The sequence below is a fragment of the Zingiber officinale genome, chromosome 2A, assembly GCF_018446385.1.
Source record: "Zingiber officinale cultivar Zhangliang chromosome 2A, Zo_v1.1, whole genome shotgun sequence".
In the NCBI taxonomy this organism is placed as follows: domain Eukaryota; kingdom Viridiplantae; phylum Streptophyta; class Magnoliopsida; order Zingiberales; family Zingiberaceae; genus Zingiber; species Zingiber officinale.
Window position 1 is genome coordinate 112,125,705 of NC_055988.1, and position 72,089 is coordinate 112,197,793.

Sequence of the window (72,089 nt, forward strand, 5' to 3'; positions counted from 1 at the left end):
TTATCAGTCAATTGGAATTCAATTCCAATCAATTGAATTTTTTATCCTCACCTCATCTCATGCGCACAAGTTTACCTCACCATGAAGTTTTACCATCATATCTTGATTTTGCACGAAGATCATCTCTTATTAGACTTATTGTTCTTTGAATGCACACGAGCCTTTGACATCTTCATTTGTTATCCTTCATGCTGTACCTACATAGTTCACCTTCTTTATTTGTCACCCTAGCTATTTTCTAATACACGTCATCTTGTGGTCCCTCAATTGTCTTGTGCAATCTTCTCATATCTCTTTGGACCTTGAGTTGTTGAACCTCAAACTTGGCCACATCAAGTCATGCTCCATAGATACTCCAGCACCATCTTAGTACTCCTTGTCTTGTAGTCCTTGGGCTTGCCTCATACAACCTTCTTTAATCTTCATGGACCTCTAAGTCATACAGATGCCACCATCATACCAATTCATCATCCATATCATAACTCGACCTCAACGAGTCACAAGCTCCTCAAGCTCTATATGTGTTCTTGCAAGTTCTTGCACACTCAACAATCAACAAGACTCCTTTTGAATGCCCCTTCATATATCAACCATCTAATCCAATCACAAGTCTTAATTGTTGCATTTCCCTCTTAGTGCATCTAAGTAAACATAATCTTTCTCAAACTTATTAGTGCAATTGTGCCTTAAGTGGCTAGTTCTAAATTGGGTTTTAATGTTTGAATAAAAGGTTTAAGTTAGACATTGCATATGTGGTTGATATGTGTGTTAAGTTATGCAGAAACTTGACAAGACATGCAAGGAGGTAATGAAGCTTGGGACTTGACATGGTCGAGAATGAATAATGACTTGGATAGAAAATGCAATATACTCAATACCTTGGAAATCTGATGAAGTTTAAAGAAGATTACATAAGACATGGAGGGATAGGATGAGAAACATTGAAGTGGTGTTAGAGAAGCTTGACTTGGTGCAACTAAGTTGGTTGACTTGGTAGGTAGTGTTTGTTGGTATAGGAAACATCCGACGATTGAACCCAAGTTTTAATAATAGCAAAAGATTTAAAGTTAAGATTATGTGTCATCTAACACGTGTGAATGAGGTTTTTCATGAAAGTCTTAACTGCGGTTAGGCAAGTGGAAAACCCTAGGGGGTGATAACCCTAGGTCCTAGGGGGTGGTAATCCTAGGTGGTGGAAAACCCTAAGGGGTGATAACCTTAGGTCATAGGGGGTGATAATCCTAGGTGGTGGAAAACCCTAAGGGGTGATAACCTTAGGTCCTAGGGGGTGGTAACCCTAGGTGGTGAAAAATCCTAAGGGGCGGCAACCTTAGGTTCTAGGGGGTGGTAATCCTAGGTGGAGGAAATCCTAAGGGGGGGGGTAATCTTAGGGGGGTGTATTAAAACTAGGCTTTTAATAACTTTTAATGACTCTTCTAAAATTTAAAAGTCTAGAAGTATTGAAATTAGGCTTTTATAAACTCTTTACAAATTTAGTGGTATTCAAAATAGATTTTCAAAGAGTTATAAAAAATCATGTGGTATTCAAACTTGACTTTTAAAGACTCCATAAAAGTTTAAAGGTATCCAAAATTGTAATAGATTTCCAAGGATTCTTAGAAAATTCTTTAGTATATATTTAAATGTCTTAGGTATTACCATAAAAAGTAAAAAATTATCTTCCATTTTACCTAGAGATTTTGACAGATTTTAATCGCACTAAACTCTCTCAAGACGTCTCTAGTGTTGTCTCCTCTCACGATAAAAAAACCTCCTCTCACGACCAAAAAATTCTCCTTCAAAGGTATGATTGTTATTGTTTCGATTGTTTGTCTACAATTTTTCCCTTATTTCATAACGATTGGTACTGTTTCAATTGTTCGTCTATATATCTAAAATTTTTCCCATCCCGATTGGTACCATAAACCTATATATCTGTCTACCGTCTCTAACACAATCTCTAACGATTAGTATATACTTTTTTCAACTCTATGGGTCAACGTAAGTAAATATTGAATTATTATACGAACAGTGGAGCAAAATTTTTTGTTTGATTTCATTTTTTAATGGGTGTTTGATTTTATTTTTTCTTTTACAAAGCACAATTTGTATATGGAAAATTAATAGTAGAATTTATTATATCTCTAACGATTACTATTATATGAATAGTGGAGCAAAATTTTTTATTTGATTTCATTTTTTAGTGAGTGTTTGATTTTATTTTTATTTTATGGAGCACAATTTGTGTATAGAAAATTAATCGTAGAAACTTCGTGTAAAATATTTTTCTTTTGTGGTTCATAGGTGGTTATTTTTTTATCATTCTAACTCAAAATCGACTTTGAAATGTTGCTGGTTTTGGATTTATATAATTTGGGAAAAATGGAGCAGCTGCTCTATGTTCTGTAATTTCCAATATTCATTTTAGCAAAGAACAAAGGATCAAAGAAAATATCAATTATTTATCAATTTTTATACATATGGCTTGCTTTTATAAACATGTGCAAATATGTAACCGAGAATGTATGAACTTTGAGGCATTAGGGAGAGCATATAAATAACATAGTATTTTATTTTCATTGAAAGAGTCAATGAAAATCTCATATAATTTAATAGTGAAATTAATAAATTAAGAAGCATTTGATTGTTGAAATTTTCTTTTTCTGTTTAATTGGTTGCATAAGCCAAACTTTTATTATAAAACAGCAAAGAATATTATTACATATGTGCTCATCCACCATTTTTCTATCTTATGCATGCTAAAGAAGTACTATCAATGGGAGATTCACAAGCAAAATATAATATATGGACTGTGGAGGAGAGCAATGAATTATTAAGACTTATGGTTGATGCTGCAATGAGAGGATGACGTGATAGGAATGGTGTGTTGAACAAAAGAACAGTGGAAATAAAAATACTTCCCACTCTTAATGCAAAACTTGAGTGTGAAAAGACTTTTGCACAGTATCAAAGCCGTTTGAAGTGGTTCAAACAACGATATAACAACTACTGTAAGCTTATGCGTCATAGTTCTGGGTTTGGATGGGATTCTATGACAAAGAAATTCACAGCTAGTGATGAAGTATGGGAGGATTATTTTAAGGTTAGAATAATAAATTGTATATTTACAAACTGTATATTTACAATTATAATTTGAATTACACTTATGATTTTTGTTCTTTGGCAGTCTCACCCTAAACATGAACATTATCGGACTGATACTTTTGAGGATTATGAAGACTTAAGACTTGTAGTTGGGAATTGAACTGCTACAAGAAAATACGCAATTGGACTTGGAGATGACACTGATGTGAGAACCTTTGAAACAGAAGAAAATGGGGGTACTAACTTATTAGATGATTACGTGTTTGATCACAACAGTGGTGAATTCATACAAAGCAATATGCAAGAATCTTCATATCAGCCTCTATTTTCTGAGGACCTTGCTTCACCATTACCATCTCAACCTATGAGTTCTGAGGTTCCACAAGCAACTAGAAAACGAGATAGGAGCGAATTTGAAGCAAAATCAAGCACTTCAAAGAATATAGACCCAGATGTTTTAAATAGACTCTCTTACACCATTGAGAAAGCATCTTCTAAGATTGAATTAGTTGGCGTTGCAGATGATAACTGTTGGGATGCTATAAAACAAGTCCCAAACTTGGATAATCGTACTCATTACAAGGCTCTTGACTGGCTCAATACTAGAGCAAAGAAGGTGGCTTTCTTGAAAATGACAATTGAAGAGCGTTTGGAGGGGATAGATTTTAAAATGAGTGAATGAGTAGTTTTTGGGGGCATAAATTAGTAATTAATGTTAGAATTTTTATTTATAGTATTTTGAATTGGTTTCTAATTATTGAACTAGTAGTGAATTATTAGCTCTTGAATGTTTTCTAGTTCTACAAGTTTTGGATTGTTTATTGAACACATCTTTATTTTGGTTATACATGGTATGTTTTTTTTATGATTTCGTAGATGTTCTTTCATTTTAATTGCTTGTTAATGTCAGGCATTTAAATGGCAAATATCAATATGCATGAAGTAGATGAACAAATAGAAGAAGAAGAATTGCAAGAAGAGTTGTATGAAACCATTGAGTCTTTGTTGATGGAAATTTCCAAGACCCTCTATGTGCTATATCAATATATAGCAAACATACAAGACGAATATGCTCATCGTCCCTTAAATAGACAACCAATAAGTACAAGTGGATATAATTATATTCATAGAATATTAAAAAAGAATCCAATAAACTTTCGAGAAATTTATATAATGTACCCAGACATATTTTTAAAATTATGCAAGATCCTTAGAGAAAGAACCTCCTTACAAGATACAAGACACATCTGCGTCGAAGAAATGCTTGTCATGTTTTTACTTGTTGTTGGTCATAATACTCGGTATTGCTTGATTCGTAAAACATTTGACCGATCACATTACAATACTAGCCAAAACTTCAACAAGGTGTTGAAATCATTGAAGAGCATTGCAGTAGATATGATGGTCAAACCTGGATCTGCAGTGCCAAAAAAAATAAGAGAGAGTACAAGATTTTACTCTTACTTTAAAGTAAGTATGAAATTCTTTTATTATTATTATTATTATTATTATTATTATTAGTGATGATGATGGTAGTTATGTTATTGTTGTTGTAGGATTGTATTGGAGTTATTGATGACACTCACATTCCAGCTATGGTGTCTGGGCAAGATATTAACAGTTATTGTAACCGTCATGGAGAAATTTCTCAAAATGTTTTAGCAGCTTGTAACTTTGATTTAGAATTTATATATGTACTCAGTGGGTGGGAGGGGTCTGCCCATGATTCACTTGTGTTGACAGATGCTTTATCAAGAAATAATGGGCTTAAAGTGCCCAGAGGTATTTTTTGTTCTATATGTTTCTTAACTATTTATATTTTTGTAATTTTAAAAAATATATATGTTACTCATTGGTTATTTGATACTACATATATATGGTTTGACATGTAAATAATTTTTAGTGGATGGCGGGTATCCAAATCGACGTCAATTCTTGGCTCTTTTTCGAGGTGTACGTTATCATCTTCAAGAATTCACTGGCCAGGGTCGTCACCCTGAAAATGCAAAAGAGTTGTTCAATCTTCGTCATGCTTCTTTGAGGAACACTATTGAGAGGATATTTGGTATATTTAAATCGCGGTTCAAAATATTCAAAACAGCTCCGCCATTTCCATATACAACACAAGCAGAGCTTGTATTGGCTTGTGCCGGATTGCACAATTTTCTTCGCAGGGAGTGTCATTCTGATGAATTTTCAATCGAACTAGATAATGAAGTCCCATCATCTTCATCAGAACAAGTTTATGAAGATGACAACTTTAATCAATTATTTTCTCAAGAACAACAACGAGCGAATGCTAACTCATGGAGAGAGAGTATAGCCAATCAAATGTGGAGTGATATTGATCAAGTTATCAATAACAATTAGGTTTTTTCTATACAAGACTATCTTGGTATGTATTATTAAAAACTATTGATTAATGAATTATATACGTTGAATTTACTTGAAGAATTTAAATTTGATTTTAATAAATTGAATAGTGATTCATTCATCATTTTCCTTAAATTAAAGTTAATTTGATTTTAAACTAAGAAGAATTCACTTATACAAATAAATAATAAAAAGTTGAAGATGTTATCGTTCATTTACTAGTTAAAAGAAATCAATAAAAAAATGACATAATTATACAAGTTACAAAATCCATGAAAATCCAAAACTCTATGAAAATTATTACGAATGTCTATAAAAATCTTGTAAAAAAAGTCAATAAGAGTCTATGAAATTCTGTTTATAAAAGTCTGTGGAATTCTATTAAAGTCAATAGAAATCTATCAACTCTATAAAAATATATTATTTTAAAAACTCATTAAAAGTCATTAGAAGTCTAGCCCCCCTTAGGTCCTAGGGGGGTAACCCTAGGTGGCGGGAAAACCCTAGGGGGTGGTAACCTTAGGTGCTAGGGGGTGGTAACCCTAAGCGAAAAGTCTAGTCAGTCTGGAGGACCGGACTGCATCAAGTATGCTCTCCTGAGTGGAGTAGGTGAGGACGAGTTCCCCGGAAGAGGGAATAGTAGGTGAACCTAGGGTTTTCGGTCAGAAATTCGAAGTCAGAACCGGACAGTCCGTGACTGTCAAACTTTCATATTATTATGTTTATTATATGTGCTAACTTTATTTTGCAGGATATGTGGTTGGTCTGTGGACTAACATGTTTTGCAGGGATAAAGGAGCAAGATTAGCCTTGGATGAACAGTACCCGAGGCGCCCTCATGGAGCTTGAGGCGCCTCAGGTGCAAAGGAGCAGACTTTGCGCGTAGCACAGCTGGAGGCGCCCTCATGATGGCTTGAGGCGCCTCGGACAGCATTGGAGGCGCCTTCAAGGCTTATGGAGGCGCCTTTAAGTGGATCAGCAATGACAACTTCAGCGCTCATCCGCACGGCTGACTCGACACTGTGGAGACGCCCTCAAGGGGCTTTGAGGCGCCTCCAATAGCCTTTATATGGAGTATTCGACCAGCAGCTCAGATCATCAATTCCAAAGCGATTCATCCTTTGTGTGCTGCTCAAGAAATGACTCGGCTAAGCTACGACAAGTCCCCGACGACCCGGAGCTTATAAATTTCCTTTTTGTTGTCGGTGTAGCTTTTATTGTACTTATTGTAATATTCAACTGTACTCTTTTGCGCTATATTAGTTGTTGCCTAAAGTAAACGCTCAAGGAGCGTGAGCCTTGGAGTAGGAGTCACCCAAGGCTCCGAACCAAGTAAATCTTGGTGTCTTTGTCTTGTTTTTATTTCTTATTCCGCTGCTTTACTCTTGTCGATTTTCGAATCCGAAACGTGTGAAAGCCACGAGTGCTATTCACCCCCCCTTTAACGCTTCTCGATCCAACAGTGTTAGGATCAATATAATGGCTAGAGGAGGTGAATATCCTTTCACACTTTCGTCAATTTTTTCTCATTTATAATGGTTAGTTATACAATGAAATAAATAAAATCATAGCCAATAGAACAAAGAAAAACATACACACACACATAGTATGATCGTAGGTATGTGAGGGGGGGGGGGGGGGGTTGAATTACGTGTATTTTAAAACTTTTTTTCTAACTTTAAAAACTAGTGCGTAATGGAAACCAAAATAGTTAAGTAAGAAAGAAGAAAGACTAAAACACATCGATTTACTTAGTTCGGAATCTTTGGCGATTACTATTCTAAGATCCAGGCCCATTAGACCTTTTCGATGGGTAATCTACTAAATTCGAATCTCGAATACAAAGTACGAGGAAAGTGTAACACCATATACTTTCCTTTTACAAGTATATTAAGTATGCACAATAAAGAATTCATTACCAATACGAAGATGTCGAAATGGATATGCTCGTCGGTCTGCCGACGGTGGTCTGACGTAGTCGAGTAGTAATATAGCAGTAGCGCGAGGTCGTTAATCGTAAGAGCTTGTGTAGAAGTACTGTTCAAGTTGCTGGCTGAATGCTCCTTATAAACATCATTGGAGGCGCCTCCAATGACGCTTATCTGATCTGAACACTTCAGTCTTTATCCGTGCGAGATGCCTCCATAGCTCTGAGGCACCTCAAATGCACTCTAAGGCACCTCCAGTCTACTCCAAGGTGCCTCCCCATAGTGAAACTCTATCTTCAAATCTTATCTGCGCAAGAGCACCTCCGTTCAACTCCGAGACACCTCTAATCAACTCCAAAGATGTCTCAGGTATTGTTCATCCAAGGCTAACTCATCCACTTTGTTCCCGTAAGACACGTTAGTCTAAACAACAAAAGGTAATATGCAAAACAGAGTTAGTGTAAGTACCCAGGTAAGTTTTGATATAATTAATCAAGTTAAGTTAGACTATGGTTTGATGCCTTGTGTCTAAGTGTACAGGAACTTAGGAACACAAGAAGTTGTGCGAAAGAAGTAGCGAGCGAGAAGAATGACACGGAAAGAGAATCAACGAGCTTGGTGCATTCGAGGGACGAGGAGTTGTGGAAGAGTACACAACGGATGAGAATGACAGACGCGACACTTCCAAGGACGAGAAGCCGGCGAGGAATATTGCTCAAGGAGAAGACCGGAGTTGGATTCATGTGAGCTCAACTCTAGATGGTCAGAGGATCACCCAAGCGACCGAAAGAGCAACTTAAAAAGTCAACACATAGTTGACTTTATCCAAGAGTCCAGATCAGGTCTAGGCGCCCGAAGCTGTCCAGGCCACAACAACATGCCATTGTAGTGAGGATCAACTTTGGAGTCAATGTCAGCCGACTCCAAGTGCTCAGACCAAGTCTAGGCACCCGGGAACCGATAAACACTTATCAGTTAGCCGTTGCGAAGTGGATGGAGGTAACCGAATCCAAGCGCCCAAACCAGGTCCAGGCGCCCAGGAGCTGCCACGTCAGCCAACAACTACACTAGACCAATGGGCTATAAATAGAGCCTTGATCCTCAAAGTTAGTACAACACACTCGATCTAAACTTCCAAATTCAGTAATTGTCTTTTCTGATTGTGCTTTAACTATTATAAAAGACTACTCTACCTCTGACGCTTTGCTCGAAGGAGTCTTTTTACTGCTTTTACATAGTTCTTGTACTAGTAATTATCTAGTTGCAAACCAAGTAATCTCTAGTCTCTTATTTCATTTTTATGCATTTGTTTGTTATTAACTAACATGTGTTGCCTTTGGTAAGAAGAAAGCAAGAGATTGTTTTTTTTATTCTAACTTGTAGGCTATTCAACCCCTTCTGGCCGGCTTCATCGGGACTAACAATTGGTATCAGAGCAATGTGCACTTTAGAAAAACTAACCACTAACTAAAGCAATAAGATGGTAGAAGTGAGCATTCATCCACCGAAGTTCGAAGGGGATTTCGTCGTTTGGAAAAAAAAGGAGGTATTTTTTAAGACTGATTTTGAAATTTTACTAACCATTAAATATGACTTTGTAGCATCCAAATATCAATATGGAGAGGAGAAGGAAGAACACCTCTGGAACAAGAAAGAGCAGAGCGAATTTGTGGCCAACAGAAAAGTAAAATTTCATTTACTGACTATACTACCATCTCAAGAAGTCAACCGCATCGGAAGCTATACCTCGGCAAAAAAACTCTGGGAGAAATTCCTGAAGCTTCATAAAGGCACATCAGAATCAAAGCTAGCAAGACGAGACATCCTTTGAAATAAGTTAACAAACTTCTGAATGAAAAAAAGGAGAGATGGTGGCTCAACTACACACAAAGATCAAGGAGCTAATCACCAGACTTATCAACCTCGACGAATCGATAACAAATCGAGACTTAATTTGTTATGCACTTAATACTTTTCTGAGAACTCTAGAGTGGACATCAATAGTAGATACCTACTATATCTCAAAAGACCTGGAGGTAAGTACTTAGAAGATTTATTTTCTACATTAGAATTACACGAGTCTAGATGTGTAGTTATAAGAAAAGAAAAGGAGCCAAGTTAAACTTAGTGTTGAAAGCCAACAAGAAAGACGAATCGGAGTCAGATTCTTCACTCGAAGAAGACAAAGAAGCTTTTATGGTAAGAAAACTAAATAAGTTTTTTTAAAAACTAATAGATTTAATAAGTCGTAGGCCAAGAAATTTCTTCTGGGAAAGAGGAAAGTCATATGTTATAATTGCCAAGGAGAATGACACATTAAAGATAATTGCCTGAATCTAAAAAGCAAGGAAAAATACAAAGGGCCAAGACAATCGAAGCATAAAAATTTGAAAGTCATATGGGACGAAACATCATGAAATTCTGACGTCGAAGCTTATGTGGGACTTGCACTAATGGCAAGTCATCAAGAAGGAGAAGACAACGAAACTTCATTTGAGATGAGCATCGATGAAAGGAGAGCTTCAAATTATGAGTCTGACACTGTAAGTGAGGTACGACTCTTACCTCCTAATTAGATGTATGAACATATAAAAATACTATCTAGGTTATTATATAAACTATGAACTAAATGTATAGATTTAAAAATAGAAAATAATGAGTTAAAGATAAACTTAGTTAATGCATGTCTATTAGAACTTTTTGATAAAATTAAAAATGAAAATATAACATTAAAAAAAAATAAATTGATTTATTGAACAAAAAATATACACGCTCAAATTTGAATATTTCTTATCTTAGATACAATTGTGGGCTTAACTAGTATTTACAAAGTTACAGGTGTCAAATTATAAAAATGCTAAAAATAGTATTTAAAGAAAATGTTTAATAAATCTAGTAAATAAAAATTTATTTTAGATTTCTAAATCACGCTTATTCTGATTAAATTAATTTTTATGCATGCTAAAATTTAAATTTAGTTTAATTCTAAACATTGATTACAAAATTAATTATTTCGTATACCTTTTATTTATCTTTGTGTTGAAGTTTACTTTTTACGAAAAATAAATACATTGTCTACTCACATAAATATTTTTGAAATTTTCTAACTACTATATGATTTTTTATGAATTTTTGATAAAAAATATAATTTAAAATTTAAAATTTTAGGGAGTCTAATTTTGAAAAACCTATTTTTTTTATAAATTTACCGTGTATTAGAAATATGTATAAAAATCAGCTAAATTTTAGGACTTGAAAATTATTTATAAATATTTAATTTTGAAAATGAGTTTATCTATTCAAAAATATTTATTACAGTTTAAATAAAAATATTTTGAACATGAAAATTTTTATCCTGTTTTTAATCCTTATGATTGTTATTTTCAAAAAATTTCAAGATTTTTCAAGATATTAAAATAATTTTTAAATTATTTTTTCCAAAACTATGGATTAATTGATGAAATTTATTTCTTTTAAAAATTAATTTTGGAAAAAATACATATAAAAAGTTTCAATATTTTTTAACATTTTTTTATATTGTTCCTAATATATTTTTAATGTGATGAAAGGGGAAGAAAATTAGAGATTAAGTTAAGGAAAGATATATAATTTAAATTTTTTTATTGCTTGAACTGAATTGATTGCTTTTTTTTTTATTGCAAATTAATATTGTTTTATTGTTTAGTTTAAACCTAACTTAGCTTGGGTTGATTCACAACAAAAAGGGGTATTGGTGTAATTTGCACTAACGATATAACTCAGATTTTGATTAATGATAAGTGAGTTAAGTTAGGTGTTGTTGTTATCTAACCTTTTTACCAATTGTACATGGTTGACTAACTCTAGTCAAGATATTCGACTCTTGATTGGTTGAAGATTGGATGTGTGATTTCGGCAAATCGGAATGTTCGATTCTTGATAGGTTAAAATCCAAATGTGAAATTTTGGTAAGGGTTGGGATGTGCGATTCTCGAAGACCGAATGTGCGATTCCGATAGGTCAAGATGTGCGATTCCCGATTGAAGAAGACTAGATGTGTGATTCTAGTAAGTCGGGATGTTTGATTTTTGAAGTCCAAATGTTTGATTTCAGAAGGTAACTCTACACTTGGTAAGTGGAGATAAGTCACTGGAGGAGAGTGACTAAGTGAGAACGCGCCCCCGTTCGAAGGGACAGTACGGGTTGATCTAATTTAGGTTCATTTCTAAAACTTAAATTTAGACTCTGTCTAGATCCTGGTCTCAGGGAGACAGAGTCTAATTATTACTCCTTATTATTACTGTGCTAACATTGTCTTATAGGTTATTGGACTAATATTTTTTGTAGGGCAAAATAAGCACAAAAGGTCTCGAGTGAACAATGCCCGAGGCACCTTCCATGCTATGGAAGACGCCTTTGCATTGTTTATGTAAGGTGTCTTTAGTGTCACGGAAGGCGTCTTCCATAGGATAAAATTTAAACTTCGTCGTAGATAAAGAGCAGGTGGTTCGGGATCAAATTCATCACGTTGAGGCACCTTCAAGGTTATGGAAGGCGCCTTCCATGATCAATAAAAGGATGTTTCTCCCAAGGCTTCTTCATCAACTTGTATACGAGCTTCTACACGTCCGAACGGTTTTTTGACTACTCCGGCTTGCTGCTGCTGCTCTGCTATGACTCTACTATGCTCGACTGCTACTGAGAAGCCACCCAAACACTGAGCTAAAGCCAACCAACTACAAACACTGTTTGGTAACGAATTAATTACTGCACTTAATTTCTACAAACGAGAAGTATAGTGCGTTACACTTCTACTCTTTTGCACTCGATCTCCTCTTTCGACGGTTTTGAAAGAGGTATTTAGTAGATTACCCATCGATAGATCTGTGGGACCTGGGCTCCATTGAATCAATTTCAGATTTTAAAAAATATTTTAATTTTTGAATTAAAAAAATAATTAAAATATTTTTTAAAAATTTATTTCTAGGATTCATGCTTCCCAATTGAGTTATAATTTGTAAGCTATTTTTTTTAAAGATTTTACCTCTAGGGTTTAGATTTTCTAATTGGGTTATAGTATTTAGTAAAAAAAAAAAAATTAAAAATTAAATAAATTTAAGTATTTATGGAGTATTGTAATGTGTTTAGGGGATATATTGATTAAAGATTTATATATAAGAAAATATTGATTTTTTTTTAATTATTTTGAGTATTGATATCCTGATGCGCACAGTGCCTGTCGCGGGCAGGATATCAGTCTTTTGTTTTTTGTTTTTTATTTTTTCTTATTTTTGAATTAAACAAATAATTAAAATATTTTTTAAAATTTTATTTTTAGGACTCATGCTTTCCAATTGGGTTATAATTTGTAATTATTTTTATTTTTTCTTTTTACTAAATATTATAACCCAATTGGGATGTCTAAATGGTAAAATCTTAAAAAAAATTAGATTGAAAATTATAACCCAATTGGGATGCATGGACCCTAAAATAAAATCTTAAAAAATATTTTAATTATTTTTTTAATTCAAAATTTTTAAAAAATAATAATAACATACTCAATTTTAAATTTAAAAAAAATAATATTTCCTTATATATAAATCCTTAATCCATGAATATATCGCCTAAACACATTACAATACTCCATAAATACTTAAATTTATTTTATTTTTAATTTTTTTTTACTAAATACTATAACCCAATTAGAAAATATAATTCTAGAGGTAAAATCTTAAAAAAAGAAAATAACTTACAAATTATAACCCAATTGGGAAGCATGAATCTTAGAAATAAAATTTGTAAAAAATATTTTAATTATTTTTTTTAATTCAAAAATTTTTAAAAAAATAAAAAATAAAAAAAGGACGGTTCCATTAAATCAATTTCAGATTTTAAAAAATATTTTAATTTTTGAATTAAAAAAAATAACTAAAATATTTTTAAAATTTCATTTCTAGGATTCATGCTTCCCAATTGAATTATAATTTGTAAATTATTTTTTTTTTTTAAGATTTTACCTCTAGGATTTAGATTTTCCAATTGGATTATAGTATTTAGTAAAAAAAATAAAATAAATTTAAGTATTTATGGAGTATTGTAATATGTTTAGGGGATATATTGATTAAAGATTTATATATAAGGAAATATTGATTTTTTTTTATAATTATTTTGAGTATTGATATCCTGCGATGCGCACAGTGCCTGTCGCGCAAGATATCAGCCTTTTGTTTTTTCTTTTTTATTTTTTTTTAATTTTTGATTTAAACAAATAATTAAAATATTTTTTAAAATTTTATTTTTAGGATTCATGTTTTCAATTGGGTAATAATTTGTAATTATTTTTATTTTTTCTTTTTACTAAATATTATAACCCAATTGGGATGTCTAAATGGTAAAATCTTAAAAAAAAAATTAGATTGAAAATTATAACCCAATTGGGATGCATGAACCCTAAAATAAAATCTTAAAAAATATTTTAATTAATTTTTTAATTCAAAATTTTTAAAAAATAATTATAACAAATAATAATATACTCGATTTTAAATTTTTAAAAAATCAATATTTCCTTATATATAAATCCTTAATCCATGAATATATCGCCTAAACACATTACAATACTCCATAAATACTTAAATTTATTTCATTTTAATTTTTTTTTTACTAAATACTATAACCCAATTGGAAAATCTGATCCCTAGAGGTAAAATCTTTAAAATAAAAATAATTTACAAATTATAACACAATTGGGACGAAACATGAATCTTAGAAATAAAATTATTAAAAAATATTTTAATTATTTTTTTAATTCAAAATTTAAAAAAATAAAAACAAAAAAAGAAGTGTTGATATCCTGCGTGACGCGCACAGTCGTGCACTGTGCGCATCGCGCAGGATATATATATAACTTGTTAATGATCATAAATAACATTCATGAACAATATTAGTAAACTATATTCATCAATAAAACCCTTATTAATATATTAAATAAAATTTTAAAATAAATAAATAAATTTATATTATCAAGTTCAATAATTAATCAAATAAATTTAAAATGTAAAAAAAATAAATAATTAAATAAACTTCAATTAAAAATTCGATAACATCTAAATAAATCAAGTAAATTAAATTTAAACAAATTCAAATTTATAAAAAAAATCAAATCAAACTTAAATAATTATTTTAATAACTTGACTTATTTTAGACTCCGACTCAGCTTGATTTTACTGGATTACTTTACTAAATAAATTTGAGTATCTTAAAATTTAACTAGGCTTGGATTATTTACCACCCTATAAACGGGATTAGTAATACTTTAAAAAAAGCGCCTACTATTTTTCGTTTTTTCCGGGAGGGGGTATTTAGAGAATTTCCTATCGGACTCTGAGTTGTACCACGCAATCGACACCCGAAACCATAAAACGGATCAGGGTGCCGTAGCACGGTACCGATTACTACCTAGCTGCTGTTGCCATCCCCTAGATCCGCTTCACAGTCATCGCGAGCCTCCGCTCTACGGTCGAGCAATCAAAATCCCAGCGCCGCCTCTGCCTCTTCACCGGCGATTTAGCTTGAAACTTCGGCGTCCGGAATCAAGCAAGCGAGGATGTTGCCTGTCTCGCGAGTGATCTCTTCCTCCTTCAAATCCCTCATTTCGCCGCAGAACCACCAGTTCCTCCAGCGATTCCCCGTCAGCGGTACCGCCAAGGGCAAGGCTAAGAGCAAGACTGGGCAGCCGCTTAAACGCTCCACCATCCGAATCAAGAAGGCGGGTGCCCCCCCTGGCGATGCCCCCAGCGGCGGTCGCTCTAGCAAAGAAGCTGAGAACCGCGTCAAGCGCATGATGGAGGCCTGCCTCAATGCGCCCACCCCTGTCCGCTATCTCACTGCCAAGGACCGCCTCCGTGAAGCCGAGCGCGAGAAGCTCGGTCTCATTTCCAAGGACCGCCAGCGAGAGATCGATCAGGCGAAGGCCGCTGCCAAGGCCGGCAAGGCTGCCGTCGAAGAGGAGCCGGTCATCATGGGTGCTCCTGGCCTCGATTATATTACTCTTGGCCTTGTCGACAAAGAGGCCATCCCCAAGTACGAGCTTACCGTCGAAGATGGCCGCCGGCTTGCCAAGGAGTACAGTCGGCACTTGATGCGGAAGCACCGAGCTAGGCAAGCGGCAGAGACTGCCTTCTTGAAGCTAAAGAAGGAGGCCATTGCTGCGCTGCCCGACCACCTCCAGAAAGCTGCATTGGTCCCAGATTTGACACCTTTCCCTGCTAATCGCTTCATGGCCACGTTGACGCCGCCTATTGAAGGATACATTGAGAAGGTTAGGGACGCTGCCAAACAATTTTCAGGAAAAGAGAAGATGCGTTGAATGGATCACATGGGTAAAATTTCTTCAAGTTAATTATACTTTCTGCTGCCTCTTTCAATATTCATATGAGAACTAATATTTCCTCTTTCTGAATACTGTTTTAATAAACACAATGGAAAAACTGGGTTTTAGATAGACAGTTACAACCAAACATTAATCAATGTACCAAGGATTGCGCCTCTACTTATCATAAAGCTTCAGGGAAATGATCTCCCATTGAGATAGTTTTCTTGTATGGTCTGAACATGCTTTCATTTGGCTAATCCTTAATTGCAATTGTTTGGGTTTGGATAAGAAACCACTGCAGTTTCAAAGAATGATGTTATTACTTATTAGTTCTAAAATTTGTCAATTAGAATTTTTTTCCAACTAGCTTTCTCACATCCAACCAATCCCAGTAAATCAACCTGCAATGTAGGAGAATATATGGGGTTATGATTATAGATTAGGGAACAAGAGTTGAGAGAAAGTTAGGAGAAGATAAACAGAACAAGAGTATTTGATAAAATTGGCAACTTCATCAGACACATAGAAAGAAATATGCGCCACAAATTCAAACTAGCATCCCCTGTCTGAGCATTAACTATTTAGGCAAGCAACCCTTCTACTTGTTGATTATGATTGGAAAAATAATACATTTAAATCAGTAAGAGATTGAAGGAGAAGAAATGGCTTGTTAATCTAGTAGACAGGAATGTATTATGTATTTACTAGTTAATGGTTCATTTTATAATATATAACTTCATTCACAAAAAATTAATCTGAACCTTGGATATTTATTCTAAGTTCAACCATAAAATCTAAATATTTTAAACTATTAAATTGAGTATGGCTATACTGATATATCCTTGAATGTTACAATGATGAAATTTATTATATGATATATTCAGCATAACTATTTTTATTTTTTAATATTAATGCATTAATATTAAAATAATTAAATAATATTATATTTTTATGATTAATCAATACTACTTTATATATATATATATATATATATTCTCTGTTCTTTTCTTTTATTCTATTTTTAGCATTTATTAATAGTTTAAAACAAGATAGTAATGCAATTAAAAGGGATTTTAACAGATTTGAATGTTATCTGTGAGATAACCTTTCATGAAGTTTTGATAAAGTAACAAAATCCATGAAGTCAACCTTCTGTAATTTACATAAAAACATGGCAAATTCTTAAACATGAGTACATAACTCTATCCTGACTTGATGTTGTGATGTAATTAGAAGTTTTTAATACTACTAGTTTGACATAGTTCCAGCTAGTTGGACTAACAAGACTTGGTAATAATATGGCTGTCAAGATTAGCCAATATTAATAGGGATTGCTTGAGTTGGATCACTATCGACAGAGGCCAATTCAACCACTCTTGACTCTTGAGAAATAGTTTATCTCACAAATATCATCATATAAGTTTGAATTACTTAGAAATGAGGTATCTTCCACTAAAATTTAGATGGAAACAATTGAAATTTGGCCAAATGAACAGTGAAAATTGATGAGATTGGTTGAAATTTGGCTGAATTAACTGATTGGGAAAACTCAAGGATTTATCAATCTTCTTGCCAATTCTAGCTTGAGTTCTATTAGATGCGCATGAGAGTGCAAGAGTTTACTTCACCCTCTTGAATTCCAACTTAAATTTCTCAACCTACTACTTGTAAATAGTCGCTAACTAGACCAAATCAAATCTATTTCTCTTAGATGTCCTTGAGAAAAATTGTTGTTATCGAGAGAAATCCTATAGACTTGAACCAAATGTTATTTTAGTTGCAACTAAGGCCCATAATATAAATTATTAATAATATAGTTTTTTTCAAATAATATTAGTAACATAATGTTATTTGTAAGTTTATATTAAGAAATATGATTTTAAATTTTATTGTAATCAATCTTGATATTTTTATATTTTTTATTATAATACTTTTTTATTTTTAGTGATCCAATACATACACATATCTACTACTACCTAATGGTTGTAAAATGTGATTTTGTAAAATAATATCAATAATATGATATCACTAACTTGGTAGTGATAATAATAAGTTATTATTAATATTGTGATAATATATTATATATTATCAATCTTGTTAGTTCTATTATTTATTATGTATATTGTTAATTGTATGATATTTGATCAAACATAATGTACATCCTACTTATTGAACACAATTTGTCATCTCACTTAAACTTTTTTACTATTCCTGTTTCATTGATCCTATAGGTTCATACGACCAATACTTAGATTTTTTTGACCATGCAATTCCAATACCTATTTTGATAACCATGATTATGTTATTATGGTTTATATTATATATTTTCTTATTAAATAACCTGTTTGGTTATTTGTATCAAATTATCATAATTTTTTATTTATCAATGAATTGTATTATTAAAATAGGTACTCAATCCATGTTCAATTGAGTAAATAATAACATTGTTGTTTGTTATGTTTTTAATGCTTTAAATTATTTGTTATTATGTTTTAGAATTCATTTATTTATATCTATAATCTTCAAAATCATTGATATTTTAAATCATTTAGATTATTAAATTATTGATTATTTTCCTATTTTCATGATATATAACATAATCTTTCTTTACATATAATACTTCATTTCTATAACCCCATGTATTCTTAAAGTTTCTAAATAAAGGATAAAAAAGGCAGTCCGGTGCATGAAGTTCCTGCCAATGTGGGGTCCCGAGGAAGAGTATATTGTATGTAGTCGTATCCTACTTTGCACTAGGTTGTTTTTGAGATTCAAACTTGTGAACTGTCACACGTTAGCAATGGTTGCTCTAAAACTCCACTTATTATGGAAAATAATAGTTAAGCTTTAAAATTTTGAGCTGGAGTTTCGGTTTTTGACTAGACAAATACTGTTTCAATTGCATGTCAATGCTTTAATGCATGCTAGTAGTAATGGATTAAAGGTTGAAGGAAGAAGGAGACAAAGCAGAGGAAGTTTTATTGTTTATGCCAAATGGTATCGAGTTTCGGTAATTTACCAAAGCAATACATTTTGCCAAGCACAATATGAAATTTCAAACCATGGTGGTAGTATCCTTTTGACACTATTTTTAACAAGGTTATGTATTGTAGGAGCAAATATCATATCTTATATATAACCTAAATATGTGGAATGATCGTATATGGGATAAATATATGGTAAAGTGGTCTAATGATCGTATATGGGATAAATATATGGTTAAAGTGGTCTAACTTTGAAAGTGTCTAATACAACCTAGATGACCCATTATGCTAACTTTCTAGGCGTCCATTATGAGTGAAAATCAAATTTATTTAGTTAAATGTGTTCAAATATAACATTGTTTTATTAATCAACTTCGATTGCTAATATAATGAAAGGGTGGAGTTGGGGAGGGGGAGGGGGAGGGGGTGGGTTTGTTGATGATGAGGAACTTATTGTTGAACATACTGATATATTTTGGTTAAATAAATTCTCAAAAAGAGGGAAATAGTTGTGGTGTTTACTTCTATAAATAATTTATGGTTCAATGATTTAAGTGTTAGCCATGTATCGTGGAATTATAACTTATAAGCCTGAAAGGTTCTATTAGCCATATACATTTTGTTATATGTTATATGAAAAATAATATATAGGGATTGTTGGGTTGATCAATTTCATTTCTTCTATAGATATATAATTATCATCTGTATTGATTGATTAAATTGAATAATTTAATAATTACTATGGTGGATGTAAAATTCTGTCCATATGAATTTCATAGTTTAATTGTTTTGATGTTGAATTTTACATGTAAACTTAAACATTTCTCATACATATTTTATGCTTTTCCTATAAAGATAGAATTACATTAAGGATCAGTTCTAATCTAAGTTTCTATCTTTTTACACTAATCATGGATAAACTCACTAGACATGTTATCACGGTGTATGCTATTTGTAAATGATATTGTTTTAGTAGATGAGACATGAGAAAGAGTAAATTCTAAGTTCAAATCTTGATGGGAAATACTAGAAGTGAAAGGTTTTAGACTTATTAGAGTAAAAATAGAACATATGAAATTTAAGTTTAGCGATATTAGACGTAATAAAATAATTGTTAAGATAGAAGATAATGAGTCACATATAATTGAGAGTTTTAAGTATTTAGGATTGTTTTTGCAAAAAGATAGAGGGGTTAATAGAGATGTCTTATATAGAATACAGACAAGATGGTTGAAATGGAAGAGAGCGTCAAGTATTCTTTGTAATCATAAAGTACCTCTAAAACTTAAAGGAAAGTTTTATAAAACAATGGTTAAACCTTCTATATTATATGGAGTTGAATGTTGGGCAATCAACATTGTATTAAAGGCACTCGCCTAACTACGCCTAGGCGCAAGACACAGTCAGGCGAGCCTCTTGCGCTTGGTCGCCTTAAGCACGTGCCTTGTGAGAGGTGACAGGCGCGCTTGAGGTGCTTGCCTCATTGAAGCGAGATGTACAAATGCAAATCAGATCAATTTTTTTTTAAAGCCTAGCCCATACCTTTAATTACCCTTTTAATTAATTACGTCGCATGCATGCGACACTTATTTCTCTGCTTGTCAATGAAACTGGAGTGATTTTGAACATACAAGTATAAATATTTAAGAAAATATTAAATAAATAAAAATAAAAATATTTTTTTATATTGTGTGAAGTTTCATTCCAAAAGAAGAAACATGTTGAAGTAAAAACGTCTAAATGATTTAGTTTTTATTATATACAATAGGTTATAAGGTGTCTATATGATATACGTGACACTGTCGATCATATTTCTTTGGAAAAGATAGATGATAGCAATGAATAGTTGATGGGAGGATTGAATGATAACACTAATGAGGAAAATGATTTAGTATTTGATGATGACAATTTGACTTGAATGAAGTTGCATGAGCTTCTGGGGTTGGTGAAGATGCCTATAATTTTACATCTCAAGTTTTATCTTCTTCAAAAGTCAAAAAAGTAAGGACAACTACATCAAAAGGAACTAGAGAAGATTTTCTATAAGTCAACTTATTGATGAAGAGGAGAAAGAAATAGATCTTGAGGAAACCGATGAAGATTCAATTATATAAATCTAAAATATCTGGTGATGATGATAATAATACGATTGAAGAAGATGATAATGATTTTTATGATTTAAATATTTGAAGTTTTTTTTCTTTAATTCGAATTATACATATAACGTATTTATTTGCTAATGAATTTTATATTTACATTATTGTTTAATATTTTATGGACTATAGTTTTGTTAGTGAAATATTTTGGTAGAAATTCCATATATATCTATTCCAATTGTAAAAATTTATACATAGAGTGCCTTCCTTTGGTGAGGCGTGCGCCTCATGCCCCATAACACTTGTGCGCTTTTGGGCATCTTACGTCTTAAATAACTATGACAGAGATGAAGATGTTAAGATGGATGTGGGGTATATGAAGATCGACAGAATAAGAAATGAGAATATTAGGAAGAAAGTCAAGATTGCATCTATTGAGGAAAAGTTTCAAGAGATACTTTTAAGATATGTGGATATGCACTTTAACGACCAATGAATGCATGTGAAACTATGACAAATACGCATATTAAAAGAGGAAGTGCAAAAAAGGACTGGGTTAATAACGATAAAATAAGATAAAATTTATTTAAATATAGATCATAATATAATAGGAAATAGAATCCAATAATGTAGAAGAATTCATATAGCCGACCTCATCTAGTGGGATACGACTTAGTTGTTGTTGTATTGTTGTGCAAGATTTTCAAATCAAAACCAAATTATTTTGGAATGCTTATTAAGAAGTGTATAAAAATGTTTGTTTTTTCATTTTTCCCTAATTGCATTTTTATCAATTAGAACTTTCATCTTTTATGCATATAACATTAACTAAGTCTCTCCATTTTCTTTTCCTAGCTATCTAAATGTGGTTCTTGCATTCTTAGTTCCTAGATTATTATAGAACTTATTATATTGTTTAAACGTTGTTATGCTTGTAACTCCTCTACCTTAGTTTTTGTCACTTTATGCATATTCATTTTTTTTTTATTTCTACAATTTTGCTATTCTTTAAAATATTTTATTTTTAAACCACTGCCTTTTGTGTGAGAATATCACCACTGATTCTATATGTTTCACCTTTACCTTGGTTTCTCTCTGAATCGATCTATTTAAGTTCTTGATCGTGTTTGTCATCTAAGTCCACGTAGGATCAATATTGTTGTTTTCCTTTCCAAACTAAAACTATAACGTTTAAAATTCCACCATAAAATCTTCTAAAATTTAAAACAAATATTTATTGCATTTTTAAGACTTATTTAATCCTATTAGTAAATGCTCTTAATTAATTAAGCATTTCATAGGTACTATCTTGTAATTTTTACACAATCAAATTTTACCTTTCTAGTGATAGGAAAAAAAATCTATGGGAAATTCAAAATCATTTACTCTTTATTTCTTTTACCAAGTCTAAAAACATCATTATATTCTTGGATACTTTCTACATGTCCATTTAAATTTCAAATGTAAGTTATATAGTCATAGATATGCATAATTTCATTTAGATCTCCTATGATCCTTTTTGATTTAATCATTTAATCCTACTCGAGGAGCATAAATACTTGTACATTTAGCATCTACTTATTCTATTTTTATTTTTAACTTCTTTAGTATTCCATAAGTACTTATACTTAATTTTCTAACCTTTTTCCAAATCTATTTTATTACTTGTGAGACTATTATGCTTGTTTTTCTACCTATCATAGCAACTACTAGTTTTAATCTTTTCCCAAAACCTTTTCTACATTCAAAGTTGCTAATCCAATCCTATAATCTTGGATTAACTCCTTTACTTGCATTGCTCCCAAATAACATGAGAACCCTGCTTATTCTTGCATCACATTTGGGCCCTAATGTGATGTCACTATGGTGACCACCTAGTTCACCCTTTATATATTGAGGTAATTGGGTGGTGAGGACTACATGCGTCACTTACAGACAATGGTAGCCTAACACAAATAAGAGGTAAGATATATGTTTTTAAGTTTTTGACAATTTTACATTGCTGTCTAGACCCAACCCAATCCCTAACCTTTTTGTAAAACCGTAGAATCAATCAGTAGAAGTTTTTCACGCCTTTATTAATACTAATGGTAGGAAATCCAACTAGATACTATAAATAACTTCAATTATTATTTAGTAGAAAATGGTAATTAATTGAGGTGTCACAATCTCTATTACAATTTTATGAATCCACTTTTCGTGTTATCAATTAGTGTTCTTTGGCTCCATAAGTTTTTGCCAAATATCAAGCCCACCAAATTTCAAGCCTATAGAGATTGTTGATCTTCTCTTTAGCCCACCAAATTTCAACCCTACAGAGATTCTTGATCCACTCTTTAGCCCACCATCTTGGCCCATAGTCTTTCTTCTAGACTCTCTCTTGAGATCATTTGTCTTTTTTTTTTAAAATCTTTTCCTTATGAAAATATCTAGATAATTTGTAGGAGTTTTTTAGACACATAATGTACACCGCTGATCCCATTTATCTATTTGGGTGAAGGATTTCTAGAAATCTCTCCGTTTTTGTATCTTGTAATCATTCTAGGAATATTAAGTCCTGTTTACTTACTAATCTTTTAAACTCTCTCAATCTCTCTTAGTTTCTTTTGAGTGGGTCTCTAGCAACCTATGCTTACTTAGTAAGTGTACATGAATAAATTGTCTTCACACAAGTGAGTGGCGCTAAAACTGAGCCCATCATAATTGATATGAAAGCTAGGTTCCCACCGTATGATATCTAAATATTGTGCTTAGAGCAAGTGTTAGACATTGAGGCATTGAGAAATCAATCTCATCTTATGTACTAGAGGAGCAATGCACATAAGGCAGACGTGACATGGCTAGGACAACGAAGGTGGATGCTATTAAAGCATGGGTTGCTATCCTAGAGCAAGTTATCTCCAAGGTGCAATCCACCATAGAGGAGATTAGTGTTAAAAGCTCAGAGGAAGATTTTTCCAGTCTATTATAGGGATCTCACTAACCGTCTAGATGGTGCTGAAACGGAGTGTAGTGATTTAGGTGTTGCCATCAAAAAGGTCATCCTTGATTACAAGAATGCTTACCATGTGGATCTGAAAGCCGTCACTCGGGAGCTCATCGAATTTTGGTCGTTCGTGAAGCGAGAGTTGTGGGATTTACAAGTAGAAATGGAAGCACGCACACATGAGGAGGGTCACAACCAAACATATGAGAGTAGCTCAAGTTGTTCAAGTGCCAACAACATGAAGGCTATCCTAATGCTAACAATAACTTTCTACAAGGGCGCCTGCAATGCCAAGGAGGCTGATAGTTTCTTACAATTTTGATAGCTTTTCTATTTCAAGGGCATACAGATGATGTGTCGAGGGTCAATGGTGCATCCATCTACTTATAAGATGTTGTGCAACTGTGGTGGTGTCATAAGTTTGGCGACAAGAGTCAAAGTCTTCACTCAATAGTCACTTGGAAGGCTTTCAAGTGGGAACTAAAGAAGCAATTCAATCCAATTGACACCAAGAAGGAGACATATGGTTTATGATAACTAAAGCAAATGGGCAATGTTACAGATTGTCCTGAGGAGTTTTTTTTTTGTTGCTATTAGAGATTAATGACATGTCCAAAAATTCCCTTTTCTACTTCATGGACTCATTAAAGGATTGGGCACATGTAGAGTTGGAGAGACGAGGTGTAAAGGATCTCGAAGCTTCTATCACTGATCTATTACTTTTCCTGATCAAGCAAAAAAAAGGCAACTAGGCAAAGGTGGGAGAGAGAAGAGCAAGCATAAGGATTGTAAGTCTAGCAATGGTAACAAGATGGACATATCAAAGACAAGTCTCCTAAAAGACCTTGCCTTATTTATGACGGTTCACATTGGATGGGGGATCACACTAAGTGCTAGACCCTCAATACCATAATGAGCCAACATGAAAATCCAATCCCATGACGAAGGGTCCCAAGTCGACATAAGATCGCTTAAATACTTAATGCTTTCAAGTCTAAAGCCATAACTCCTTTCCCTAACCAAGAAGGGCCTTATGTTCATATACGCAACCATTAATAACAAAAAGGTTCAAGCCATATTGGGCAACGGAGCGACTTAAAATTTGATTTCCAAAGGCGAGGATAAGATGTTGAGTTTTGAGATTACTAATGGTGTGGTTTCGATGGAGTATGCCGCCAAGGTAGAGTCTAAAGCGTTATCAGCTCTATAATTTAAGCAGGGTTAAAGTCATATCCAAGCTACCTTGCCACTATTCATTCAAGGAATCTGTATTAGAGGTCATATAAGCAGTGCTTGAAGCATCTAAGGATGTAATGCCATAAGCGCTTTTAAAGAGGTTTCTACCAAAGCATGAGTTAGATCACCAAATTGACTTGGAGCCAAGAACTAAGCCACTAACCATGACTCATTGTTGCATGACACATCCTAAGTTATCTGAGTTGTAGAACCAACTTTTTAGGACTTGCTAGATACAGACTATATTTGTCCTTATAAAACTCCATTTAGTGCCTCAACATTGTTTCAAAAGAGGATGAGACTCTGCATATGCATGGACTATCGAACACTCAAATAGATTAGCGTTAAGAACAAGTACTCATTCTCATTCCCTTTGATAATTCAACCTTTTAATCAGTTGGGGAAAGCTTGATACTTCTCTAACTACTTGCGGTCAGGATACTATCAAGTGCTACTTGCAGTGAGGCATGTGCCTAAGACAGCATGTATAACAAGATATACTCTTGAATTCTTAGTTATGTCCTTTAGTCTTATAAATGCACTAGCTTCCTCCCTTATGAATAAACTCTTCCTTTCCTGTCTCGACTCCTTTGTTGTAATATATTTGGATGACATGTCTTGACTCCTTTGCGGTAGTATATTTGCATGACATTATAGTGTCAATCTTCTAAGCGCTACATGAGAATGAGTTGCATGTCCAGTGGGAGAAACAACAAGAGTTGGAGTTCTTTGGCCATATCTGCAATGGGAAGTTCATGATGAATCGAGGTAAAAGTCACTCAACATTGAGAGTTACCTTTGATCATTCCTTGAATTGATAAACTACTATAAGGGCTTTTCTATCAAAGTTGTGCCCTTAATCGATCTTTTCACCGGGCATTTAAGGAGTTGAAGAAGGTTATCATGGAGGAATTAATGTTGGTATTGCCCAACCACACCAAGTCATTTGAGGTACACACTATCGTTTTAGAATTTGCTATTGGTGGAGTGCTTATGCAGGAGGGACACCCCATTACCTTCGATAACAAAAACAACATTGAGAAGCGCTATAGATGATGCAAAAGGAAATGACTTGTCATAGACATAATTCCAATACTTGTTTGGTTTACACTTCCTTGTCCTAATAGACAACATCGTCACATGTTATTTTCAAATTTGAAAGAAGCTCAACTCTAAGCAAGAACTAATGTGGTAATCGATGTACTAAGTAGGAAAATGGAACTTGTTACATTAAGCATGTGTCAACCATAGTTTAATAAAGAAGGATTATACTATGATTTCCTTGGCTAGAGTTTATGAAAGTTGACTAGTGAGAGGAAGACGTGACATTTTTTGGTAAACTATAGCCTACTCTTTACCATTGGAATAGAATTTTTATGCCCAAGCATGACAACTTGTGTAAAGAAATTATTAGGAGCATCATAATTCCAAGTGGGTTGGTCATGACTCATATGGGGAGGTGAAACATACTTTTAACAACGAATGTGGGATAACATCAAGATTTCTGTGCAGACTTGTTCGTTATAGCCTTATCTAAGTTCGAAGGGTAGTGAAGCATTATGGTGTCAATTGATTTCATACTTGTCAGACTGGATTGTACCATGGATGAGGCAACAGGCTTATTCGTTCAACACATGTTGAAACTTTGGGAACTTCCATAAAACATATAAGTGATCGTGATCCTTGTTTCATTGGACGATTTTGGATTGAACTTTTAAGATGTTGGGGTTTCTCTACAAGCTTCCATCTCCAAGTGATGGACATACTAAGCGCATCAATGGCCTACTTAGCTTTACATAATGTGAGTGCTTACCCACGAGATTGGGTGAAGTTGCTTAATGTAGTCCAATTCTCCCATTACTTACAACAAAGTAAGGAAGCATGTAAAAATCCATTTGAGACAACTGTAACCAAGCAACAACCCATGACACGCAACGCTTTTGCCTTGACTTTGGAGGAAGAGTTGAACAACTCATATGCTAGCAAAGGAGTGACGTGCAATTTCAAGGGCTTATTTAGACAAAGTCACCAAGAAGATGAAGAAATTGACAGGTACAAAGAGTGACATGTAGAGTTTGAGGAAGGCGGCATGATACTTATGAAGCTGCTCCAACAATTCAAGTACTTATGGCAAGTGCACAAGGGGCTAGTAAGAAAACACGAAGTTTCCTTTTTAGTCATCAAATATGTGGCTAGGGTATCTTCTGTTGAAGCTTAAGATTCATCGTATCTTCCATATAAGCATTTTTAATTCTTATCAGGAAGACCAGGATGGTCCAAGCAGGAACAAGTCCAATCGTGCACCAATAGTTGTTGTCACCTCTCCTGATAAAGATGTGGACTATCATTACAGATAGGGCCATGCGAAGGAAATTCAAAGGAAAGGTTCCAAACTATACAACACATTTGGTGAATTGGAAGAATCTACCAAACACTAAGGCTAATTGGAACGAGAGGATGCTTGAGTAAATTCGTCAAGTATATCAAGTGCTACAAGGAAAACAAGTGCTACAAGGAAAAAGAACTCGCCAAGGACGTCGCAAGCTTAGGTGGGGAGAATATGTAGAAGCAAAGACCAGACTGCAGCACTCCTTTCTCCCTTACGTCACAAAGAAAGATCTGATTTCGTTTCGTCCGCAAACAAAGATTATAAAGATGTTTTGGGTTGGGACAGATGGTTTGCAAGGACAGAGGGGGATTGATAGTGGCGGGCTGCCAGAAAGGCGCGTAGAGGCAGTAGAGAGTCCACGCGCCCAACCGAGACGGATAATCGTGGATTTGAGCGCGAGGAAGGGACTTGTTCGAATAGAGGGACTCAAAGATTAATGACCTCAATCCCCTCTGACCTGACTTAATCTCACTTTCTCACTATACTTGATCGTGCGTCTCTCTCTCCTGATTCATTCTTTAGCCCACCTTCTTGGCCTACTGTCTTTCTTTAGACATTTCTCTAAAATATTCTCATCATGAATATAAAAAATCTAGATATTTTGTAGGAACTTTTTAGACATGTAATATATATTGTTAGATCAAATTGATTCTAACGGTCTATTGGGGAAGAAAATGCCTATAAATAGCTCACTTTTCTTCATTTGTAATCATTCTCAATAATAGTAAGCTCTCTTTACTTACTAAGCTCTCAAGCCCTCTCAATTGCCTTGAACTTTTTTTCCCTGGCAACTTAGGCTTACTTGGCATAAGTTGTCTAAGTGTCACATTGGTGAGTGGTGCTAAAAATAAACGTGTTCCACAAAGGAAAGAGATTACTAAGAAAAGGCAGGACTCCAAGACATAGACAATGAGAAGTTTTTTCTGGTGTTTCGTGCAACAGATAATTCATTTCATCTCATCAACACCTATTTATATATTCATCACATCGCTACTCCTATTTATATACACAACACCTATTCATATACTCATCCTTTCTTTCCCATCATCTTCCACAACCACTAACCAATTCCACCTAAAATTCTAGATCCAGTACTTGACCAATTCATGATGAAACAAATCTGCTATTAGCAGCTACATTGCATTCCTGCAACACAGCACCAACTGCACAACGGGTCTCTCCAGTCATTATATTTTGTGACCGTCTGCATGGCATTGGATTTAAATGGAATATTGTTGATGCTGTGCAGTGTTGAATCAACAACCCATGACATTGTCAAATGCATTTTTTATACTTATTTTGAGGCAGCTCTTTAAATTGAGCATGCCCAGCATGGGGATTTAGTTGTGTTGCATATGGTATATTTTAATAAATGCACTTGACCAGCTCAAACTGAAACGTAAGCAACTACATAACATCTCTATCACAGCTCCAACTGCACAACAGCAAGTCTCTCCAATCATTAAATCCTGTAGCAACCTGCATGTATTGGATGGAAGTGGTAGTTGTTAACTCTATGCAGCATTGTATTTGCCAAGTCATTGTCTGATCCATGATTCGACAAGCAATCAATAATCTCATGTATGGTTCTCTAGAGACAGTAAGGGTAACTTGTTTAGCAACTTCTCCAGTCACTTGATATTGATACATCTCACATTAACAAATGGTCAGGAGTTCGTTCACTTCTCACTGGATATCTCATTCTTATACTCTTTTGTTTTATATGTAACATAGTTTATATCAAGGAACTTTTGGTACGTCAATAAGATGATTAGCTGATCCATCATAACCATTTCAAACATAGCTTTATATCACTGCAGTTGAAAACTTGCTGAAATTGTTATATTGACCTTAAGACTCAGATTGGATCGAAGATATTGTTGGGACCAGTGATGTCATTAGAGGAGGGATGAATACTGATTCGTCACTTATTGATTGTGTGCTTATCCACAATAGATCAATATGCAGTGGAAAATAGCATAAGCAAACACAAAACAGAAACAAGCACAATAACAAATCGTTTTTACGTGGTTCAGAACCCCCAATTCCTACTCCATGACCTAATCCTAGCGATACTCCACTATCCTTTCTCTTTGCCGGATACCTTTCGGAGGTGAAGAAATCTCTTACAACATATGTTCTTTACAAAGCAAAAACAAGTCTACAAATGATATCAAAAGATCAAAATGAACAATTTACACTAAGAAGTCGGGCCTTGATAGCTCTTTGTAGCTTTTGGATTGCCTTCTTTGGAAATAAACACTCTCCTCAAAAAGTTCAAGAACTGGCGTACAAAATCTTTCACAAAGCCCTTTCTTATAGGCTTCAATTCGTAGCTGCTTTTCATCTATCAGTTGACTGCATGCATCCATTTGTCGATTGCTCCCTCTGAATTTGACTGTTTCACCTGCAGCACGGCTCTTTCCAGCTCAACTTTGCATCAGTCAAGTGCCATAACTGAGTTCAAAACATCCCGTTCATTGTAATAGTGTCATCAATCGATTGCTCTTACCCATCAATCGAATGATGATCAATCGAGTTGATTAGTCGAATTCCAGATATTATGTTCTCTGCAACAATGTCATCATCCCCTCAAACCCTTAACTTGGGGTTTCAAGGTTCATTAGTTGATTGCTATGACTGATACCTCTGTTTCAACTTTACAAAGGCTCAATTCTCACATTGCCTTGTATCCAATTGATGTCAACCATCTTCTCCTTTTTTATATTTAACAATATGTTTAGTTAGGCGAGCTCATTATCCCAACATCCTACTCTTAAGCCAAAAGGAAAGTCTCAAAATTATATAGGGAGCTTCATCGTATATAATCGGATCCTAATGTGTGGCTCAGACAACTCATTCACATCCTCAAGAATCTACATCTTCCTATATTTCTGTCACATTAGCCTGTTGCATATAATTATTTTTCCTACATTACTAGCGTCGTCTTTGCACATACTCATAAACAGTTTGTCAGTCAACGCATGGACTGCAGTCATTAACTGCACCAAGCTTCGTAGTGTTTATGCTTTTAATTTTGGTACTTCTATTAATACATACGTGATGCTGGAACATCAAGTTGATGTAAGTTGCACACTTTATATTCATGTTCTTAATACTGAGATAAATCAAAATTGGTTATATTTGCAGCAGTTATAAGCAGAATAATATATGTGGAAATCGGCGATGGTGGAAGCTGGAGCTTCACAAGCAATTGGTTTCCGTTGGCAAATTTCCTAGCTTCAGTATTTTCTCATCTTAGCTTTAGTATTGAACTTTGTTTTGAGGGAGGAACATAACATGACAGTACAATTATCTTTAACCCACTTTTGAACACATTTTCAATCTTGTATGTGTTGTATTCGGTCAGGTTAAAGTTATAGAGGATGGCCTTATCTTGCATCCGCAAGGAAGACGAGACACTGCTTTTCTTCACAATGATTCTTATTGAGCTTCTATACTACGCCTGTATGATTGAGTCGGCGTAGGTTCAAATGCTATTGATTAGTGACGGCATGAACAAAGTAGCCATTTGAATAGGAAGAAGGCATGAGAGGATTGGTACATGCCAGGGTGGTGGACCATGGTTAACCAAAACAATCTTTGGATTTCGAAGTCATGGTCAAGGGATATCACTTTCGAGAAGGTCTTACTTTCTTTTGTTCTTATGTTGGTGAAGATAGATATTCAGATCTCCCTTTGCTCTCGGCCTTCAACAAGTTGGATGGATGGCTCTAGTCGGAAAGAAGAGAACGAAAAACAGGTCAGCAAACGTGGATGCTGACTGAAGACTATAGGAAGTGGTTTTGGTGACCTTGGAAAATTTAGTCCCTTGGTACATAATTTCCATTGGACTATCCTGGAGGAACTTTAATATTATTAATTACAATGAAAGTTATAATCATGTGGAAGCTGGATGGGGTGCTTGTTTAACTCAGGAGGATAGATAGATTACTTCGAAATTTCTGAAATACTTTTCCCTCAGTGTTAGAGATTTCTTACCATTCTTCCACTATTTCTAAGGTTTATAAGGATTGAATTCGATCGATTAGATGTGTGCATTAGTTGATTGGAGCAAGTCAGCTGATTATATAGCCAAGTCAAACATGATGGTTCGATGAATAGAATAATTTGGTTCAAGTAACCTAGCTTTCATACCAATTATAATTGGCTGATTCCATGTTAGCACCGCTAGCAGACTAGGTAAAAGAATGGAAGATGCACAGGGAAGACAATAAACTCACCTGAAGGATTAACGTACCCCATCCGAGAACTAGGAATTCATGTTAGGATTCAAACGATGCACCTCAAGAACTCAAGCTTAGATCCCACAACTAGATTACAAGGGTAAATAGCAGTCATGAGTCATTTGACTTACTAATCATGGCAGCAAGTTATACTTCCAGTGGAACTAGCAAACTAAAAATGAAGATTATTGTAGAAAACAGATTGAAGTTGTGTCCAAAAGTAGGATTGATGAAGTTATCACGACGAATTAAAACAAATTAAAAAAACCTTCGACCAACCAATTCATCTTAGGTCTTCGATTCTTGAAGCCACCCGATGACCAGGAGAAGCTTGAGTAGGTGATTTAGGGAGCAAACTCTCAGGCTGGGGATTTCTATCCTCACACTCATTAAAGATCAATTGAAAAGATTTCTGGTGATTGAACATCAAGTCATAGAAAATTAGAAGTTCAACAAACCTAGCTTGGGGCAGGTACACAATGGATTAGAAAACTTTTCAGATTTATAAAAACATGCAAGTAGGTCATAAATCATGCCTACTTGCACCAATTAGTACTCTATCATACTCGGAAGGTGCTCTAAACTAGAAGACATGAGTTTAAGATTAAAAAAACAAATAGTAATTGGCACTTCAGTTATAACTTATAAACACAATGTAGACTATAAATGCATGTTTGAACAGGGGCAGTTCAATGAAGCAGAAAAAATATTGATTTCAGTTATTAACAGTAATCAGTTCAGTTGGAAGCCATACTTTGACAAATTACAACTTCTGAATTGACAACAATAATTTAAAGCCATACTACACATGGAATGAGAATTGCCAATCAAGTAACTAGGCACAACTAAAGCATATTTTTAGACCATAAATCAGCAAAAACTAGTTACAGAAAATCTAGAGGAAGTTCACAAGAATGATGGTGATTGAATCAAATAAGAGTATCGAATGTGAGTTTATCAAAAAATTGTGGAACAGATAATAGATTAGAAACAGGTGTAAAATTCAAATTTTCGCAACCAGAATGCACATACAGAAAAACAATCCCTAAACCTGTGCAGTTGTAATTGCAAACAACATAAGAAAAGAAGAATATGTTTTCTCCCTAGTGAAAAAAATGATAATCCAACAATAGTACATATTGAATACAACAAACATGGTCTGTGACAAACCAATTGAGGTTAAATCAACCTTTAGTTTGACCATGAGCCTTCTCATCCAATCTATTCTTTGGATTGATAGATAGATTGGATGAGAAGAACGGTCTTAATTGGTTCGTTGTCATACTTCGGTTCCTCAACTGAAAAATTGCATCAGTCTCATGGAAATCATGAACAACTCGCAAGGTCCTAGCCCTGCTGATAGTTGAACTATTGTTACCACTAACAGATGGTGTCAATTCCTTAACTAGTGGTGCATTAGGTTGAGCCATGAGATCCAGCAGATTTATTCTTCCTTTTGTCTTCTCAGAGAGAGCATCCCTTGCTCTTAAAGAACGAGATTGTTTCAGAAACACTGCAGGTTTCTTTACAACAACAGGTAGATCTTTATCCTTGGAAATTGGCTCCTGGTCTGCAAGGATACTAGAACACGAACCCAAAATTTCATCTTTATTCATGCTACTAGCATTCAGTTTGGTAAGGGTCCTCTCCACATCAACCACCGAGCATGGGTTGCCAACCGAGAGAGCATTCCATGCTCTAGAAGGGACTGTCTTGCTCAACACCTTGAGCTGCTCCACCACTTCCTGCATGGAAGGCCGCATCTCCTTGTAGGACCTTACGCAACTCGCAGCCAGGGAAGCCAGCTGCTTCCTCGCCACCGGGTCTTTGGGCGGTGCAATCCTAGGATCAAAAAGCGTGGCGACCTTCCCTTTTCTCAACAAGGGGACGGCCCACTCCACAACCGAAGGCGGAGAGTAGGCGACATCGATTGCCTTCCGGCCGCTCATTATCTCAAGAAGTAAGATCCCAAAGCTAAATACGTCTGTTTTGGTGCTCAAGTTTTCGGGAGTGACGTACGAAGGGTCGAGGTAGCCAAGCGTGCCAGCGGGTGGAGTCGAGCGAGACGAGGGGAATTTAGCATTATCTTCGTCGCGGAGGGCGAGACCGAAATCCCCGAGCCGAGCATTGAAGTTCTGATCGATCAATACATTTGCCGACTTGACGTCGCGGTGGATGACAGGCGGCTGCACGGAGTGGAGAGTGTTGAGGGCTTTGGCCGTCTGAAGCGCGAGTCGGAGGCGACGAGTCCAGCCAGGTGGATGAGGATTCGAGTGAAGAAGGTCGTAGAGCGTACCATTGGGCATGAATTCCACCACCAGGAGCCGCTCCTTGCAGTCTGGGGTGGAAGGGGTGAAGCCGATTAGGTTGACAAGCCTTGAGCTGCGGATGCCGCACAGGATCTCGATCTCGTTCTCAACTTCGTTGCGTGTGGGGGCGGCGGCTCCTGCCGGAGGGGGCGAGGGAGAGGAAAGGTGGAAATGGCGGCGGGAGGGGCGCTTGACCGCGACGGGACGACCGCATCGGAGAACCGCCTTATAGACAGTGCCGTGGCTTCCACGTCCGAGGAGGGCTTCGTCGGAGAAGTTTCCGGTGGCAGATTCAAGCTCTTGGTAGTCGAATTGGCGGATGTGGGTTAAGTTGCCGCTGGGATCGAGATCGGAGATCTGCCGGGCCTTCAGGCCTTTCTTTATTTGGGGCTTCTGACAGGTAGTGACGGCGGAGGCGGAGCGGCAGGTGGCGATGGAGGAATCGGCGCGGCAGGAAAGATACCCCATTGAGAGAGAGAGAGAGAGAGGGAGAGAGTTGGGAGAGAGCCGATCGAAGCAAAGCAGCTACCACCCGGGTTGTTAAATTAGACTCCGGCCGGGTCGGTCACCGTCAAGTCGGCGTAAACGGAATAGGGATGCCAATTAAAAATAATAATAAAATATCACTCGTTTTAAAAAAAAAATCGGTAGATAATACAATATATATTAGTTATATTACAATAGATATTTTTTTAATCGACTTGTTAAAAATATTACACATCGAGTTGAAATTTAATTAATATCAGCCGTTTGTCAACTTTTTCTCTTGTAACAATTTAGAAATCGAAAAAGATTAATGGTCTAGATGTACATATTATCATCCTCTCTCACTTTTTTCATATCCATGTACCTTACTCATCGCCCCCAACCTATCATCGGCCTCTAATTATTAGATCAATCAGAATTATATCATGGGAGAAGGTGAACTCAGAAGGATTGTCATTAGCACGATTGACGTTGAAATCTGACAAGATTTGAGCTGGAGCTCAGATTGACGGTGGAGGAAAGTCATACTCAGCTTCTGCTGGATTCTGGCACTAATTGCGCCGACGGCGATCCCTCTAAGTACATCTTCCTTCTAGGGTATAGTTTTGACCGGTCCGACTGCCGGAGGTCACCATGTGATGGGTTGGGGGCGATGAGTGAGACACGGAGACAAGGAAAAAGTAGGACAGAGGATCCGAACTCTACTATTCGTCTATCCCACTTGACTTTTTTCATTTCATCTAATTTCATTGACCATGAAGCCTCATTGTCTAGACCTTCAAAACCCTACTCTAATACAGTACACCCGCTCTGATGGAGGGCCACTCTGGACCCACTCTAATTGAGGGTCCAGTGACTTTATGCTGAATGACCACATCATGGACCTACTATGAAGTAACTCGGCTAAGTTGGCTCCTCTGGGGATTCACCTCGCATCGCCTATGATGCAGAGTTAATATCCACTAGTCGTTTCTCGGAGAAAGTGACACCAGACTGACAATTAGACAAAATTGATAGTACGGACCAATGACTATTGTAGTAGTTGAGAAGACTTGCTTGTATGGTTGGCCAATGAACGACACTTCAAGCGTATGATCGTCCACGTAGCCCATCCCATGTTGGTGTGGCAGCTGACGTGTCAACCGAGGCTTTATAAACCTTCATGTAGGTAAGTGAAGGTATAATTTTCTAGACACTTGTAAAGACTACTTCTTTCTTTCTTTTTAAAGCTCCTCACACTTCCATATTGTCCCTTCACTGATTTAACCATTGAAGAGACAACATAGGCCTCCTATTGATGTTCATTGATCTCTAGGTCTCGCTTTGAGAAGGATACCTTGCCACCATCGACAAGAGAGGAGGAAAGAAGGAAGGGGTTCTAAGCAGGTGAAAAGAGATACCATCAAAGACAACATATCAAGAAGGTACATGCGGTAGCGACAAGAGAGGAGGAAAGAAGGAAGGGTTCTAAGCAGGTGAAAAGAGATACCATCAAAGACAACATATCAAGAAGATACATACGGTAGATGAAGGCTACCCTTCCTTCATGACGGATCATAAAACTAAGGCTATCAGGTTGGTCCCTTCTTATCCAAAGAAGGTCATTTATATCTCCAAAGACTTGTCGCCCGAACAACAAGTCCTTAGTCAGATGCTTAGTTAAGAATCAAGACATCTTTGCCTTGTCCTTATTAATTTGATAAGAGTTCGGCTAAAAATAATGGAACATCACTTGCATGTTTAGGTGAAGGTTGGCCAATCAAGTAAAAAAGGCATCATTTTGGCCTAGAGCAAAACAAAATTATACAAGAAGTCAAGAAATGATGAGGTGTTGGACATATAAGAGAAGTAAGATACCTAACTTGATGAACGCTTATCAAAGATATCACTAAATTCTTTTGGCTAAAGCAGATTAAAACAAAGTCAGTTTCATCCTGGCTAATGACACTTTCTGTTATGATGTCATGTTGTTCGAGTTGAAAAATATTAGAACCACATATCAAAGACTTATGGATCAAGTATTCATTGAACAATTTGGAAGAAAATGTTGAAATATATGTAGATGACATCCATGTCAAATCCTGGGTGTTGGACAACCTGATTCCTAGCTTGGAAGAAATTTTTGAGATGAAGCTCAATTCGAAAATAAAATACATTTGGGGTAAAGAGGGGCCGACTTTTTCGCTATCTGGTTACCGGGCAAGGAGTGGAGGTTAACCCCGAGAAGATCGAAATCATTCAGCAAATGTAGCCTCCTCGAAACTTGCAAGAGGTACAAAGGTTAGTTAGACAAATTATAACATTGTCTTGTTTCATTTCCCGATCGGCAAATAAAAGCTTTCCTGGAGCTGAAGGATTACTTATCTAAACTACCCAACTTATCTAAATATACTTGGCAATTTCAAATATAACTGTTAGTGTTGTTCCAATCTGACAAGCAAATGACAAGCAACATCTTGTGTATTATCTAAGTCATCTATTCAAAGGGTCAGAGCTTCGTTACATCGGTCTAGAAAATCTATCCCATCAGATTGTAGTACTTGTTAGTGTTGAAAGCACTAGCTATTCAAACTTGTATTATGATATTTGGCAAAGGTTTAAAGTTAAGCTGTGTTGTGATCTAACAAGTCTAACTAAGTGTGCAGGAAAGTCCTAAGTGATCTTAGACAAGGTAAAAGTCATAGTTGAGGCTAGGCAAAGAAGTTCTAGTGGACACTAGGCAAGTGGGAAGTCCTAGTTGCGACTAGGCAATGAAGTCCTGGTTTGTGAGACTAAGCAAAGTCTTGACATGTCGAAGATGTCAGGCAAAATCCTAGGGTCGAGGATACTAGGTAAAAGTCTTAGGGGTTGCGGACACCATGCGGAAGACTAGATGGGTTGAGGTTAGAACGTCCAGCGAAAAGTTCTGAGGTCTCGGATGCTGATTAAAAGTCCAAACGGTCTGGAGGACCAGTTTAGCAAAAGGTAATCTCTCTTAAGAGGAATAAGTGAGGACACGTTCCCTATAAAAGGAACAGTATGTATCAGTTTGACCTAGAGTTTCAGCAAAACTTAAAGTCAGCATTGGACAGTCCAGAAACTATTAAAATTTACCCTTCTTTACATATTATTGAGTGTTTTTCTAACTCTGTGGTACAAGTATTTGAAAGTGAAAGGTGGATGGAAAAAGAGCTCTGGGCGCCTGGAGCTTGTCTAGGTGCCCGAACGTCTAGGCGCTCGGAGGTACTTCAAGCACCCGGGTTAGTGGCTATGAGGGTGAGCCTGGGCGGCCAGTCTTCGTGACCTTGGGCACCTGGACGGTCTAGGCACCCGGAGTTGCTCCAACCGCCCGGACCAGCAAAACTTCATCTGCAGATCGAGTTGGAGAATGTTGACTGGCTGACCCACGTCACCGGTCTAGGTTCCTAGATCGGTCCGAGTGCCCGGAGATGGATAAAATTCATCAGATGAAGTTTCAATGAGAGCACGCCACGTCATCCCAATGGGAGCGCCCGGGGGGATCTAGGTGCCCGGATGAGACTATAAAAGGAGGGTTCGATCAACACCTTGAATACAATAATTCAAATGACTTTCTTTCCTACGCGCTACTTCAGAAACGACTCTACGACACCGAAATGCTACTCCGGCGACCAAAAACTCGCAACTTCAAATCTTTAAGCTATCAATATAGTTTCATTTACAGAATTTAAATCATTGTAGTTCTTGTACTTAATTCTTGTAACTTCATTCGAACTACTAGTGGATTGCCCATCAAAAACACTCAACGAGTGCGAGTCTTAGAGTAAGAGTCATCACAAACTCTGAACCAAGTAAACAACTTGACTGTGTTAGCATTCATTTTCTTTTCCTATTATCTTAATTCTGCTACATTTTCTCTTTTGATTGTTTTCCAAAATAAGTGAAAAGCCACGAGCAATATTCACCCCTCTGAGTGCATTACAAAATTACAGTACTCACTGATACTCCCCTAGGATAGATCCTTACTCATCCTAAAGCTATCAAACAACTTATTAAATGGGTCATTGAGCTCAGCAAATATGACATTGAATACCAGCAACATCCATTCGTCAAAGCATAGGCCCATACAAATTTTTTGGTAGAATTGGTACAAGATGAGAAGCACAAGCAGATTGGATAGCATACGCTAATGGTTCCTCAAACCATGAAGATAGTGGAGTAGGAGTGGTCCTGATCTCACTCCAAGGAGAAGAAATTAAGTTGATCGTCTAGCTCAACTTCCAGGCCTCAAATAATATAGCTAATATGAAGCATTGCTCACCACCTTACACATCGCTCGGAATGTGGGTGCTGAGTGTGTCTTGATTAACATGGACTCCTAGCTAGTGGTATGATAAGTCAATAGAGTTTTCAAGATCAAGGATAAGAAGTGAAAGAAATATAGTGAAGCCGTGGAAAAGGCTAAGAACACTTCTATGAGGTTGTGCTTAAATTAGCCCTTTGAGCGGAGAATATAGAAGTGGATGAGTTGGCTAAACTAGCCAACTCCTTGGGAGAATGGACTTCTTGGGAAGTAGTGACTAATATAATAGTTTAGATAAAAAAAACCACATTTTGTCTCATTAATGGATCCCTCTATTAACGAGCCAGCGTGGGTTCACTCTTAAGATGCTTAAGGGAGGAAAAAGCTAATTGTGTTGCGAGAAATATATGAAGGAGCTTGTAGAAGCCATATTGGAGGTTGCTCTTTAGATCAAAAAGCGGTGTTGGCTGGGTACTTTTGGCCCACCTTGAGAAAAGATGTAATGCAGCTAGTGAAAACTTACGAAAGGTGCCAACGATACCACACATGACATACTCAACCAATTGAGTTGATGAGATCAGATGTATCCACTTGCCCTTTTGACCAATGGGGAATAGATCTGATTAGACATTTCTCATAGGGAATGGGACAAAAAAGATTATTGATAGTGGCCATTGATTATTTTTCTAAGTGGGTGGAAGCCAAACCACTAAATTGTATTATTGAGTTTGATATCAGCATTCCGCAACGATTAATTTCATATAATGAGAAGCAATTCCAAGGAAGGAGAATGCAGGATTGGTAGTGTAGAGAGCTTCGGATTGAATAAGTCATTACATTGGTAGCTTATTCTAAAAGTAATAGACAAATCGAAGTCACTAATAACGAATTGATTTAGGGCCTGAAGATCAAATTGGAACATGTAGGAGGGACTTGTGTAGAAGAGCTTCATAGTATTCTATGGTCCTTCTGAATAGTGCCTCATTGAGCAACCGACACTGCCCCTTTTAGTCTAGTTTATAGCGCTGAGGTTATTCTCCTTGCCGAAATTAGTGTAGAAATAGTTCAGATAACATCTTACATTCCCAAGAGCAACAAAGCAGCTCGACATTCAGAAATGGACATGATAGAAGAAAAGAGGATGCAAACTTTTTCCAGTTGAACGATATCATATGCAAGTTCAGCAGACATACAACAAGAGAGTCTTTCCTTATTCATTTCAAAGATGCATAGGGAAAACCCCTCCTAAAGTCATGGAACACCTATCACTTGAGACCCTATATAATGGATAATATAATCCTACTTGGATTCATATCACCAATTGACAAAAAAGAGCACTTAGGTTTTAGTGAATCAGTATTGCTTGAGAAATAAAATAATATGAATTCTACACACAAAGTTTGTAAGTTATTTTACATTAAGGAAAAGGGAAAATGAGTATTTCACAAACTATCTTCCTAGATGAGAAGAAGAAAGGGGAGGGTCACTGTCCTACTCCATTGGGATCTAAATTAGGGGAAAGACAACAACTTTGTAGGTACACTCTCTATAACCTTGGCCATGTTGAGAAAAGGAGGAGTGACATTGCTAAGGGGGTAACCCACCACCGTAAATTGTGCTACACAATCCTTGAAGCTCAATTTCAAGAAATCTAAGAAGCGAACTACCAGACATTTAGTGAAGGCTGAATCATTCATTATTTGATTTCACATTCTTTTCACCGCTCAGATAACTGTTTTGTTTATTAGCAAGGGATATCTCTAAGTTGACGATCTTTTGGATCTATATTGCTATTTGAAGAGAGAAGTCAATTATTTGTCTTGACACTTTAGTCTTCTCTATTTCTTCGGTCTTCAGCCTCTTCTCAATGTTAGTTTTTAGGGATATCCTAAGGCAATCATTTTATGATTTTACTATTTATTTGATAAATATAGATTCACTATTTGGGTGCACATTCTCTATATGTATTATTGGATCTTAAACTCACGTATTGAATATCCACGATACGATTTATAACATGAAAGAACTTGTGATTGGATCACAACTTGTGAGTATCTCTACATGTGCAATTATGAATGTATTGGAATATTCCCTAGTCGATGAGTTGATGAGTTTGGACATCATCGATTCTGATAGACTAGCACAGGTTATACTCCTTGGTCTAACTAAACAGCTATTTCTCACTAGCTGGAGACATTGAAATGTCGAGAGTTAAATATGGATGCTAATTATGGTAACTATTTTATTGGAGTGGCCTGTTGTAAGCTTCATATGGTTCTCTAAATATATATAGATATACCTGTGAAGCTCATACTACAGCTCGAGTGTGAGTTTCCTTTGACTTGAGGTATACAAGTCACCTTAGTCATGGAGGCTTATACTTTGACATCTTAAGTAGGCATCTCCTTAGAGATGTGAAACCAAGATGATTGAGTATAAGTTGAAGCGCCTGTAGGTGTTTAGATAGTCTATAGAAGATTCACCGCTCTTTGTGAGGAGACGTATATCCTATGACTATTCGTCAGGATTATTACTCAAAATCTTTAACCAAAGCATCACATGTTAAGAGTACAAGACTCTTAGACACATGTCAGAGTAATTTGAATCCATAGAACGAGAAAGTATTACTTGGGCTAGGTATGACGTAGTCAGCCTAGTAGGGACTAACACATAGACTATATCCTGAACCAAGTGGGTATAAGACGAGTGAAAGGAACATGACACGACTTATTATAGCTGTTGAAAGGTTTGGAAGTGGTTTCGAGATCAACATATGATTTTTCAGTTAATTGGGGATCATGATGTACTACTATGTGTCACTCCTAATCGTTCCATAATTAATGATTAATTATGGATGGGCAACATAACCAGGAACCTATAAGGTCACACGCACTACTAGTTTATCTAAAGAGACATAAAACAAGTTTAAGAATTGGATTCTCAGATCAAGAGAGATTAAGTCTGGTTGGACTAGACGAAGGGCAAATATGGAATCAGAGTGGTGCAACGGAAGCGTGGATGAGTCACGTCTTTTGAAGATGAGTTGGACTCTCTTTAGTTTAATTAATGAACTAAATTGATTTGGTTCTTTGATAAAAGAGGCTTGGTTTTGAACCAAACATGGTTTGGTATTGAACCAAACTTAAGGCTATTGGTATGGATTACAGGTTAGTGAAAATAGGTTTAGATTGGATCAAAACCCAATATATATATATATATATATATATATATATATATGACGCTTTGTGCACGACCGTGAGAGACGCACAGATGTGGCATTGCCAGCTCGATTTCTTTGTAAAAAAATATTCCTTTTATTTATCTCCCCTCCGTATTCTATTCAAATCGGCGGCGAGAGAATTTTTCTAAATTCTAAATTTCCCTCACCGCTCTCTATCGCTCTCACCTCTTCCTTCGCCGTTGTCTTCCTTCGTAGCGTGTTCCTGCCGGGCAAGCAAAAGCAAAGACACTGCAAGCTACTTGGGACAACTTACAGTTGCATGCTTATTCTCAAGCTGGTTGGAAGTTTGAGAAACTACCACCGAACATATAAACTATGTTGGTTTTCTTACCAAATTCTCTCCAATCTCGATCGTAAGCTTTTCTCCACTCCACTATCTGGTTTTCAACTTGTACAATGATATATCCTACAATGAACAAGCCCTAGCTGCTTTTTTACCAGCTTTTACTTATATCATTTGCAGGGAATTGCCCCATCATCAATTCCCACATTTCATAACTGTTGGGATGTATACTATAAGTCTAGCTTTTGTATAAATCTGTTTTGAAATATTTTGAAATGAAAATCACTTTGGTCAAATGTTTACATTTTATATTTATATATATGTCAATGCAATTGTCCATTTAATTTATATTATAGATAACATGGTGTGTGGTGCCACACAGAAGATCATGTTATCGGTTCCTTATAAATTATAAATAGTAGCTCACAACCAAGATGGATTATGATAAACCATTGGAACGGTTGTAGTGTAATTTGATATTAGTTTGTCTTGACTATAAAATTACATTAGTACACTATGTGTGTATTGAGTAGGACCGTTTGAGGTTGTTCGATTTGTATTGACTATATAAAAGAACAGAACCTATGTTATTATGGATGTGCATCCTATTAATCCCTATATAATAACAAGCACGTATACTTAGTATTTATTTCTTTAACTTATCAATGGATGAGATTTATTCGTTAAATCAATAGGCCCGATGAGTTGGGAGATAATATTATTTATATGGTGTGTTGTTAATTATAGAAGGAATCTGTGTCCTAATTATTTATGTTGATGATGTCCCCTTGAGGAGCTCATAAAGATTATCATATAAACCCTACAGGTGGACTTAGTCCAACATGATAATAAAGTTGAGTGATACTACTCTTGGAATTAGATGTTAATTAATTGAGTTGTCAGTAACTCATTTAATTAACGGACATACGATATCTTAAACACAAGAAGATCAACATACTCATGATAAGAAGGAGCCCATATTGTAATATGAGATTGGTGCGGTAGTTCAATAATAACCCTTTAGTGGTATGAGTTATTATTGATGGACTTAGGTTGGGTGTTCGGGCCGAACACAGGAAGCTCAAGCCCATCAGGTTGCCTAAACCAATTCCTCCTCTAGGTCCCTGTTGTAGCCTCTATATAAAGCCTCGCATCCACCCATCTGGTTTGGTTTAACCTGGTTTGGTTTAACTTGGTTTGGTTTAACTTTGCTTGATTTAACTTGGATTGGTTTAACTTGGTTATAGAAAAGGAGATTTTTTTCTTAATAGAATTATGTTATTTTTCTTTCTTTGTAACCGACGGCAAAGATTATAAAAGGAGTAGGTAGTGCCCCCTAAAACCTAATTTTCACAATTCTCTTTTCTCCTTGTGGTCGGCGCCTCCCTCCCTCTAGGGCCGACACCCCCTCCTCCTCCCTCTAGGGCCACCCCTCCAATCTTCCCTCTAGGGTCGACACCCCCCTCCTCCTAGCTAAGGGTCGGTGGCCCCTCCTCCTTGGTGGCCGGCGGCTTGAAGAAGAGGAAGAAGAGAAGAAGGTGCCCCATCCTAAAGTTTTCCTTGGTGGCCGGTGGTTTGGATCCGAAGAGAAGAAGGGTGGTGTTGCCTTGGTAGATTGTCACCCACACGACATCCAAGAAGAGGAGAGAAATACGACAGAAGATCAAGAGGTCTTTAGCTACGAAGAAAGGTACAACTAGTTTTTTAATTCCTCTGCGTAATTAGTCGAGTTTTCTTTGTATCGATTTTGAATACCAACACAAGAGGCCAGCGATCTTGTACTTCGATCAAGGTGTGTTTTGATCTATCAAGAATTTGCTTGATTGATCAAACATATGTTTAATCAAACATGCGGGTTGCTAGGAAAAGTTCTATTTCTGTACAATTTTTGTATAGGGAAATTTAAATAGAACAGAATTCCAGTGCTTCAAGTGGTATCAGAGCATGTTTTCTGGTTATGTGTGATTGGTTTTCGGTTAAATTAGATCATATATAAGTTTAGGCCGGATAATAATAGGATGTGTTAGAAAGATTAACTCTGTGGTTGCAAGCATCCTAGACCCAACTATTATGGCTTTGTGTGTTTGTGTGTGATTTGAACCCTCGGGTATGTCGAGGTTGTTTGTGTTAGAGTGTATACTAAAAGCCTAGCTTTTGTATAAACATATATTTAAAAATAAGAATTACATTGATCAATATCTACATTTATTTGTTAAGTGTAGTTGTTCAATTAATTTATATAGTACATAACATGGTGTGTGGTGTCACACACAGAAGATCATGTTATCGGTTCTTTATAAATTATTAACAGTTGCTCACGACTAAGATGGAAAGAAACAAACCGTCGGTATAGTCGTAGTGTAAGTAGGTATTAGTTTATCTTGACTAATAAATTACACTAGTACACTCTAAGTGTATTGAGTAGGACCATTTAAGATAAGTTCTTTTTATACTAACTTGATAAAACAACTAGACCTTAGTTATTATAGAAGTGTGTGCTCTTAATCCTAATATAATAACAAACACATATATTTAGTATTTATTTCTTTGACATATCAATAGGTGAGATTTAGCTCGATAAATCAAGAAGCCCGATAAGTTGGGAAATGATATTACTTATAGTGTGTGTTGTTGATTATAGAAGGAAACTGTGTCCTAGTAATCTAGGTTGAGAATGACCCCAAGAGGAGCTCATAAGGATTGTCATGTTAAACCCTGCAGGTGGACTTAGTCTGACATGACGATGAGGTTGAGTCGTACTACTCTTGGACTAAGATATTAATTAAGTGAGTTGTCAGTAACTCATTTAATTAGTGGACATTCGACATCTTAAACACAGGGAGACTAACACACTCATAATAATAAGGAGCCCAAAACCGTAATTTGGGATTGGTGCGGTAGTTCAATAATAATTCTTTAGTGGAATAAATTATTATTGATGAAATTAAGTTTGGTGTTTGGGGCGAACACGGGAAGCTTAATTTCATCGGGAGACCAAAACCAATTCCTCCTCTCAATCCCTATCGTAGCCTCTTATATATAGAGAATTATACCCACCTATACCCACCTTCTTACCCAACCTATAGGGGCCAACCACGCCAAGCTTGAAGCTCAAGCTTAGGGTCGGCCAAGCCTAGAGGTTGAGCCTTTAAGGTGGTCGGCCAATTGCTTGGAGCCCAAGCTTAGGTGGCCGACCCTATTGAATTTAAAAGGATTTTATTTTTTAAAATTTTTCTTATGTGGAAGCCATGATTTAAAAGAGAGTTTAAAAATTTAAAATTTCCTTTTATAGCTTTCTACAAAAGATTAAGAGAAGAGATTAATCTCTTTCCTTATTTCTAGATTAAAAGGATGGTTTTAATTTTGACGAAAACTTTCCTTATTTGTAAATCATCCACATGTTTAAAAGAAAATTTTAAATTATAAAAGTTTCCTTTTATAAACTACCATGAAGGGATTAAAAGGAGAAATTTTATTTTTAAAATTTTTCGGAAGCAAATTAGGAAGCTTAATTTTTCTAGTGAAAATTTTCCTTATTTGCTTGTGTTGATGTGGCCGACCATTGAGAGGTAGTGAGGAGATTTTAATTAAAAATTCCTTAATAAACCATTGCCAAGGAAATAAGGAGTTTTAATTTTGGCAAAATATTTCCTTATTTGTCATGACCAAGGATATAAAAGAGAGGGTAGGGGTAGCTTCATGAGAACTACCTCTATTCTATTTCCTCCCCTCTCTTCCTTGGTGTGGCCGACCATCATCCCCTTCTCTTTTCTCTTCTCTCCATCTGGTGGCCGAACCTCATCTCATCCTTGGAGTCCTTGTGGTGGCCGGATCTTGCTTGGAGAAGAAGAAGAGAAAAGGAGACGATATTTCTAGCATCCCTTAAAGCTTGGTGGTGGCCGAATCTCTTCATCCTTGGAGGTGCTTTTGGTGATCGAACCTCTTCATCCTTGGAGGAGCTTTTGGTGGCCGAAACTAAGAAGGAAGAAGAAGGGCTTGGGTGGTTCTCATCTCGGTAGATCGTTGCCCACACAACGTCCGGGATAAGAAGAGGAATACGGTAGAAGATCAAGAGGTCGTTACATATAAAGGAAGGTATAATTAGTAATTAATTTCCACATCATACTAGTTGTTTTTCTTTTATATGAATTACAAACACAAGAGACATTAGATTCTAGATTTCCGGATTAGATATTCGAAGTTGTGTTTCTTTTCTTTGTTTTTTTTCGAATTTGTGATTCGATTATTTTTTTTTGGTTAACCTAGAGTTATTTAAGGAAATTAAATATTAGCTTTCCTTAAAAGGCTTTGTCTAGGCGGTGGTGGTTGCTCCCATATCCAAGAAAGTCATGTGCCTTGCCATGCATTCCTGGAAGCTAATTTTGGAAATTAATATTTAATAAAATTAATAACATAGGTGGATTTAGATCAATAGTATTAAGTTCTGCTTGTGATCCAAATCTAAACCATCAAGAACAAATAAGCTAAATTTGGAATCAATGATGTTAAGTTCCGTCTGCGATTCCTAATTTAACTTCTTAAGAACACAATAGGTTGTTTAGGAAAGGTTTGACACGTGTACAAAATTTTTGTATGGTGGAACCGGTACGATCTTCCTAGGACCAACCAACAATTGGTATCAGAGCTAGGGTTTGCCTCTGTGTGTTTGGTTTTCAAATTAAATTATGCACATGTCATACATAATTTAGGCAGGATAATAGTAGGATGTGCTAACTTTGTGGTTGCAGGCTCCAACTATTATGGCTTATAGATGTTGTGTGTAATTGGACCCTTGGACATGTCAAGGGCATTATTTTTGTGTGTGCATGATTGTATGCAACTAATACAGCAGGAGCTGTATTAGCTTTAGGATTTTAGAATTTTATTTTCAATCTAGATTACATGTACATTCCTTTATGGAATATAGGATCGATATATGTAAAATTGTATTTTTGTCGCAGATCGGATGCTTGCGAGGCGTGGTACTTTTGGAGCACCAGAGGCACAGCGAAATAACAAGCAAGATAGATGCGATGACTCGACCCGGTGGCGGTGGCTAAAGAAGGCAGCAGCTAGGGTTGGAGCACACAGAGAACAGTGACAGAAAAAGACCATAATAGTTGGAAAAATATTTTCCATATTTATTGTTTTTATTTACTGTAATGTGTGTGTATGCATGTGATGTATGCTAGGATAGTTTAAAATTCTTCACTTTAAATAACTAAGTGGGGGAGGGATTTATTTTAATAAATTCCATAGTCTCCATTACTGGTTTATAAGTGATGCAAACAAACTTGCGCGTTGGCTCTGAGTGCCTTCCTCCATATCGGATGAGTTTGTTTACGGATCACTAGATCAAACTTCCATTTTGGATGACTATAGGAAATTAATTAAGAGCGTGTGATCTTCCCCATCGGAAGGGGCACAATCTTATTAATGGACTTAGTGTCAAGTAATGGTATACACTTAGGCATGTCTAATAGTATCCTCCCCATCGGAGTCATTGCTATTATTTGTGTGTCCGAAGAAAACCAACTATTAATTTGTCATAAAGATAGGTTGACAAGATAATAAAATTAAAATCCCCTCTTACAAATATTGAGATTTTGTATATGTCCACACTATCGTGGCATGCAAAAATTTCATGGTGTATGAGGTAATTTTATTTGTCAGTTTGACAAGGAAATAAAATTAATGGGAAAAACTCCTCTAACAAATGTTTGATTTTGTATACGTCCACACTATCGTGGCATACAAAATTCACGGTATTTGAGGTAATTTTATTTGTCATAAAGACTTATTGACAAGATAATTAATGGGTAAAAACCCTTCTCTTACAAATGTTTGAATTTGTATACGTCCACACTATCGTGGCATGCAAAATTCACGGTATTTGAGGTGTTGGTGAATTTAAATGATATTGTTTTGAGGAATCAATATTATTTCAAATTCAAAGTTTTTGATCAAATATTTGATAGACCAACTATTAATTTTATTTGTCATAAAGTTAGGATGACGAGATAATAAAATTAATGGATAAAATCTCCGCTTTGATTTTGTATACGTCCACACTATCGTGACATACAAAATTCATGGGGATTTTAAGGTGTTGATCTTGACCAAATATTTTTTGTGATTCTTAGGATTTAAAATGTTTGTCAATCCCCTAATTGTTATACTATAGAATAGACTTAGTAGTCCCAATTGTAATGATTGGAAATAGGACTTGGACATTAAAGTAGACTGTCCTCTTAGAACTAAGAACAATATAGGTGTATTTCATTCATTAGTTAATACATGATTAGTGATGTTATCTACCGGTACCTGATGTGTAGATACGGGAGCCACTAATCATGTCTGCAATTCATTGCAGGGCTTCCAGGAAACCCGACAACTATATGAAAGGGAAATCACCGTCTATATGGGCACTACTGCAAAAGTAGCAGCTGTTGCAGTGGGAGATGTTTATTCTCTGATAGGAATAAAATATGGATTTTCAGAAATTGTCTTTACGTACTAAGTTTAGAAAGAACCTGATTTCGATTTCTAAACTATTAAAGAATAGATATTCTATCTATTTTGATAACTTATTATCAAGAAAAATAGGGAAATTATCTGTTCTGGTACGTTGGTTGACAATTTATAATCCAATAACTCCCACGATGCAATAAATGGAAATTAGTAACACATCTTCTAACTTTAAAGCAACCTTCGGAAATGAACCAATTATATCTTTGACATCTAAGGCTAGGTTATATTAACTTGAGTAGGATTCAGTGGTAGCTGATGAACTTTTGGGTTCATTGGTAATGGAAATCTTTCCAACCTACGAGTCTTACTTGGAAGAAAAAATAACCAAGAAGCTTTTAAGTCTAAGGGGTAAAGAGCCAAAGATATGTTGGAATTGGTTCATTCTGATTTGTGTGGTCCTATGACTATCCAGACAGGAGGTAGGTTTGAATATTTCATCTATTTTATAGACAACTATTCGAGATATAGATACATTTACTTAATGCGCCGCAAGAATAAGTACTTTGATTAGTTCAAAGAGTACAAGGCTGATGCGGAGAAACGTCAAAGTAAAAGTATCAAGTCACTATGGTAAAATCGTAGTAGCGAGTACCTCTTGGGAGAATTTAGGAGCCTCTTGTCAGAAGTAGGGATTCAATCCCAACTAACTGCACTTGGTACACCCCAACAGAATGGTGTAATAGAAAGAAGGTATGAAGCTCTTATGGAATAATTAGATCGATGATGAGTTATTTAGAAAATTACCAAATTCGTTTTAATGATATATACTGGAAACGGAAATGAACATAGTACCTTCTAAGTCAGAACTCTCTACTCCCATAGAATTGCAGAATGGGCGTAAGCCTAGTCTGAAGCATATTCGGATTTGGGTGGTCTAGCACATGAGAGACACTGATAAGTTGGACAGGAGTTCACTTGTTTGTGAGTTATCCTAGAGAAACGAAAGGAGGTTTATAGTCCTCAAAATCGGAATGTCATTATTAGCATTAATGCCCGATTTTAGAAAAGTACTATACTATGAACCACAAGCCCATGAGTAAAAATTATTCTTAAATAAATTAAAGGATATGTCTAATCTAGTACCAACTTCACAAGATGAAATATCACAAGAAACAACAACACGTATCACAAATGATACACAATTGCAGAAAGTGCCTCATCGTAGTGGGAGGGTTGTTAGGTAACCTAAAAGATTCATGTTTTGGGAGAGTCTTTGGACTTGATCCCTGGTGGACATGAACCTGATTCCCAGACATATAACGAAGCGCTCCAAGATAAAGATGCGACATCTTTGCAAAGAGCAATAAATACAGAATTAAAATATATGTATTCTAACAAAGTCTGGGAGCTTGTAGAACTACCAAATGGTGTAAAAGCCATTAGGTTTAAATAGGTCTGCAATAGAAAAGGAAGGATAGACGAGAAGGTGAAAACTTTCAAAGCAAGGCTTGTTGAAAAAGGAAACTTTTTCACCGGTAGTCATGCTTAAATCTATCTGGATTCTTTTATCTATTGCTGCTCATATAGACTATGAGATTTGGCAAGTGGATGTCAAGACAGCTTTTCTTAATGGAAGTTTTGAAGAAAACATCCATATAAAGCAACTAGAAGGGTTCATTGCAAAGGGCAAAGAGCATCTTTTGTGCAAGCTCAATCAATCTATGGACTAAAGTAAAGCTTCAAGGTCTTGGAACATCCGGTTTAATAAAGTAATCCAGACCTATGGATTTATTTGATAACCGGATGAGTCTTGTGTATATAAGAAGTGTGATGGAAACGTGGTGGTATTTCTTGTACTATACGTAGATAACATTTTTGGTAGTTGGAAACAATATCAAAGTGTTGTCGGAAGTAAGGGTATGGTTGTCCAAACAAATTCGATATGAAGGACTTAAGAGAATGTGCACATATTCTTGGGATCAAGGGATCGCAAGAAAAGGATGTTGTGCCTATCTCAAGCTTCATATATAGACATAATCCTTGCTCGTTTTAGTATACAAAACTCTAAGAAAGGTTCTTACCTTTTAGGCATGGAGTAGCTTAATCTAAAGAGATGTCTCCGAAAACATCAAAGGGGATAGAGGACATGAAGGCAGTTCCTTATGCTTCAGTTGTATGATGAATTATTATTGATGAAATTAAGTTTGGTGTTCGGGGCGAACACAGGAAGCTTAATTTCATCGGGAGACCAAAACCAATTCCTCCTCTCGGTCCCTATCGTAGCCTTTTATATATAGAGAATTATACCCACCTATACCCACCTTCTTACCCAACCTATAGGGGCCGGCCAAGCCAAGCTTGAAGCTCAAGCTTAAGGTCGGCCAAGCCTAGAGGTTGAGCCTTTAAGGTGGCCGACCAATTGCTTGGAACCCAAGCTTAGGTGGCAGACCCTATTGAATTTAAAAGGATTTTATTTTTAAAAATTTTTCTTATGTGGAAGCCATGATTTAAAAGAGAGTTTAAAAATTTAAAATTTCCTTTTATATCTTTCTACAAAAGATTAAGAGAAGAGATTAATCTCTTTCCTTATTTCTAGATTAAAAGGATGATTTTAATTTTGGCGAAAACTTTCCTTATTTGTAAATCATCCACATGTTTAAAAGAAAATTTTAAATTATAAAAGTTTCCTTTTATAAACTACCATGAAGGGATTAAAAGAAGAATTTTTTTTAAAAATTTTTTCCGGAAGTAAATTAGGAAGCTTTAATTTTTCTAGTGAAAAATTTCCTTATTTGCTTGTGTTGATGTGGCCGGCCATAGAGAGGTGGTGAGGAGATTTTAATTAAAAATTCCTTAATAAACCATTGACAAGGAAATAAGGAGTTTTAATTTTGGCAAAAAATTTCCTTATTTGTCATGACCAAGGATATAAAAGAGAGGGTAGGGGTGACTTCATGAGAACTACCTCTATTCTATTTCCTCCCCTCTCTTCCTTGGTGTGGCCGACCATCATCCCCTTCTCTTTTCTCTTCTCTCCATCTTGTGGCTGAACCTCATCTCATCCTTGGAGTTCTTGTGGTGGTCGGATCTTGCTTGGAGAAGAAGGAGAGAAAAAGAGGTGATATTTCTAGCATCCCTTGGAGCTTGGTGGTGGCCGAATATCTTCATCCTTGGAGGAGCTTTTGGTGGCCGAACCTCTTCATCCTTGGAGGAGCTTTTGGTGGCCGAAACTAGGAAGGAAGAAGAAGGGCTTGGGTGGTTCTCATCTCGGTAGATCATTGACCACACAACGTCCGGGATAAGAAGAGGAATACGGTAGAAGATCAAGAGGTCGTTTGCATACAAATGAAGGTATAATTAGTAATTAATTTCCGCATCATACTAGTTGTTTTTCTTTTGTATGAATTCCAAACACAAGAGGCATTAGATTCTAGATTTCCGGATTAGATATTCGAAGTTGTGTTTCTTTTCTTTGTTTTTTTTTTCGAATTTGTGATTCGATTGTTCTTTTTGGTTAACCTAGAGTTATTTAAGGAAATTAAAAATTAGCTTTCCTTAAAAGGCTTTGTCTAGGCGGTGGTGGTTGCTCCCATATCCAAGAAGGTCATGTGCCTCGCCATGCAGTCCTGGAAGCCAATTTTGGAAATTAATATTTAATGAAATTAATAACATAGGTGGATTTAGATCAATAGTGTTAAGTTCCGCTTGCGATCCAAATCTAAACCATCAAGAACATATAAGTTAAATTTAGAATCAATGATGTTAAGTTTCGTCTGCGATTCCTAATTTAACTTCTATAGAATACAATAGGTTGTTTAGGAAAGGTTTGACACGTGTACAAAATTTTTGTATGGTGGAACTGGTACGATCTTCCTAGGACCAACCAACAATTTGCGTGTGCATGATTGTAATAATTAAATATGACCGATTGCCGTATTATTTTTTACATTTTGTTCAATCTAGATTATATGTAAATTCTTTTGTGGAATATAGGATCGATAAATATAAATTTGTATTTCTTTTTCGGCTTATATCCTTGCTATGCATAATGCTATTTTGAGGACCGGAGGCGCGGCGGAGAAGGAAGCAAGATAGACGCGACGGCTTGATCCATTGGCGGCATATTGGAGTACAGCGTTAGATGAGACCATAATAGTTGGAAATTTTATTTTCATATTTATTGCCTTTATATGTTGTTTTATGTGATGTGTGTACTGTGATGTATGTGCTGTGATGTGTGTGCATGTTAAAATTCCTCAATTTAAATAACTAAGTAAGAGAGAGATTATTTAAATAAATTTCACAGTCTCCATTACTGGTTTGTAAGTGATGCATTCAAACTTGCGCGTTGACTTTAAGTGCATTCCTCCATATCGGATGAGTTTGTTTGTGGATCACTAGATCAAACTTCCTTTATGGATGATTATAGGAAATTATTTAGGTATGTGTGATCTTCTCCATCTGAAGGGGCACAACCCTAATTAATGGACTAAGTATCAAGTAATGGTATATACTTAGGCACATTTAATAGTATCCTCCCCATCGAATATTATTAACTTGGATATCCATCCCTTGGTCTATTTCGACCTAGTCATACTCAGTGTTGATCTAGATATTTATGTCCCCTCTAGATATCTATCAGATCAAGAACTATTTTCAGATTAATATATCCATTAATCTATGAGACTTTATCATTAATCATATATATACAGAAAAGTAAATAATTAATGATAAATACTTATCTTTATAAAATAATTATCCACAAAATATATAAGAAGTGTCTTGGCACATAAGTGCACACACTAACACAAAGATGTGAAAACAAAGAGAAATCACAGCAGATGCACCAAGAGTACAAGATCACCTATGTTCTAAAAAGGCAGAGAAAGAAGTTTTAAATATTGAGAATTCCACTGATGGAGGCGTCATTGGCGAAAAGAGCCTCCATGTTTGAATTTTGTTCAAAACGATGAGAAAGAGAAGATTCCATATAGTGAATTAATTAAGGATGCAATGCATGTTATATTGGATGATAGTGCAGAGAAGACGTCTCTCAAAGACGAGGAAGAATCTAAACATATGATTTTTCAACCTATGGATACAAGGGACCAGCACTTGAAAACTTCTGATCCTGATGGCTTTGCTCTAAAATCGAAGATGAGTTCTTTTCAACCTAGAGAGTCTGATGCAGGAGCATCCAGGGATGTCTCTTAAAGACGAGGAAGAATCTAAACATATGATTTCAACCTATGGATACAAGGGACCAACACTTGAAAACTTCTGATCCTGATGGCTTTGCTCGAAAATCGAAGATGAGTTCTTTTCAACCTAGAGAGTCTGATGCAGGAGCATCCAGGGACACGATCAACTCATATTATCCAACACAATCATGCTCCTTCATATGCCTTGACAAGGAGCAACTAAAGATGTGATGCTCTCTTTTAAGCCTTGAAGAAGGACAATCAAGTCTCCCAGTAAGGAATACGATCAACCTATAGCCCCATGACACAAGTATGCTTCATTCGGTGTCCTAGCGAGGTGTATTGGAGGTTTCCAGGAGCCAACATGGCCAGCTCATGTCCTTTGGCATATGCATGATTCATTCTGAGTCTGAACGATGTGGAATTGAGCTTTCCAAGGGACAATATGATCAGGATGTATCCCCTGACACAACTGTGTTGCATTCTGCTCCTGGATAAAGCAGAACAAGTTGTTCCAATAAGGAACACGTCTTAATCATGTTCCCTAGAAGGGCCTTGCCCTAGGACACAATCATGTGGCGCTGCTGCGTTTAGAGTAGACCATGTCGCCACATGACCTAGTTTAGGGCTTTGAAATTTCTTTTGTTAGTTTCAAATTTTTAGGGTTTTTAGACTATTTAAACAATTATTTAGTTGATGTTAAGGGAGTTTTTTTATTTAATATTTTTTTGGTTATGACATTTATTTTCCCTTTCTTATTTCCTGATATTCTTTCAAATCAATAGTTTTAAAAGATTATTTTCAAGATCTGTGTTAGAACCAACACAATCAATACAACTCGTGGAATAATCTCTATTCTGCCCAAAGTCACAAAGGGAAAATTCTAGGGATTAACCGTAGGTGGTTAGAAGTCTCAGAGAAGTGAATTTCGAGTAAGATGTAAGTCTGTAAGTCGGGTAGACTAAGGTTTGTTTGTTTACATTTTACATGGCTATTTTGTTAGAAAATGGAGCCAGAAGCAAAATAGAGAGCATAAAAACATAATTGGATAAAGCTGGATTAAGTTCAGAGTGAATCAAACTTGATTCGAGTTGTATCGAACCTAAATCGATTTGATTAACTGGAAGATTGGTATAATCGATCAATAAACTAGTTCGATCGACTGTGTGAACCTGAGTCAAGTTCAGGTCCTGGATCTTTTGAGTCAGGTGATTGAAAGGTTCGGTAGATTGATAAGAGATTCAATTAACCGTAAAACCTTATAATGATGAGATCTTGGGGTTCGATTTAGATCGCGAAGGGCTGTGGGTATCAAGTTTGACCAAGTTCAATTGATTGAAAGGGGTTTTAAGGTCGACAAAAAAAAGCTCTATAAAAAAACCTCGAGATTATAGCTCAGGATATCAATCTACTACTCAATCCTATTCTTTCTGTGCTCAGGAAAGCTTTTGAAGTTCGACTCGTGTGACAAGGGAAGCATTGTGAGGAGTATGAGACACTCACGGCTTTGAGATCGATTGTTAACACACTTAGTTTACTTTTATTATACACATATGCTTTAATTTCATACTTGTGCTTGTAATCATAAATTGTAAGGAGTTTATGTGCTTTCGAAAAAGTTTTGGAAAGGAGATAAGCTTAGTGGACAACGTCTCCTATATATAATGACTTCGACCGACCAACCCAACCCGAGTCCACCCGAAAAATATCAGGATAAGGTGGGGGGTTTTAGGGTTCAATCAAATCGAGTTAGACCCGAAATCTAACTCAAAAAATTTATTCAAGTTGGGTTGGGTTCGGATTGGATTGGAATTGACCCGAATTAACCTAGATTGAGTTGTTTGGAGGTAATTTGGAGAGAAAGGTAGGTAATTTATCTTTTTATTTCCATTTTTTAAGTTATTTATTTTACTAATATTTTTTAAAATTTAAATATTATTATTATTATGTGTTTTGAATTTTTATTTAATTATTTTATCAAAAAACAAAAGAACAATATCATATTGGTCGGGTTGGTGGGTTATTTAGGTTGGTCCAAGTTCGTATTTATAGTTTTTGGGTTTGGTTCAGGTTCAGACCATGTTCAAGTTGGAATTTTTTTGCAATACCCTTTCTTCAGCTTGAATTGAACCTATCTGACTCATCCAAATTTGCACCCCTATATACTCCTTGGAGTACTAATCTTGGGGGGTTAAGAACCAAATAAATATCAGTGTTGTCTTCTTATCTTATTACTTTTATATTTCGTTGCTACTAACCTGATAGAAAAGAGCGAACATGACAAAACAAGCAAGAAAGTGAGACACATTATTGATTCCTCTCTAGCATATCCCAATGATCCTACAACCTATGTTTCCCTCTTCCTCTCCAACTTTTAGAGCCATCAATGAGTTTTAGCCAAAATCTATTGATGGCCTTAGGCATCTTTGATGGGTCCCAATCCAAGTTCATTAGGTTCTTGCTTTGCCACTAAGTCTCACCAAGCCCTAAGCCCACTTCCTCATGACCCTTGGCACTATTGAGAACTTGTTTAGCAAAAATAATACTTTGTGTCAATTGTCATGGTGTCATATCTTAAGCGAGCTAGGAGATTTAGAACAATTCTTGCACAACAAACACTTGCTTCCCTACACTCCCCTCTTCCTCTCCATGCTAAAATTTCAAAAATTCAAAAGCTTCAGGGCATGAAGGAGTCTCCAAACAAGTATGACCAGTAGGTCAGGTAGAGGAGGTTCGGGTGACCAAAATAAAGTTTTTGGTCTACCATGAAAAATTGACTAGATTAACATATTTGGTGTCATGCCAAAGGAGTCCCTGTCCGACAAATGGACAATATCTCCCCCTTATGACAACATATGAAACCTAGATACATTACCACAATGTTGTACAAGTATAATAATTACAACCCACAAGGCTGGAAATAAATACAACGGAAGATAATAATACACAACTCACACGACTTGTATAAATATAAACCAAGCAGATATGAACTGAATAACTGACTGCATGCCTGCATGACTTACACAATGACAACACGTAACTAAATAAAAGTAGTCACAAGGTTAAAATCCAAAAGCAAGGCAAATTATTGCTTACCAAGTCCGAAAAATAAAAATGCAAGTAGCACAGTAGGAAATAGCATAAAAAGACAAAACACCTCAGTATAAGTGAAACTAGCAGCCAGGATCCTCTAAGCGACTCCACCATCATCTATTTGCTACCTAAGGAATGGAAAACAGTAAAAGGGGTGGTGAGTTCAGGTGACTCCACGGGTAATAGGCAAATGGTAATGCATGGACAAATGTGTAAGGAGACCAAAACAAACAGTCTCAGTAGGGAAATAAGAACATGATCATATATGATATGATAAACACACATATCGGTACTGATCTAACACACATCGTATAATGATCAGTAAATCACTAGGGATTGATAATAAATCTGTTCGTAGCACCTGAGCAATATATATAACATCATATACATGTATGATAAATGAACATGTATGAATTATGACAAGATCTCAAACATATGCAACATGCATCTACAATATAAGCAACCTACTCAACTGTAAATAATGCAATGATGAGCAAGGCTAGATAATGATCAATTTCGGTACCACAAAGCCTAAGCACATGTCAATACATATAACAGTAATAGAATGCCATGTGTGGGAGAAAGCTCCACTACTAGAAATATCATCATATTTGTGAGTAACGCTCCACCACAAGTAAACCATCATATGTGAGAGCAACGCTCTATTACAAGCAATACAACATATGTGGGAGCAACGCTTCACCACAAGCAATACATTATATGTGTCAACGTTCCTCCACAAGCAATACAACATATATGGGAGCAGCGCTCTACCGCAAGCAATACAACAAATGTGGGAGTAACGTTTCATCACAACCAATACAACATATGTGAGAGCAATACATCATACGTGAAAGCAACGCTCCACCACAAGCAATACAAATGACCAAGACATCAAGCTATCTAACTAGGAACTACAGGATATCACTCTATCACAGATAACTCATGAGTAGTTTAAAATGTCAGGATCCCTGTCTACGTGAGATCACTCTACCATAGATAACCCGTGGGCAGATAGGATGTAACTATCTAGTTACGAGTTGCGGGAGATCACTCTACCACGGATACCCCATGGGTAGCCTAGGGTATAACAACCCGAGGATAACAATACAACAAACATATCACAATCACTGTCAACTCTCTCAACATCATAGTGGAGGCATATTGTCAACCACTTGTAGGAGACTTAATTGACAGGATATACATATAATGACATAGAATAATATTACTTAGTAACCAACTACATCAACAGGAGTATATGAACTATATGCAATGATACACTATCATACCTAGCATGATAGACCTAAGTTTATCCAGAAACAGGATCTATCAATCACATATATCTATATGTATGAAAAGGCCCAACATGTATTTACCAGACAACATATATAGTAAGTAACAATACCTATAGTATACACCATGTTGGAGTGTATACTAAAAGCCTAGCTTTTGTAAACATTTATTTTTGAAATAAAAGAATCACATTGGTCAATATCTGCATTTATTTGTTAAATGTAATTGTTCAATTAATTTATATAGTAGATAACATGGAGTGTGGTGTCACACTCAGAAGATCATGTTGTCGGTTCTTTATAAATTATAAATAGTTGCTCACGACTAAGATGGAAAGGAACAAACCATCAAAATAGTCGTAGTGTAATTAAGTATTAATTTATCTTGATTAATAAATTACACTGATACACTCTAAGTGTATTGAGTAGGACCATTTAGGTAAGTTCGTTTTGTACTAACTTAATAAAAAAACTAAACCTTAGTTATTATGGAAGTGTGTGCTCTTAATCCTAATATAATAACAAGCACATATGTTTAATATTTATTTCTTTGACTTATCAAAGGGTGAGGTTTAGCTCGATAAATCAATATGCCTGATAAGTTGGGAAATGATATTACTTATAGTGTGTGTTGTTGATTATAGAAGGAATCTGTGTCCTAGTTATCTAGGTTGAGAATGCCCCCAAGAGGAGCTCATAAGGGTTGTCATGTTAAACCCTGCAGGTGGACTTAGTCCAACATGACAATGAAGTTGAGTGGTACTACTCTTGGAGCTAGATATTAATTAAGTGAGTTGTCAGTAACTTACTTAATTAGTGGACATTCATTATCTTAAACACAGGGAGACTAACACACTCATGATAAGAAGGATCCCATAATATAATTTGGGATTGGTGCGGTAGTGCGATAATAACTCTCTAGTGGAATGAGTGATTATCGATGAACTTGAGTTGTGTGTTCGGGGTGAGCACAGGATACTCAAGCTCATCGGAAGGCCAAAACCAATTTCTCCTCTAGGTCCCTATCGTAGCCTCATTATAGCCTCAAGTCTATCCAAATGTAAGGCTCTTCTTGGTGTACAAGAAGGGGGTCGGTCCATTGCTTGGTGACCAAGCAATGGCCGGCCACATCCTCTTCTATAGGGGCCGACCCTATTGCTTGGTGACCAAGCTAGTAGGGGTCGGCCATAATAATTCAAACAAGGAGAGTTGTTTTGAATTTTTAAAATCTTCTCTTTGTAGAAAACTATAAGTTTTAAAAGAGATATTTTAATTTTTAAAACTTTCCTTATTTGAATTAGGCCACATGTTTTAAAAAAAAGTTTAAAAGATTTTAAAACTTTCATTTTTTTAACCATCCTCATGGTTTAGAAAAAAAGGAAGAGGAGTTTTAAAATTTAAATTTTCTATCACCATGTTAAAAAAGGAAATTTTATAAGAGAAGTTTTAAATTTTAAAACATGGTTTTAATTTTTAGAACTTTCCTTTTTTAACTCCTACTTTAGGAAAGAGAGCTTGTAAAATTTTATAAGTGTTTTTCTACATGTAAAATTTTATAAAAAATAATATTCTTTTCCTCTTATGGGGGTCGGCCACCCTTGCTTGGTGCCCAAGTAAGGTGGCCGACCAAAACAACAAATAAAATCATCATCCAAATTGATTTGGTGATTGATTCAATCAAGAGGAAAGAAAAGGAAAATTAAAAGGGAAAAGGAAAAACTAGAGGAAGATTTTAATTTTTTTTCCCTTATTTGTCTTGGGCAAGTATTATAAAAGAAGGGTGAGGAGGCTTCATGAGACACAACTCTTATTCTCTTACTTGGAGGATCTCTTGGTGGCCGACCCTCTCTCTTCTCCCTTTCCTTTTGCTCTCTTCTCCTTGGTGGTGGTGGTGGCCGGATTTTAGAGGAAGAGGAAGAAAGCTTTTGGGTGGTGTTCATCTTGGAGGATTGTCACCCACACGACGTCCAAGGCGAGGGGAGGAATACGACAGAAGATCTCGAGGTCATTAGCATACAAAGAGAAGGTATAATTAGCAATTGTTTTCCGCATCATGCTAGTTATTTCTTTTTGTAAGAATTCCAAACACAAGAGGCATTAGATCTAGTTTTTTGAATTAATTTTTCAAGTTTGTGTTTTCTTCTTTTTCGAATTTGTGATTCGATTGTTCTTTTGGGTTAACCTAGAGTTATTTAAGAAAATTAAATATTAGCTTTCCTTAAAAGGCTTTGTCTAGGCGGTGGTGGTTGCTCCCATATCCAAGAAGGCCATGTGCCTCGCCATGTAGTCGTGGAAGCCAATTTTGGAAATTAACATTTAATGGAATTAATAACATAAGTGGATTTGAATCAATAGTGTTAAGTTCCGCTTGCGATTCAAATCTAAACCATTAAGAACAGATAAGTTAAATTTGGAATCAATGATGTTAAGTTCCGTCTGCGATTCCTAATTTAACTTTTAAAGAATACAATAAGTTATTTAAGGAAAGGTTCGACACTTGTACAAAAATTTTTGTACAGTGGAACCGGTACATTTTCCTAGGACTAGCCAACAATTGGTATCAGAGCTAGGGTTTACCTCTGTGTGTTTTGGTTTTCAAATTAATTATGCACATGTCATATATAATTTAGGCAGGATAATAGTAGGATGTACTAACTCTGTGGTTGTACGCTCCAACTATTATGGCATTTAGATATTGTGTGTGATTGGACCATTGAACATGTTAAGGACATTATTTTGTGTGCATGATTGTATGTATCAAATATAGCAGGAGCTGTATTATTTTTAGAATTTTATTTTTGTTCGATCTAGAATACATGTACATTCCTTTATGGAATATAAGATTGATATATGTAAAATTCTATATTTGTCGCAGATCATATCTTTACGAGGTGTGGTGCTTTTGGAGGACCAGAGACGTAGCGGAATAAGAAGCAAGATAAATGCAACAACTCGACCTGATGACGGTGGCTAAAGATGGCAGCAGCTAAGGTTGGAGCATACTGAAGACAGTGATGGAAAAAGGTCATAATAGTTGGAAAATAAATTTCTATATTTATTGCTTTTATTTACTGTGATGTGTGTGTATGCATGTGATGTATGCTAGGATAGTTTAAAATTCCTCACTTTAAATAACTAAGTGGGAGAGAGATTTATTTTAATAAATTCTACGGTCTCCATTACTGGTTTGTAAGTGATGCAAACAACTTGCGCGTTGGCTCTGAGTGCCTTCCTCCATATCGGATGAGTTTGTTTACAGATCATTAGATCAAACTTCCATTTAGGATGACTATAGGAAATTAATTAAGAGCGTGTGATCTTTCCCATCGGAAGGGGCACAATCTTATTAATGGACTTAGTGTCAAGTAATGGTATACACTTAGGCACGTCTAATAGTATCCTCCCCATCGGAGTCACTGCTATTATTTGTGTCACTGAAGGAAAACCAACTATTAATTTTATTTTTCATAAAGTTAGGTTGACAAGAATAAAATTAATGGGTAAAACCTCCTCTTACAAATATTTGATTTTGTATACGTCCATACTATCGTGACATGCAAAATTCACGGTGATTTGAGGTGTTGGTTAATTTAAAATAGTATTGTTTGAGAAATCAATATTATTCTAAATTTAAAGTCTTGACCAAAGTTTATTTTTGTGATTCTTATGATGATTTTCAACCCACTAGCCATTATACTGAAAGAGAACAAACTTACTGGTCTCAACTATATTGATTGAAAAAAAACTGGACATTGTTCTTACTGCTGAAAGCTATAAGTTTGTACTGACTAAGACTTACTACTGAAAGCTGTGAGTTCAAGAACACGATGTAAGTGTTTCCTCACCTGTAGTAAGAGTAGTTCCGAGCTTTGTTCTCTCCCTCTTTGCTTTGGAACATGCTGTACAGAAGTTTGAGTTTGCTAAGAGTTTTTTATTCCTTTCTTTGTTTTCGGAAGGCTGTATAGAATCGGGATTTCTAGAGGAATAAGGGTAGTTCTTGAATCTTTAGTTCAGCCTTTATTTCCTGTAAAGTGTGAGGCTTTTGAAGTTCTGCCGCAGCATGTTACACCCTAAGGTTTTCTGTTACTTTAAGAAAGTTTAGGTTGTGAACATATTTACATGGAACTTTAGTTTTAGCAGGCTTCAAATCTATTTGCGCTGTTTTGATGGATTATTGCTGTTAACAGAATTGATCTTCATGCTTGTAACATCTTAGTATTAGTGTTTCCTTCTTGCTGTCATGTGTAGGAATAGGCTTATAGAATTACAGTACAGAATTTTCCTTGTAAATGCTGAGCATGAATAACTCTAGTCCAAGGGTATAGTCCAGATTATGGAGCATGAACAGAATAGAAGACCAAGTTAAGTATGTTGAACAGTTTAGTTCCTTATGGTTTCCTTGTTGTGGCACGGAACAGGGGGATTAGCTGTGATTTCGGATGGTTTGAGGTTTGTTGCCATAAAACTTAGTGCAGAATTTATTAGATTTGGATAGATTCAAGTTTCCATTGAAGCAGGGACGTATTTCTGTTTTTCGATTTGTGATTGCTTTGGGTATGAACAACACAGTCTTGGAAGAATTCTGTGAAGTCTAAATTGTATTAGAGCTTGCTGTGCGGTTAGAATTCTGTGATGAGTAGTTGTGGTCCATTGTTTCCTTAGGATAATTTCAATGTTGATGCATAGTTTGAAGTTCTAAAAAGGATACATTGCTTACTTATGATAAATTGACAGTTTAGATGAGATGTATGATATGGTTAAATTTACAGTTATGGACAACCTTAGTTTCTATTTAGTTAGATCTTCCAGCAGTTTATTTAGACTTGCAGATATTGGTTCCTTTTGCAATTAATCGGACATGAACAGCCTAATCTTAGGAGAATTCGGCCGAAAGTTGTTTAGCTTGAATGTAGCATCTAGATTTTTATTAAGTAGAGCAATGCAAATTTTTATTAAGTAGAGCAGTGCAGATTTGTATTAAGTAGAGCAGTGCAAATTTTTGTTAAGTAGAGCAGTGCAGAATTTTGATTAAGCTTATAGTGCAGAATTTTGATTAAGCTTATAGTGCAGAATTTTGATTAAGTTTGTAGGCAGATTTGATTAAGCTTGTATGTAAATTTATTTTTAGTGTAGTTTTAATAAGTATTTCAATACAGTTTTATTAAGTATTTCCATGTAATTCTGTTAAGCATTTCAGTGCAATGTTAATAAGCATTTTAGTGCAGTTTTGTATGAGACATCCTTTTAATAAGCATTTCCATGTAATCCTTTTAAGCATTTCCTCTTACTGTAGATAAAGGAAGGCGACAAGGAGGTGCGAATGGTGTGTGATGCCAGGACTATGGGAGAGACTTGGGATGTTATTGAGTTTCCGTGTTTTAGTGGATAAGATTTATTGAGATTGTAAACATTTGAGATTGTATTTTGTACTCCATGTCATTCGAGTTTATTCTTGTTTTAGATTGCATGTTAAGATGAGTTCTATTTAGTAAGTAGGTATATTTTGGTGTTTGACACTTATTTAATTGCGTGGGTATTTGATATATGTTCCAGTCACCTGTGACTGATGTATACTATATATGTATCTCAGTTTATGGTCATCGATACAAGGGAGAAGTTGTCGAAATTTTTCGGTAGAGACTCCTCGTGGTTTCGATCATACCGGTTAAGTAGAGTTAGTAGTTAAGTAGCGTCCACCTCTAGAGAGTAGTAGTAGGGAGGTGTGGTCATTACAAGTTGGTATCAGAGCAGTTCCTATTCTCCAGTATCACACATCAGCACCAGCCTTGTCGTCTTCAAGTAAGAAAGTATTTAAATTTTATTTAAATTTTTAGTATGTTTTCTTTATTCTTTACAGTAAAGAGAAATCCTTAGAAGTATTTGATTATATGTACAGAATAGGGGAATGTTTAGAAGTGCATACTAAGTTAAGAATTCTGCATAGTTTCTTTCTACATAACTAGATGTCAAGAAGAGGACGCCCTCGTACCGCTTGTACTGAGGACCGAGTACAGGAGAACAAAAATGACAGAAAAGTTATGGGTGATAGTGTATAGGAAAGTTAAGAGACTAAGGAAAAAAGAAGTATCACTACTGAATGTCATCGGGCAAAACCATAACCACGAGGAAGTAACTTGGGAGCGTGAGGACAGTATGAGACGGAAATATCCGGAATTATTCTAAGTTCGAGGACGAACTTTTATAAGATATGGGGAATTGTAACAACCCAAATTCCTCATTTCGAGTCCTAAAAGTAATTTAAAAATATTTAGAAATGCTTTAGAAAAATTCTAGAAATTTTTAGAAATTTTTAGAGTATTTTTATATAATTTTTGGAGTTCGTTTGGTATTTTTACCAAAAGAAACAAGTTGAAAAAAAAATAAAGAAATTAAGCCAAGGTTCGAACCGGAGACCTCTAGTTAAGCAAAGCCTTTAATTGTCACGGCTGACCATGTGCCCAAGCAGGCATTGCTGATTAAAAGAAGAGAGAAATTTATTTAAGTAGTAGTTAATAAACGGGAAATAAATAGGAATAAAAGGGATTCGACCGAGATTTGAACCCACAAGCTCCAGCCGACCCGAACCCTAAGTTGTTCCGTCTGACCAAGTGTTCCAGCGAGCGTTGCTGATTAAAAGGGGAAAGAAAATTATTTAAGTAATAGTTAATAGGAAACAAAAAATAAATGGGAAAAAGGGGTTCAGCTGAGGAATCGAACCCGCGACCTCTGACCCGGTCAAAATGCGGCTTGCCAAGCGTTCCAACGGATGTTTCGTAATAAAAGAGATAGCGAATCTTATTTATATGGTAGTAGATAATAGAAATAATAAGTTAAGAGAGGAATTTGAGGATTTTTCCCGTGACCTAATTTCTTCCTCTCCTCTCTTCGGCGTGCGACGGCGATTTGCTCGGGCGGAAGGCAAGGGAAGTTAGGGCTCGTCTCTGGTGGCCGGCCAAGGGTCCAATCCGAAGGGTTTCTTCACCATTGCGATCTTCTCGTCGAAGAGAGTTTGTGGGCACGAAGAGGAGCCGAGATCTTCACTCCTCCGAAACCCTAGAAGCGTTTGAGCCATTCTCTTCGGCTGTGAGTTCAAGAACACGATGTAAGCGTTTCCTCACCTGTAGTAAAAGTAGTTCCGAGCTTTGTTCTCTCCCTCTTTGCTTTGGAACATGCTGTACAGAAATTTGAGTTTGCTAAGAGTTTTTGATTCCTTTCTTTGTTTCCAGAAGGCTGTATAGAATCGGGATTTCTAGAGGAATAAGGGTAGTTCTTGAATCTTTAGTTCAGCCTTTATTTCCTGTAAAGTGTGAGGCTTTTGAAGTTCTGCCGCAGCATGTTTCACCCTAAAGTTTTCTGTTACTTTAAGAAAGTTTAGGTTGTGAACATATTTACATGGAACTTTAGTTTTAGCAGGTTTCAAATCTATTTGCGCTGTTTTCATGGATTATTACTGTTAACAGAATTGATCTTCATGCTTGTAACATCTTAGTATTAGTGTTTCCTTCTTGTTGTCATGTGTAGGAATAGGCTTATAGAATTACAGTACAGAATTTCCCTTGTAAATGCTGAGCATGAATAACTCTAGTCCAAGGGTATAGTCTAGATTATGGAGCATGAACAGAATAGAAGACCAAGTTAAGTATGTTGAACAGTTTAGTTCCTTATGGTTTCCTTGTTGTGGCACGGAACAGGGGGATTAGTTGTGATTTCGGATGGTCTGAGGTTTGTTGCCATAAAACTTAGTGCGGAATTTATTAGATTTGGACAGATTCAAGTTTCCATTGAAGTAGGGACGTATTTTTGTTTTTGGGTTTGTGATTACTTTGGGTATGAACAGCACAGTCTTGGAAGAATTCTGTGAAGTCTAAATTGTATTAGAGCTTGCTGTGCAGTTAGAATTCTGTGATGAGTAGTTGTGGTCCATTGTTTCCTTAGGATAATTTCAATGTTGATGCATAGTTTGAAGTTCTAAAAAGGATACATTGCTTACTTATGATAAATTGACAGTTTAGATGAGATGTATGATATGGTTAAATTTATAGTTATGGACAACCTTAGTTTGTATTTAGTTAGATCTTCCAGCAGTTTATTTAGACTTGCAGATTTTGGTTTCTTTTGCAATTAACCGGACATAAATAGCCTAGTCTTAGGAGAATTCGGCTGAAAGTTGTTTAGCTTGAATGTAGCATCTAGATTTTTATTAAGTAGAGCAGTGCAGATTTTTATTAAATAGAGCAGTGCAGTTTTTTATTAAGTAGAGCAGTGCAGATTTTTGTTAAGTAGAGCAGTGCAGAATTTTGATTAAGCTTATAGTGCAGAATTTTGATTAAGCTTATAGTGCAGAATTTTGATTAAGTTTGTAGGAAGATTTGATTAAGCTTGTATGTAGATTTAGTTTTAGTGCAGTTTTAATAAGTATTTCAGTACAGTTTTTTTTAAGTATTTCCATATAATTCTGTTAAGTATTTCGGTGCAATGTTAATAAGCATTTTAGTGCAATTTTGTATGAGACATCCTTTTAATAGAGGTATTAACAAGTATAAGAAAGAAAAAGTATAAGAAAGAAAAAGGCCAAGGCCTTAAGTAGATCCCAAAGTCAAGACTTTAGGGATTTTGGCACACAAGGTGCTTGTTAAAATGTCAAGACATTTAAAGAAGAAGTAATAAAAGATAACAAGTATTTTATTTTTAAGAGGCTAGTACCCGACTTCCGAGTTTGTCGTTAAATAAATCCAGGTGACCAATTCCGAGGTCTTGGCCCTAGTAAGACCAAGGTCTTTACCCTCGTAGAACTGGTGGCTCGCTACCCCAGTCTCTATTAGGGAGCGCACTTTGGTACTACGCCTGAGCCCAAGAGAAGTTGATTATTATTTTAAAGTATTAAAGTATAAGTTTTAAACAAGTGAAATAAAAGAATAAGTTTTAAACAAGTTAAATAAAAGAATAAGTTTAGAACAAATGAAATAAGTTTCACTTTGCTTTAAAATCAGCAAGTTTAGTTCTTTATGCTAGCATGACTGTATAGATTTGCTTTACATGTTTAGTATTTCAGTATGTTTCTTTTACTAGTAGATGAGCATGAGTAGTTTTCCTTTTGAGCATTCAGTTTTTAGATTTTAGTATATTCACATGCATATTCGAGTTTTGTGAGTTAGATAGCACTTACTAAGCAATTTTGCTTATAGTTTGTATTTCCTCTTACTGTAGATAAAGGAAGGCGACAAGGAGGTGTGGATGGTGTGTGATGCCAGGACTATGGAAGAGACTTGGGATGTTATTGAGTTTCCATGTTTTAGTGGATAAGATTTATTGAGATTGTAAACATTTGAGATTGTATTTTGTACTCCATGTCATTCGAGTTTATTCTTGTTTTAGATTGCATGTTAAGATGAGTTCTGTTTAGTAAGTAGGTATATTTTGGTGTTTGACACTTATTTAATTGCGTGGGTGTTTGATATATGTTCCAGCCACCTGTGGCTGATGTATACTATATATATATCTTAATTTATGGTCACCGGTACAGGGGAGATGTTGTCGAAATTTTTCGATAGAGACTCCTCGTGGTTTCGATCATACCGGTTAAGTAGAGTTAGTAGTTAAGTAGAGCCCACCTCTAGAGAGTAGTAGTAGAGAGGTGTGGTCGTTACATGTGATGTATGCTAGGATAGTTTAAAATTCCTCACTTTAAATAACTAAGTGGGAGAGGAATTTATTTTAATAAATTCCACGGTCTCCATTACTGGTTTGTAAGTGATGCAAACAAACTTGCGCGTTGGCTCTGAGTGCCTTCCTCCATATCACATGAGTTTGTTTGCGGATCACTAGATCAAACTTCTATTTTGGATGACTATAGAAAATTAATTAAGAGCATGTGATCTTCCCCATCGGAAGGGGCACAATCTTATTAATGGACTTAGTGTCAAGTAATGGTATACACTTAGGCACGTCTAATAGTATCCTCCCTATCGGAGTCACTGCTATTATTTGTGTGACCGAAGGAAACCAACTATTAATTTTATTTGTCAAAAAGTTAGGTTGACAAGATAATAAAATTAATGGGTTACACCCTCCTTTTACAAATGTTGAAATTGTATACGTCCACACTATCGTGGCATACAAAATTCATTGTGTTTTGAGGTGTTGGTTAATTTAAAATAGTATTGTTTGAGAAATCAATATTATTCTAAATTCAGAGTCCTGACCAACATTATTTTATGATTCTTAGGATGACTTTCAACCCACTGCCCATTATACTGAAAGAGAACAAACTTACTGGACCTAACTATATAGATTGGAAAAGCAACCTCGACATTGTCCTTACTGCTGAAAGCTATAAGTTTGTACTGACTAAGGCTTGCCCTGATGCACCTGACGGTGACTCTACCCCAGAGGAGATTGAGTATCATAAGAAATGGGTAAAAGCTGATGAGATGGCGCGGTGTTACATTTTGGCATCAATGTCAAATGTATTGCAACATCAGCATTAAGATTTACCAACAGCTTATGATATAATGAACAATCTCAAAGAACTCTTTGGGCACCAGAGTCAAACTGCTAGGCAAGAGGCAATGAGAAAATTAATGACAGCCACCATGTCTGAGGGAACACCCGTAAGGGAACATATCCTCAAAATGATGGCCTATGTGAACGAAATATAAGTTCTTGGAGGAGAAATCGATGGGGAAACCCAGGTCGATATAATTCTCCAAACACTACCCAGAAGTTTTGAGCAGTTCCGCCTGAACTATAACTTGAACAAAAGAGAGTATACGTTGGCATAACTTCTGATAGAACTACAGGCAGCAGAAGGTATATTTCGTCAAAGTTCTCAGATTCACTATGCTGAAAATGGTTCTACTTCTAAGTCGAAAGGCAAGAAGAAGAAGAAACAGGTCTTTTCAGCAAAGAGAGTGAATAAACCTCAGGGACAAAAAGCTGGAATGAAGAAGTCGAAGGGCAAGTACTTCATCTGCAAGCAGTCAGGACATTGGAAGGCGGACTGTCCTCGTAGGAATCAGAACAATAAAGGTATATTTCATGCTCTAGTAGTTGAAACATGTTTAGCGGTGTTATCTACCAACACCTGGTGTGTAGATACGGGAGCCACTGACCATGTCTTCAATTCTTTGCAGGGGTTCCAGGAAACCCGACGACTATTTGATGGAGAGATAACCGTCTACATGGATAATGCTACTAAGGTGGCGGCTGTTGCAGTGAGAGACGTCTACTTATCTTTTGATAGGAATAGAAGTTTGATTTTAAGAAATTATCTTTATGTACCCAGTTTTAGAAAGAATTTAATTTCAGTTTCTAAATTGTATTTAGATGGATATTCTGTTTCCTTTAGTAACAATGTCATTATAAAGAGAAATAAGGTGATTATCTGTTCTGGTGCATTGGTTGGCAATTTATATACTTTAAATCTAATTTCTCCCACAAAGAAAAATATGGAAATTAATAACACATCTTCTAACTCTAATAAGAGAAAAGAACATTCGAAAATGAACCAAACGTATCTTTGGCATCTAAGGTTTGGTCATATTAACTTAAGTAGGATTCAAAGGCTTGTAGCCGATGGACTCTTGGGTTCATTAGAGTTAGAAAACTTTCCAACATATGAATCCTGCTTGGAAGGTAAAATGACCAAGAGACCTTTTAAGGCCAAGGGGTATAGATCCAAAGATGCGTTAGAACAGGTTCATTTTGCTTTGTGTGGTCCTATGTCTATCCAGGCAAGAGGTGGTTATGAATACTTTGTCTCCTTTATAGATGATTATTCAAGATACGGATACATTTACCTGATGCGCCACAAGTCTGAATACTTTGACAAGTTCAAAGAATATAGGACTGATGTGGAGAAACGTCTTGGTAAAAGTATCAAGACACTACGGTCTGATCGTGGTGGTGAATACCTCTTAGGAGAATTTAGGAATTACTTATCAGATGCAGGGATTCAATCCCAATTGTCCGCACCTGGTACACCCTAATAGAATGGTGTGGCAGAACGAAGGAATAGGACTCTTATGGAGATGGTTAGATCGATGATGAGTTATTCAGAATTACCAAATTCATTTTGGAGATACACTCTGGAAACGACAGCGCACATTCTGAACTTAGTACCTTCTAAATCAGTATCCTCTACTCCTACAGAATTGTGGAATGGGTGAAAGTCCAGTCTAAGACATATTCGGATTTGGGGTAGTCCAACACATGTGCTAAATCTGGATGCTGATAAGTTAGAATCTCGTAGCCTCCTCTTCAAGTCTAGTCGAAGGAGGCGTGAGTCCGACTGACTGGACAGTCTATTGCAAAGATTGAACCGCTCTCGATGTCAAAGCCAAATCGTTGAACCAATAATATAATGTCGCTCGAGCGGTCGCTATAATAGTGGTGTCGTAGGAGATGGTAACGATACCGAGCGGACCAAGTCTGTAATCGGACCAATGCCGAGTGCGCAGCCGCGAAGATACCGACCGGACGATCGAAGTGATGTCGATCGGATGGATAGATGCTAGACGGACGCTGTCGTGCGAGCGATCGAAATGATGCCGATCGGATGAATAGATGCTAGACGGACGCTGTCGTGCGAGCGATCGAAATGATGCCGATCAAATGAATAGATGCTAGACGGACGCTGTCGTGCGAGCGATCAAAATGATGCCGATCGGATGAATAGATGCTAGACGGACACTGTCGTGCGAGCGATCGAAATGATGCCGATCGAATGAATAGATGCTAGACGGACGCTGTCGTGCCAGCGATCGAAATGATGCCGATCCGACGGCTATGAAAGTGCTGACTGTGCAGCCTCAAGAATAGTCCACGGGCGATCGTAAGGTGCCACCCAGCAATCGAGTGAACTAAATGGAATGATGCCGAGTGACCGCATCACTCGTGAGTCGATCGAAAGTGTAGCCCGTGAATCGAAGGCTCGTGGAGGCGAAAGTCACGAGCCGAACGGGCGCATAACCTATATTCTGGTTTGAAACCAGTAGAGATACTCTTTGTTCGCGACCATCGGAGATAGCTCGACCCCGATCGGGGGAGCTAAGAAATACGATATGCTGATAAGCTGGCTCGAGGCCAGTGATAATCGCTCGACCCCGAACGGGGGAGATAGAATATCTGAAGCTGGTCCGAGACCAGTGGCGACCGCTCGACCCCGAACAGGGGAGATAGAATATCTGATAACTAGGTCATGCAGCGGTCTTCAAGCCGGGGTTTTATAGTCGCCGGTTCGACTCTACGGTTTAACGTCTGGGCTAGACGGTCTTCAAGCCAGGGTTTTTATAGTCGCCGGTTCGACTCTACAGTTTTACGTCTGGGCTAGACGGTCTTCAAGCCGGGGTTTTTATAGTCGCCGGTTCGACTCTACGGTTTTACGTCTGGGTAGACGGTCTTCAAGCCGGGGTTTTTATAGTCGCCGGTTCGACTCTACGGTTTAACGTCTGGGCTAGACGGTCTTCAAGCCGGGATTTTTATAGTCGCCGGTTCGACTCTACGGTTTAACGTCTGGGCTAGACGGCCCTGAGGGCTAATTCAAACCCGGCCGATCGGCTCGGGGGTCTTCGCCATCGAGCCTGTGGCTCGTATATAATCCGCCCGGCCGATCGGCTCGGGGGTCTTCGCCATCGAGCCTGTGGCTCGTATATAATCCGCCCGGCCGATCGGCTCGGGGGTCTTCGCCATCGAGCCTGTGGCTCGTATATAATCCGCCCGGCCGATCGGCTCGGGGGTCTTCGCCATCGAGCGTGTGGC

General features: G+C 36.3%; 4 protein-coding genes across 5 annotated transcripts; 3 read left to right on the plus strand and 1 right to left on the minus strand.

Annotated features, from left to right (window-relative positions):
• The first annotated feature begins 2,776 nt into the window (after positions 1–2,776).
• Positions 2,777–3,787, plus strand: LOC122043907 (uncharacterized protein At2g29880-like). Its single transcript, XM_042604471.1, has 4 exons — positions 2,777–2,845; positions 2,966–3,103; positions 3,188–3,250; positions 3,425–3,787. Exons 1-4 carry the CDS (start codon positions 2,777–2,779, stop codon positions 3,785–3,787), a joined length of 633 nt encoding a protein of 210 aa, XP_042460405.1.
• A 719-nt stretch (positions 3,788–4,506) lies between these two features.
• LOC122043909 lies at positions 4,507–5,475 on the plus strand. Its single transcript, XM_042604472.1, has 3 exons — positions 4,507–4,575; positions 4,662–4,887; positions 5,315–5,475. Exons 1-3 carry the CDS (start codon positions 4,507–4,509, stop codon positions 5,473–5,475), a joined length of 456 nt encoding a protein of 151 aa, XP_042460406.1.
• A 9,350-nt stretch (positions 5,476–14,825) lies between these two features.
• Positions 14,826–30,862, plus strand: LOC122041948. 2 transcript variants are annotated; one of them, XM_042601847.1, is made up of 2 exons: positions 14,826–15,763; positions 30,598–30,862. In XM_042601847.1, the coding sequence occupies exon 1, from the start codon at positions 14,989–14,991 to the stop codon at positions 15,748–15,750; it is 762 nt and encodes a 253-aa protein (XP_042457781.1). In that variant the 5' UTR covers positions 14,826–14,988; the 3' UTR covers positions 15,751–15,763; positions 30,598–30,862. The 2 variants fall into 2 exon arrangements, with proteins under 2 accessions (XP_042457781.1, XP_042457782.1); XM_042601848.1 differs by having other exon boundaries at positions 30,601–30,862.
• Positions 30,863–32,771: 1,909 nt separating this feature from the next.
• Positions 32,772–34,537, minus strand: LOC122041949 (serine/threonine-protein kinase-like protein At3g51990). The gene has a single exon (XM_042601849.1). It carries the CDS (start codon positions 34,469–34,471, stop codon positions 32,879–32,881), a length of 1,593 nt encoding a protein of 530 aa, XP_042457783.1. The 5' UTR covers positions 34,472–34,537; the 3' UTR covers positions 32,772–32,878.
• Positions 34,538–72,089: the final 37,552 nt, after the last annotated feature.

Excerpts from the sequence above, each read along its gene's own strand:
- LOC122041948 (XM_042601847.1), top strand. The coding sequence starts at position 14,989 with ATGTTGCCTGTCTCGCGAGTGATCTCTTCCTCCTTCAAATCCCTCATT.
- LOC122043907 (XM_042604471.1), top strand. The coding sequence starts at position 2,777 with ATGGGAGATTCACAAGCAAAATATAATATATGGACTGTGGAGGAGAGC. Across the intron at positions 2,846-2,965 it reads ATGAATTATTAAGACTTATG|TATCAAAGCCGTTTGAAGTG; the intron begins GTTGATGCTGCA and ends ACTTTTGCACAG. Across the intron at positions 3,104-3,187 it reads TATGGGAGGATTATTTTAAG|TCTCACCCTAAACATGAACA; the intron begins GTTAGAATAATA and ends GTTCTTTGGCAG.
- LOC122041949 (XM_042601849.1), bottom strand. The coding sequence starts at position 34,471 with ATGGGGTATCTTTCCTGCCGCGCCGATTCCTCCATCGCCACCTGCCGC.
- LOC122043909 (XM_042604472.1), top strand. The coding sequence starts at position 4,507 with ATGGTCAAACCTGGATCTGCAGTGCCAAAAAAAATAAGAGAGAGTACA. Across the intron at positions 4,576-4,661 it reads GATTTTACTCTTACTTTAAA|GATTGTATTGGAGTTATTGA; the intron begins GTAAGTATGAAA and ends TTGTTGTTGTAG. Across the intron at positions 4,888-5,314 it reads TGGGCTTAAAGTGCCCAGAG|ATAATGAAGTCCCATCATCT; the intron begins GTATTTTTTGTT and ends CAATCGAACTAG.